The sequence below is a fragment of the Oryx dammah genome, unplaced genomic scaffold (genome assembly GCF_014754425.2).
Source record: "Oryx dammah isolate SB20612 unplaced genomic scaffold, SCBI_Odam_1.1 HiC_scaffold_2, whole genome shotgun sequence".
Taxonomy (NCBI): Eukaryota; Metazoa; Chordata; class Mammalia; order Artiodactyla; family Bovidae; genus Oryx; species Oryx dammah.
In genome coordinates, this window is record NW_024070186.1 from 57,569,370 (window position 1) to 57,641,458 (window position 72,089).

The window sequence follows — 72,089 nt, forward strand, 5'->3', positions numbered from 1 at the left end:
AGAGGCAGGTCAGGGGGTCTAGTATTCCCATCTCTCTCAGAATTTTCCACAGTTTATTGTGATCCACACAGTCAAAGGCTTTGGCATAGTCAATAAAGCAGAAATAGATGTTTTTCTGGAACTCTCTTGCTTTCTCCGTGATCTAGCGGATGTTGGCAATTTGATCTCTGGTTCCTCTGCTTTTTCTAAAACCAGCTTGAATGTCAGGGAGTTCAGGGTTCACGTATTGCTGAAGCCTGGCTTGGAGAATTTTGAGCATTACTTTACTAGCATGTGAGATGAGTGCAATTGTGTGGTAGTTCAAGCATTCTTTGGCATTGCCTTTCTTTGGGATTGGAATGAAAACTGACCTTTTCCAGTTCTGTGGCCACTGCTGAGTTTTCCAAATTTGCTGGCATATTGAGTGCAGCACTTTCACAGCATCATCTTTCAAGATTTGAAACAGCTCAATTGGAATTCCATCACCTCCTCTAGCTTTGTTTGTGTGGTATCTCGGACTGTGAAGTCAAGTGGGCCTTAGGAAGCATTACTACAAACAAAGCTAGTGGAGGTGATGGAATTCCAGGTGAACTATTGCAAAGTTTAGAAAATGCTGCTGCTAGAGAGGCAGGCCATTATTTATCTTACAGAAGTGGCAAGATGAAGGTTAAAGTCACAGAAGCAGATCCAGCAAAAATTCAAAATTAACCTTTCTAGCACGGTAAATGAGTGCAATTGTACAGTAGTTTGAGCATTTTTGGCATTGCCCTTCATTGAGATTGGAATAAAAACTGACCTTTCCAGTCCTGTGGCCACTACTGAGTTCTCCAGATTTGCTGACATATGATTGCAGCACTTTAACAGCATCATCTTTAGGGATTTTAAATAGCTCAACTAGAATTCCGTCATCTCCACTAGCTTTGTTCGTAGTAATGCTTCCTAACGCCCATTTGACTTCACACTCCAGGATGTCTGGCTCTAGATGAGTGACCACACCATCATGGTTACCTGGGCCATTAAGACCTTTTTAAAATAGTTCTCCTGTGTATTCTTGCCACTTCTCCTTAATTTCTCCTGCCTCTGTCAGGACCTTACCGTTCCTGTCCTTTATCATGTCCATCCTTGCATGAAATGTTCCTTTGATATCTTCAATTTTCTTGAAGAAATATCTAGTCTTTCCCAATTCTAATAATCTTCTCCTAAAAAAGCTGGAGGGCATGGCAACCCACTCCAGTGTTCTTGCCTGGAGAATTCCATGGACAGAGGAGGCTGGCAGGCTGTAGTCTAAGGGTTACAAAGAGTTGTAAGTAACTTAGCATGCACACGCCTAAAAGAGCAACTCTTTATGACTAGGAAACATTACTCATTTTACCGGACACTGGCAAAACCAAGTAGAATTCTTGGCATATATATTTTTGCAAATGAAAAATTTAAAAAATGAGTTTCATTGGGATTTGGCTGGTTGCCACTTCTACTGTAGAGAGCATAATTTTCATAACCTATTGGTTAGCATGTATTAAGTAAAAAAGATGATATATGTATAAGAAAAATTTTAATATTCTAAGAATCAGCAGTAATATGACATCAGATGTGAGGCAACTCCACATAGAATACTATTTAGTTTATTTTCTTACTTCTTTTATCAGAACCATCCTGTACTCAAAATTTAGGTCTCCAGAGTTGAGCTGTTAACTCATCCCATTATTTATCTGAAAGCAAGCAAGACCTTCTTCATATTTCACATAAACCCCTTGTGTACACATGATGTTATCATACCATAACATGAGTTATATTAGCATGACATGCCCTATGGCCCTCTGTAAGTTTCAGGATGATAAATCTGCTAAATAAATATCAATAAAATGTTCCTACTCCATTATGCACAGTCCAGCAGCCTGCTTCCTTCCTAGAATTGACTCCAGAGCAGTGACTGCCAGAGGCCCAAAGAAGGACCACAAGTTAGTATCAGCAAAGCCAAGGGTAATCAGGGAAAATAAATAAAACATAGTAGAGGTTTCTTTCTTTTTTTTTTTTTTTAACAGAGACAGTTTGTTAATGAAATATTTTTTAAGATAGTGTTTTTCTTACATGGATTATGCAATCTTTTAATTTTAGAAATGATGAATGTGTATAGTATTTTTGCTGATTTTGGTTATTTTATACAAAAAAACTTAATTCATTGCCAATTAACTAATTTTTTGTGTGTATTTATAAAAGACTCAAAATGGAAAGTACTACTTTACGACTTTGCAGCATAAGCTACTTTTCAGTGAATTAAACTTTAGATTAAAAATTTATATTATATATAAACATACACAGGCAAAGGAGTCTCCCAGTGGCTCAGAGGTAAAGAATCCACTGGCCGTTTTCGATCCCTGGTTGGGAAGATCCCCTGGAGGAGGAAATGGCAACCCATTCCAGTATTCTTGCCTGGGAAATCCCATGGACAGAGGAGCCTGGCAGGCTATAGTCTACAGGGTAACACAGAGTTGGACACGACTAAGCAAGTGAACACAGCACAGCACACGCAAATATACACATAGATATCTCATGTAGCAAGGATATTTAAAAAGATTTAAAATGACAGAAACCTGACCCATCTCATACATTCTATCAATCATTTTTGCCTAATAATAATTTCTTCCAGCTTAAGTTTAGAATTCTCTTAGTCTGCCTTTTAATGGGTGCTGCTGAAGTCCTTTGGAGAAGGGAATGGCACCCTACTCCAGAACTCTTGCCTGGAAAATCCCATGGATGGAGGAGCCTGGTAGGCTGCAGTCCATGGGGCCGCTGGGAGTCAGACACGACGGAGCGACTTCACTTTCACTTTTCACTTTCATGCATTGGAGAAGGAAATGGCAACCCACTCCAGTGTTCTTGCCTGGAGAATCCCAGGGATGGGGGAGCCTGGTGGGCTGCCGTCTCTGGGGTCGCACAGAGTCGGACACGACTGAAGTGACTTAGCAGCAGCAGCAGCAGCTGAAATCCTTGTTCTGCTTCTCTGAAGGTAAGATCTTTTTCTCTTCTAATTAATAAAGTCATTTCTCAAAGAACTCCCAATTCTCTGTACCTGTTAGGTACAAGACCTTAGCCAGGTCCTCAAAATTCTGCTACATGGAGCACAGAACTGTTCACATCACAGGAAAAAGAAAGGGCAAAACCTTGATTTGTCTCCAATTTAACCTTACAGGGAGAAAATGAATGTTTTTTCTCATGGTTATTTTCTCCCCAAAGAATGGAATGTGAGGCAGAATCCATACATCTGCGTTAGAAATGCCATGGAATTTTTCTCAGTTTTCCCCTTATTTGCCTATCAGTTATTCTTCACACTCTCATAGGAAAATATGCACTTCTTTTTATGAAGATTCTAGATCAATCTGTTAGGGACTAAAGTGAGTTTCTATTGAAAGAAGGCTCTTGAAATGTTTTCCTTAAGCAATGCCTTTGTAAACACACAAACTTTTCTCAATAGTAACACAGTGAAGTATTCTGCAGCTTAGTGACCGCTTCTCAGCTGTGGACTCCCTCCATCTTCTGATTCAGAAGGATGGCTCTAGACCCTGTACTGTAGCTCATTCATTTAACCAATACTAATTTTATGCTTATGATATTCTAGTCACTATGTTTGGCATGAGAGATATCAAGTAGTGAATGATATACACAGGGAAACTACTATGGATATTAGCTACTTAGTATAAGGCAAAAAGATCATTATGGAGAAAGAGCAGAGGATGGCTAGTTAGTTACTCATTTGTATATGTCTGGAAGATTTTAGTAGAAGTGTAGAAGGCTATCCCCAAGTAATCTTGTTTGATAATACTCATTATAGGGCACCATCTCCAAACCTACCCTCTTTATCTCACCCTTCACTTCCCAAGTGCCCCTCTGCTTTCCCCTGCCGCAGTTTTGCAAACTGGCCTGCCCTTCCTGGTATCATGTTCTGAGTTCATTTTTCTGCTATTCTCTGGTTTCCATTTCCAGGGGAATTGCCAATTATTAACCAGCTTTTTATCAATCTAAATCTTATGCAGAAATCCATTTATAAAATAGATACAAGCACAACTCTGCCTAAAGTGTTGAAGGGGATGAGAGGGCTTAGATGGATCACCTTGCCTGCCTAGCAAATCACCATTTCATGATAAAATATAATAAGTCAAAATGCATCAACAGTACTCCTAGGAAATATTTAGGTTTGTTTTAGAAGGGCTTTCTGAGTGTCAAAAACAAAACAAAACAGTATTTTTTCAATATCTGTAAGCAATGCATCCCTGTAAAGAAATAACCACTTAGTGGAACTCACATGCATAACAGAGATTAGAGCAGTAGGCTGTTCATTTAAGCTCATTTTGAAGTTCAAATATACATTACTGATAAAGATAATCAGTGAGGAAAACAGGGCTATTTCCATGAGCACAGAAATTTGAGCTTATGAGTGGCTGTTATAGTTTTATTATACCTCCATATCATTTTACTTCTCATTCTATTTCCTTTTTCCTTCTCTCACTTCTCCTCCTTTCATCCTTCTTCCTCTCTCTGGCTCTGTCTTTCTCTCATACACACACATACACATGCACACACATGCACACAAACACACATACTCTTTCCCTGTCTCTCTCTGTGTATCTGTGTGATTGACATAAACTGCACAGATATGAAACAAACAATTTGATAAGCTTTGACATATGTATATACCTGTGAAACCATCACAATCAATATAACATACATGTCCACTATCCAAAAATGTTTCTAAGTCCACCTTCATAATCCCATTCTTTTTTTTTTTTTTTTCTTAAAGATAGAACACAAGTCAAATTTGCTGGGTTTGTCCAGAAAAGTCAGCAATGGTGATATTGCTGGTTTTTCCATTTCAAGGCTCTCCATGGCTTCCACAGTATTCTTGCCCTCTTTAACCTTGCCAAAGATTACATGCTTGCCATCCAACCACTCAGTCTCAGCAGGGCAGATGAAACACTGGCAATCATTTTTGTTAGGACCAACATTTGCCACGGATAAGATGACAGGACCTGTATGCTTCAGGATGAAATTCTTATCATGAATTTCTCCCCAGAGATGGCATTACCACCAGTGCTATTATGGTGTGTGAAGTCACCACCTTGGCTCATAAATCCTGGAATTATTCTGTGAAAGCAGGGATCTGTATAACCAAATCCTTTCTCCCCAGTTCTCAGAGCATGAAAGTTTTCTGTTGTCATTGGAACTTTGTCTGCAAATAGATAAAAGGAGATGTGGCCCAAGGGCTTGTTGTTGACGGTCATATCGAAGAAAATGATGAGGTTGACCATGGCTGGGCAGTGCAGGGGGTTTGGGGGAGGACCGTCTGTAAGGCTGCAATCCTGTTCTTGCCCTGGTGAATGGTGGGCATATTCCCTGCCCAATTTCCAAACAAACAGATCTGCTTTCTGTCACTATAGATTACATTTCATTAGTTAATTTGTTTTTATTGCTGCATAATTCCCTGGTATGAATATATCATAATTTTAATCCATTCACTTCTTATGGCTATAAATTTGGTTTGTTTGCAGTTTTTTATTTTTAATTTTAACCATTCTAATAGATGTGTACTGGTATCTTGTGGTTTCAGTTTGCATTTCCTTAATGACTGATGAAGCTGAGCATCTTCTCACGTGCTAATTCATCATTCACATAAGTACTCTAGTCAAATTTCCTTTCAAATATTTTGCCCACTTTTCTAGTTCCTTTCCCTCTCTCCTTGCTATGGAATTTGAGAGTTCTTTACAAATTCTGGATATATGTATTTGCAAATATTTTTTTCTAAGTTGCTTGCCATTTCTTTTTCTTACAAGTGTCTTTTGAAGATCATAAGGTCTTAATTTTGATGAAGGCTAGTTTATCAATTTTTTTTCTCTTTTATGGATAATGCTTTTGCATTACATGGCCTCTTTACTTGGCACATGGCCTCTTTCCATCTGCAAAGCCAGGAATGACTAGCTGTTTTTCTCTGACACCGATTCTCTTTACTTCCTCTTATGTTTAAGGGCAATTGTGATTACATTGGGTCCACCTGGAAAATCCAGAGAATCTTCCCTGTCTTGAAGTAGGCTAATTAGCAACGTTAATTCCGTTATCTTACTTCCCTTTTTCTATGTAAGGTAACCCATTCCCAGGCTCTGAGTATTCAGAGATGGATATCTTTGGGGGAGATATTACCTGACACAGGATGAATTGTGAGTCCTTCCATCTAGTGACACTATTTCATTTTATTAGACCTTACATTTTCCCTTTTATCTTTGTCTCCACCTCCTAGTTGCCAAAGGGAAGTTCTCACTTATTTTTTCACATTTTTTTCCTCTCCCAGAAGTTACATATTTCAAAGATGCCCCCTTTACATCATGCCTGGGCTTTTTCATCTGGCATACTGTGAAGTCTCTTCCCTAATAATCCTTCCTCTGATCTGTGTGGATATTTTCATAACACATCCTGCTTAGGCTGGACTTAATCTTTTCTTGTGATAGTTCTAGATCTACTTTGGACTCCATCTTTTTCTGTCCTTTTCACAATTTTTCTTGCTCAGCTTTTGCTTTCCTTGAAGTACTGCTGTGGAGTAAGGCTAAGACTGACAAATGAGAGACATGTGAGATGAAAAAAAGATTCATCTTTTTTTTTTTTTAATTCACAGTTATTTTGCAGTTTTAGTACTCTCTTTTCTCAAGGTCTGCTGAGTTTTTGTATAGACATAGTCTTCCCTTCCTATTGTTTTGTATACTTCTCGGAGGACCTAGTGTGCGTGTGCTGCATGCTAAGAGGACCTCTTAGGGGTCTGGTAACTAGTCTGCTACCACTGTCTGAAGCTACCCACAAACTCTACCTTTTGTTTTTATTTCACAATATTGAGAAAACACTCCATTATACAGAGAAGCACTTGTAAATGGTAGCCTTTTTTTAAATAGCTCGCATTCCAAATTTGGGACATTTCTTATTTTAACTGGTCCTGAAACTTAAGAGAAAAGTAGTGTGCATGCTTAGTCGCTCAGTCGTGTACAGCTCTTTGCAGCTCTTTGGACTGTAGTCTGCCAGGTTCCTCTGTCCATAGGATTTTTCAGGCAAGAATGTTGGAGTGGGTTGTCACTTCCTACTTCAGGGGGTCTTCCTTACCTAAGGATCGAACACGAGTCTCTTGTGTTTCCTGCATTAGCAGGCAGATTCATTACCAAAAGCACCACCGGGGATGCCCATAAGAGAGAAAAGTAGAAGGATTTTTTTAAAGAATTAATTGTCTAACATCATGTATCAACCTGGGCTTCCAGGTAGTTGTCAAAGAACCTTAGTCAACTAGAATTTTGATTGTTTTGAGGACATTTCAAAAGTAGTTTTACTTTTGAGATATTACTTTTTTTTATATCAGTGCCTTGTAGTTCCTTGTAAGGATGCTGGTCCTTTCTTTGTGAGATAGATAACCGTTTGGGTGTTTGATATGAAGAATGACCAACAGAATCACTCTGCATGCTGTGTTTGAGGAGAGAATGTGGGGGGCATTGTTTGAAGCAGGAGACTCGTGAAGTGTCTGTTGTAATAATACTGTTAAGAAATATGGGGGGGTCTCACATCAGTGTTCACAGAAGCACTACTTACAATAGCCAAGACATGGAAGCAATCTAAGTGCCCATGAACAGATGACTAGTTTAAGAAGATGTGCTATATACGTACATTGGAGTATTAGTCAGCCATAAAAATAATGAAACATTGCTATTTGAGGCAATATGGATGGACCTAGAGATTATCATACTAAGTGAAGTAAGTCAAGCAGAGAAAGACAGATATGACATGATATCACTTATATATGGAAACTAAAAATATGATACAAATGAGTTTATTTACAAATGAGAACTAGACTCAAACTTAGGAAACAAGTTTATGGTTACCAAAGGAGAAAGTAAGGTAGGAATAAATAGTTTGTGATTAACAAATACACACCACTATATATAAAGTTGATAAACAACAAGCACCCATTGTAGAGCACAGGAGACTATATTCAATATCTTATAATAACCTATAATGGAAAAAAATCTGAATATATATTCTGAATATCTTTGCTGCACAGCCGAAACTAACAATATTGTTAGTGTTCATTACTATAGTTTCTATAGTTCAATAAATAAATGAGAAATATGGAGCGAGTCTTATGGTACCATAAGTAGCACAGGGAACTTTGCTCAATGTTATGTGGCAGCCTGGATGGGAGGGGAGTTTGAGGAAAAATGGATACATCTATCTGTATTTCTGAGTCCTTTTGCTATCCACCAGAAACTATCACAACACTGTGAATTGGCTCTATTGCAATATAAAATACAAAGTTAAAAAAAAGAAATATGGGGTCTATGGTAGCCATGGAGTAGATGGGAAGTGGCCAGATTCTAAATATATTTTGAGTTAGAGCTGAAAGGATTTCATCAGGGATTGGATGCAATATTTGAAAGAAAAGACTAGTTAAGGATGATTCCATGATTTTTGGTTTGTATAAATGAAGGATATAAAAGGAGTTGATCTAGATAGGAGATTTAGAAGTTTATTTTGGGAATATTAAAATGGAGGTGACTATGAAACATCCAGAGGAATGTCAAGTAGGCAGGTAAATATATAGGCCTGGAATTCAAGAGAGAGAAAGGGGGGTCTAGGATGGAGTTATAAATATTGGAGTCATTAGCATATAAATTGTTTTTAAAGCCATGAGACTGGATAGGATCATTAATGGAGTGAGTTAAGAGAGAAAGAAGTCTAAAGACAGATTTGGACACATCGGTATTAAGACATTAGTCGGATGAGTAGGGAACAGCAAAAGAGATTATAAAGTAGAAAGAAAACCAGTGGAGAGTGGGGTCCTAGAAGCCAAATGAAGAAAGTGCTTCAGGGAGAGAGTAACTGGATGTTTCAAATACAGTGGTTAAATCAAGGAAATGAGAACTAGGAACCAACCATTGAATTTAGTGACTTGAAGGTCATTAGTGGCCTTGCCAAATGTAGTTCCAGTGAAATAGTAGAGTGAAAACAACACCTGAATGAGTTCAAGAGGGATGGGAAGAGAACTGAATGCAGCAAGCATAGACAACCCTTGCAAAGCTTTCCCCACACTGTAATGGATGTAAAGCAATGGGATGAAGCTGGATCGAGAAACAGATCCAGAGCATTTTTGTTTGGTTTCTGCTTTAAATGGGGAAAATCACAGCATGTTTATATGTTTGTGGGAATGATGCAGTGAGGAGGAGAAATTAATGATGCAGAAGAATTTCTGGACCAATGATCTTGAGTAGAGATGAAAAGATAGGCTCTAGTCCACAAATGAAGATAGAAGTGCTAATGTCATACCTGTAAATGAGGAGAAAGCATGGAAAACAGGCAGGAAGATGAGAGTAAGTGGATGAATGGATGATGGGACCCTGAGGAAGTTTCTTTCTGTTTGCTTTGTGGAAGTAAGGATGGGAGCAGAGATCTTGGAAGTTAGAAGATAGAGAATGTGTGAGGATCAACTTGGAGACTAGGGAAGACATTGGATCTGGCAAAGTCAGAATGAAAACACCTGAGTATGAATAGCTTTCACCTGAGGTAGTGGAGCTATGGTGTGTTTTAGGGGGCTATAAAGCTAAAAAGATTAATTAAAACCAGTTTATAATTTAATTAATTCATCTGGGGATAATACTGGTTTACAATTTTTGGACTTGGGGAAATTCTGAGAATGCTTAGAAATGACAAGGGTAAAGAAATGTCTGCCATTTGGCGTCTCTACTCATCATGGGAAAAATAGAAAATTTGAGATGTAATTATTATAGATATTTGATAGCTTTTCTTAATTATACTAACTTGGACAGAAACAAATCAATTGTGGATCTTTACCAAATATATCAAATGATATTTTTTAGCATAGGAAATTTTTATGCTAAGTTTCAGCTTGGAACATTTTTGTGTGTAATATAAGTTCTAACAGAAATGTAATGTAGAGATGTGTTTACACTCCTTTGATATGAAGCACATCTCTAAGGTTACTGAAAATTTTTACCCTACGGATGGATTGCCACTGCATGGAAAAAGAAATGAAATGGAAACATAATGCTCTTTTCCAGGACACGCCAAATGTCTTGTTTTGAAATGAGGTTTTGAATAAAATGGTTTCCCAAATGTCTTGTTCTCTGAATCAGTAGAGACTATGAAAGTGTTTACTATGCTTCTGGCAAACAACAAATTCTCAGTCCTTAAAAGCATAGCTAATATTTTCTATTTGGAGGAAAGAAGGCATGCAAGTAGCAGGCTGAGAGAACTTTTGTTTTATCAGCTCCTGAAGTTAAAAATTCAGAGTGCTATCTATATACATAGCAGGCACTCTAAGCAGACTTCTTGAATCAGTAAATGAGAATACAATATGATATTATCTTCTTTTTCTGTGACAGGTCACAAACATTTGCTTTGAAACACTTTCTCTTTTCTTGTGCTGAACAAGGCAGAATTCCCTACCTTCAGTTCCAAGGTGTTTTATCTGAGCAAGTTTCAAACTGGAATTAGATAACTTCCCTTTTGCTCCTTCTGTTTGTTCTGAAACTACAGAAGAGGAGTATGAAACCAAATACTGAGGGATACATTGCATGAGTACCACTTCAACTAAACCCAAGCCAGATGCCGACAATTCAAGAAATAATAGAGCTGAAGACAGCACACTTTTCAGGGATGCCAGGGCCATTTGCTCCCTCTGCGATAATTTATGTTTCTGTAGTCAAGGTTCAGTTATACCACAGTTTAGAAAACTCCCTGGAAACAACATTCACCATTAGCTGCTCCAGGAGCACAGGAATTCCTTTGATGAGCACTAAGAGATTGGTAACAATACCTCCTCAAGGGCCAGGTTGCTAGGTAACAGCTTGTTTCCTTGGTCACGGTGAATCCATGGAAGACCCCTGATTCTTGCTGGACAGCTCTTCTGGGAATGGGATGAAAAATGTCTTCAGAAAAATAGGCTTAGGAAGGCCAGAGGAACTTTATGCACCAACAAGACATGTCCGAAAGGTAAGCAAATGAAATTTACAAGTAGTCTTATTCATTCCTAAAGAGAAAACAGACAACAAGAGGTTTGTGTGTTCCTGGATTAAATTTCATTTAAAAATGTAAAATAATAAAATCTGGGTTACTGATGACTGTTGCTTAGAGAAATGAGCCACCGCCTCTCCTATATGCAGGCAACTGGCTGCAAATGCAATTCAGGTAATCGTTGCTGTAACAGAGAGCTGGACTTGCTGTCTAGTACTGGTACATTCATAGCTACACATGGCACTTTAAGAGAGCGTGCGTGAACTTCAGGAGGAAGATCAGATAGGACAGCCAGAAGGAAATATCTATTAGTTAATACCCACTAATTATAGTTAATATTAGTTTTATCTATGAGTTACATTTAAATGAAATAACTACCAAAAACAGGACTTTTACTAGATCAATAAAAAGTCATAAATCAGATTAAATTAGAGGCCAAAACCCAATACTTATTTCCTCATTCCTAAATTTCATAGCTGTTTCATAAATGTTTCTCAAAGCATGCTGATAATTAGACAATATATGATTAGGTCTCTTAAGGACTTGAATGTTTTGTCCTTATATGAGTTTAAACTGGCTCGCATCCTTAAAAAAGTGAGATTTGCACCTTCAGTTTTCAGGATGAAATACATTGTGCTTTCATGACTGTGTGAAATTTATTTATAGCTCCCTAAATTTACTGCCTATAGTTAAGATAGGAATCATGCTTAAGTAGGGATTTAAAGGCTGAAGCAGTTATATTACAGAAGCTTTCTTTTAGTTAGCAAACTCTGAACATCTCATCTCAGCAGTATGTAGATGTTATGTTTATTTTAATGTCAAAAACTGTGAAATAATTGGAAATGGGCAGGTGAATCAATAGTTTTTAAATGTGTAGAAGTTTTGTGACCAGTTATAAATTTATTTTTCCTACTTGCTAATACCCTTAATACACTGTACCAAGAGGAAGTTTACTCATGAATTCTGTAAAAAAATGATATTTATGATCAATATGATTATTTTTAAGCTAGTACATTTTATAAAATTATTTCAGAGACAGGGTAAAAAGTGATGCCCAGGCTGCAATTTAAACTTTAATCTTCAAATTCTGAAGGAGTTGTGAAAGAGTGGGAGAGAGAGAAAGAAGGAGAAAAAAGGAAAAAAAAAAAAGTTTTCTTAGTGCCAGTATTTGTTCAATCACATTTCTGCACATCATGAAATAAGTCTTAGTCATAGTACCTTCCTAACATACTGTTAATTTCATTTGAAATTTTCTAGTTTTGTCTCTGTTAACAAAACTACCTAATCACACATTGTCCTTTAGTGTCTATATTCTTCTTCTCCCTTTCAGTGTTGTACGTGGTTGAATTTTCAAAACTGTAACAATATAGGTAGTAGTAAAACATTCCTCAAGTACTGGAAACCTTCTAAATAGCAGCTATGTATGTGGTTACAATAACATTCTAAAAGTTTCTAAATATAATTTTATAAAGAAAACATAGAGGTATCTCAGTTTATCTTCATTGTTCCTAGGATTTTAATATAACTTTGTGTTTCTAAAAATATCAATGAACCCATTAACAGGTACAGAAGTTTACAAGCTTTTCCTCTAAAGAATTTTGATACGTCTGTCCTTTTACTTTTGTTGTACCTTGATATGGGGGCCTATTTGTGTTTATAGGAATGCATATGGAGTTAGAGCAACAGGAACAGGAAAAATTCATTAGAATACAAGGTTACATAAAATTAAAATCTGACCATTAAGATAGAAATAAAGAAATTACAATTTTAGTTGTATATTTTTCAAAATTATAATTTGTTCCTCTGTTTTTAGAATCAACAATCTAAATAATTTCAGATGTATCTTAAAATTCTGGGCCTTAGGTACTAAAATTTTAGGGATATTTGTAAAACACATGAGTATTTTAGAACATTCATTGCTATATGATTACTTAATTTATGAATTTAGTTCTCGGAACTTAATTTAGAGCCATCAGAAATTTGAATGCAATAACATGGTTTACCAAATTTGCTATTTCATACACTAACATGTTATAATTGCAAAAGACTTCGTGATTTCATGAAACCTCCTCTCTCAGTGTTTTACATCACCATCCCTAACATGTAGATAGCACAATCATCACCTGTTTTACAAATGAATAAACTTATACATAGGCATAGAGAGGACAGGGTTTGGGATTTTAAAAGATAAGAAGAATGGTCAGAGTAATCAGAGATTGGATTGATATCTTCTTCCAGCAAATTTAATGCTCTAGAGTTCATGGTAAGATTCCTCTAGCTGATAACCTAAGTGCATGCGTTTAGCAAGATCCCACTAGATCTGAGAACCTCGTTCAATAATCTGGGGAGAGAAAGAAAGCATCTGAGGACTTGGGGAGCGTCCTTTGCTAACTGAAAAATGCAATTGAGCTTTTTCTTCTAAATACAAAGCTCTCATGATGCAGCACTAAATATAAATGGAACATTTAGAAATGGAGTTGTAAGCAATGCCATCTTGACCACGCTGACCGTCTGAAGGAGCCCCCTGGCCTTCTGGATGGTGTGTGTTCAATACGGCCTCCTTCACTTCACCTTAGAAACGAGGCCATCTGCCACTTCCTCTTTTCCTTTCCCTGCAAAGCTACATAATCACCAACTTGACATTTTAATTAAACAGATAGCATCCCTTTGCAGCCGACAATTTATGAGGCTTATAAATTCCTGATTGTAAACAACAATGCAATCTTCCAATGAAAGGGGCTCATGAATTGATAACTTATATTATTGTTGTTTTTCATCCTGCAGTCTCAGCTCACCAGATCCCCTCTTGTTGGCCATTCTACACTTTTTGAAACTGAGAACAGATGGCCAATTCAGATAATACCACCTATTTTAAAGACATCATAAATCACTCCTGAGAAATGCTGTACTGTTTTAGTCATGGCAACTTTATATTACAGCATTAATAAAATTAATTTCTCTTTCATAAGGTTTAGAGTTGCAATTTATGATAATTGTTTGTTCAATACAAGCAGAAAGATTAAAAATGAGTAAACCAAAATACTAACTAAACTACAAGCCTGGTTTTATTTTTCTTGGGGAGGGGAGACATGAGAAGGTTTTTAAAACAGCTTGATATCACCTGGAATGATGTTCTCATAGGTTCTACCACTAAAGGCTTACCATTTATTTTCAGTAAAGAGCCACTGCTCAGATTTACAAGGTTTATTAACTAGTGAATTATTTATCTGTAGTTAAGTGAAGCAGTCAGAATAAGAAAAATCAATATTAATGATTTTCCTTAATAACAACTGCATCTGAATAAATGATACAGATTTACAGTTAAAGAATCACAGTAACTTGTCTGAATCTTATTTGAATTGTAGTAATTAAAAACACTGGATCATTTACTTGTTTGACTTGGACAAGTTATGCCACCTCTTTGAGTCTCTGCGTCCTCATCTCTAAAATCAAAATAACAATGTTACGCATTTTGGTGATTTTAATGATTAAATACTTTGGCCACCTGCTATGAAGAGCCGACTCATTGGGAAAGACCTTAATGCTGGGAAAGATTAAAAGCAAAAGGAGAAGAGGGTGGCACAGGATGAGATGGTTGGATGGCATCACTGACTCAATGGACATTAATTTGAGCAAACTCCAGGAAATAGCAAAGGATAGGGAGGCCTGATGTGCTGCAGTCCATGAAGTTGCAAAGAGTTGGACACAATTTGGTGGCTGAACAACAACAATGATTAAATGAGTTAATCTCTGTAAAGTTCTTAGTGTAATGCCTAGCACATAGCATATGATTAATAAATGTCAATTATAAAATTATTATATTAGTAATAGTTGTCATCCTGTTAATATTATTGCCAAAGAAACACAAAACCAAACCAGAAAAGCTTTTCACTCAGGCAGAGTCCACGTTATCTTCTGAATATTAAAGGTAAGGATCCACCAGGGGTGCTAAGTGACCCAAGGTCACAGTAGTAAGAGTTTTAGATTCCCAGGACTCATGGTTTTGCACTCTGAACATCAGTGGCATGAGCATGAAGGCAGATGGGGTAGAAGTTTGGATTAGTTAGATAACCTGGAAGACGCTCTACCTTTTCTTTTTTAAACTAAAGGATCACAAATTATCTTTCTTTGCTAATATTTTTCCCCCGAAACCAGACCAAAGTAAACTTCTATATGGAACTTATGACAGAAGTAATGGAACAAAGAAGAGCTTCAGAATTCCCCAAAGGTTTTACTTCACGATGTCAGCACACTGCTCTTCACCACTGACCTCTGATGTGGTGTCCAGCAGGAATATATGCATATGAGAGAAAGAATTCAGCCTTTGGGACTCACAGAAAGTAATCACACTGAGAGAGAGTCAGACTAGTTATCTACTGGTTAGAATCTTCTCAGATAATCTGTCCTTAGCTGAAACTCTAGACCAAATTAATTTCATTCCATTCTGGCAGGAAAAAAGCCAGTGAAAGAGAAAGAAAGAGTGTGGATGTTATTTGCCTATTTATTTCTGTTACCAAAGTTTTAATTATTTTCTGTTATTCATAAATGTCTAGTAGAAGTCAAGATAATGGCACAAATAGTTCTTCTAGTTTAAATTCTCCAATAATCTAATGTAAACTAAGATGATGAGATAATTTTCAGTTACTTGTAAATGTGATTTTCGCTTGAAGCTGTTGTACTTGGTCTTGCAGCACTACACAACCAAAGTACAGTGAAAACCCAATCAGCTGGATCTTTCTTATCAGACATTTTGGCTCTGTGAGCTTATGGTTCCCTGTGCTCTCCTTTAAACAAAATAAGAGCGTTTCTCACACTTTAGGTTTAAAAACAAGAGAGAGAGAGACACTTCCAGATTTTCCTATTGGGTCTGCTTCTCATCACTGTGTTGTTGTTCGGTTGTGAAGTCGTGTCTGGCTTTTGGCGACCCCATGGACTGCAGCATGACCCCATGGGCTTCCCTGACCTTCACTATCTCCCTGAGTTTGCTCAAACTCATGTTCATTGAGTCAGTGATGCCATCCAACCATCTCATCCTCTGTTGTCCCCTTTTCCTTCTGCCCTCTATCTTTCCCAGCATCAAGGTCTTTTCCAGTGAGTCAACTCTTTGCATCAGGTGAGCAAAGTATTGGATCATCAGCTTCAGTATCAGTCCTTCCAATGAATATTCAGGGTTGATTTCCTTTAGGACAGACTGGTTGGATCTCCTTGCAGTCCAAGGGACTCTAAAGAGTCTTCTCCAACACCACAGTTTGGAAGCATCAGTTCTTCGGTGCTCAGCCTTTTTATGGTCTAACTCTCAAATCCATACATAACTACTGGAAAAAACAAAGCTTTGACTATACAGACCTTTGTCAGCAAAGTAATGTCTCTGCTTTTTAATACACTGTCTAGGTTTGCCATAGCTATTCTTCCAAGAGGCAAGCATCTTTTAATTGTGTGACTGCAGTCAGAGTAAGCATTGATTTTGAAGCCCAAGAAAATGAAATCTGACACAGTTTCCATGTTTTCCCCATCCATTTCCATGAAGTGATACAACTGGATGCCATGATCTTAGTTTTTTGAATGTTGAGTTTTAAGCCAGATTTTTCATACTGTTTATAGAGTTCTTAAGGCAATAATAGTGAAGTGATTTGCCATTCCCTTCTCCAGTGGACCATGTTTTGTCAGGCCCTCATCACTGTGTAACCATGACTAAAGTTCAGAATCACAGAAGAGTCAGTCATGTCATTACCCTTATTTTCCTGATTTCATTTTGGCAGAAAACAGCTAACATATTTTCATAAAGACAAGAAAACCAAAAGTTAGTTAAATGTTTACCCTCTGTTTATTCCCTGAAATACTATTCCATTTTGCCTTATTTTATTCCCCCTGATTGTTGGCAAAAAAAATCTCTGGTTAGAGATAGCAGGATTTACCTGCTTCAGGAATAATTTTGCACATGGTAATGTTTTTCTAATGTTTGTTAATTTGTTGCCATAGCAAGATATTCTTTGGTAATGTCAAGAAAACCATATCCGGGTTATTAAAGAATTGCTCAACTGGGGAATATTGGAGAGATATATATTTTATGACTTTTTCACATGACTAAGACCAAATCTTTTGCTATTTAGTGGTAGATGGAGGGATAATTTTTTCCTTGATAACAAGGCACAGTTGTTTTATTTTCTTAATGGCATAGTAGCACTATTTTTAGAATATGATGTAATGGCTATGCTCTTCTACTCTAATGCATCAGTTAATACATGAAAAATGAAAGACATTTCTACATTATACTTCATGAAGGCAACTTCAATATACAAGAGATGTGTCAGTTTCTTGTAAGCAAAATTGCTACAGAGCTTCATAATAACTGTGCCATAAAATATAGAATGCTGTCTCTTAAGATTCTCGGAGCCTGAAAAATAATCCATCAAGCGTAAAAAGAGGCCAGAGATAGATACAATTTCTAGTTTTATTTAACATGGAAAAGCATACTCAGATATCATTTTTAAATTGACCTAAAGTAATATACAGTACCAATTATAGAAAGAGAAATATAACCACTCCTGAGGAGAAAGGGAAAAGTGCAAGAATAACAGTAAATAATAAATACAGGAAAGCAAAAAGACATTTTATATCTCAGTGGCATAGCAATGGGAATACAGAGAGAATAAGACAGTTTTTAAGTGAAATATTTGAGCAGTATTTCAAAGTGAGTAACATTGATTAAAGAACCTGAATTTTTAATATGTTTATTCTTTATGGAATATCCTTTGTCCACCAGTTTGAGGAAATATAATAGGTTTTGGGGAAATTTCAGGGGAAATGGAAGACTCAGATCAATGGGAAAACCGGTAGGAAGTTTAAACCTTATTTGGCACAAGCCAAATCTGTAACAGTAGTTCTACTAGAAATGGTATTCCAAAATTAGGGCTGATTTCCTTGTTTATATCCTATGAGCATGTATTTGTGTGTACCCTTAGATTTACTTTTCTAAGATGTGCAGTCTCTGTAGACACTCTTACCTCGAGGAGAATTTTTCTTAAGTGACTGTCAGCCATAAAAAATGTGTTTAGGACTATGACAGAATTCCTAGGGTATCATTTATCTCTCCTATAAATGGAAAAGCTGGTGCTTATAATTTGTGGCTATTGTTGTTTTATACAAAGATATTTACATTTAAAAACTTCAAGCATTTTTTAAAATGTTGAACTGGAGGATAATTGCTTTACAATGTTGTATTGGTTTCTTCCATGCAAAAATGTGAATCAGGCGTAAGTATTCATATATCCCCTACCTCTTGAACCTCTTAAGCATTTTCTTTCACTCAGCTCCTCAGGTCAAACCACAAGTGATCAGGAGACTTATCCGTCTAATTCATCTTACAACTCCTATCTGAGTGAGACACACACCCTGTGGGCTCTCTCCAGGAACAGAACACTATATTCTCGTTCGAATTCTGGACTATCATCCCTGGTAAGAATTTTTTAATTAGTTCTTTACTTAGTCGTAAGTTTAACATGCGTTTTGCTTGACATTTTACACTTTTTAATAAGTGTATACATGTCTTCCAAGGTGGGCCTAGTAGTAAAGAACCTGCTAGCCAAGACAGGAGCATAAGAGATGCGGGTTCGATCCCTGGGGAGGGAAGATCCCCTGGAGGAGGGCATGGCAACCCACTTCAGTATTCTTGCTTGGGAAATCCTGTGGGCAGAGAAGTCTGGCAGGCTACAGTCCATAAGGCCACAAAGAGTTGGACATGACTAAAGCAACTTAGCACACACGCATACATGTCTTAAACCTATCCTTGTAACTGGGGAGAAAATGAAAGTTGCTACTCTCAGTCCCAACTCAGAAAGGAAAGAATCTGGGGTGAAGGAAGGAAAACAAAAGAGACAGAGATGAATAGGAAAGATAAGGACCAGAGATAATAACGGTGTCCCTTCCTTTCCCCACTGAGTTCAAATTCTGTCTCTAGTCTAAGAATTACCTCCTTTCTTTATGGAATATCCTTTGTCCACAAGATAAAAAATTTTCCTCCCAAACTCACCATTTCCAAGATTCTTCTTTAACCCATCTAAGTGGAATCACAAAGCTTTGTCCCTCCTTTCCTTCATTCAAAAATTTTCCACTTGTTCTTTGGATGAAAATGAGTGATTTCTATGTTTGCCTCTCAAATTACAGAAAATGAGTTTTTCAAGCACAAATACCATATTTTATTTAACTTTGTATCTTTAGTGTCTGAGATAGTGCCTGCCACATATCAGGGGCACCATATTTATTTTTCAATACATTAGTGAGTTGAAATGAAGCATTCTAGTTTCAAAAATATTTATTGAACCAATGGATTAATCACTTGGTTCATCAAAATCAAAAAAGGAAAAAGAACAGGGTAAGACACAGGAATATTCAGTTCAGTTCAGTTCAGTTCAGTCGCTCAGTCGTGTTCAACTCTTTGCGACTCCATAAATCGCAGCACGCCAGGCCTCTGTGTCCATCACCAGCTCCTGGAGTCCACTCAGACTCATGTCCATCGAGTCAGTGATGCCATCCAGCCATCTCATCCTCTGTTGTCCCCTTCTCCTCCTGCCCCCAATCCCTCCCAGCATCAGAATCTTTTCCAATGAGTCAACTCTTCGCATGAGGTGGCCAAAGTACTGGAGTTTCAGCTTCAGCATCATTCTTTCCAAAGAAATCCCAGGGCTGATCTCCTTCTAGTCCTTTAAGAAGAAAGCATGGTCACACAACTGCAATATGTTGACAGCCTTTCATAGATATAAACATAGAAATGCAATGGCTCATTTTCCTGTGATGTTGGAAACCTCCAAATCAACCACATAACTCCTTTAAAAAACTGACAGTTTTCTTTTACATAAAATTAGATATCAGTTGAAAAATGGAAACTTTATTTTCAATATAGCTTTAGCTTAGATTCATTTTTCCCCAGCTAGAGTCTCATGAAATAGCACAAAAAGGCCATTGGATGTGGCAACTATGGGAAATTTAACTTAAAAAAACTTTTTATTCTATGACAGTAACAAGCAAAAAAAATTCCAAAAGATCATAACAGATTGGGAAAGATGCTTCTACAAACATGTAAACCGAACAGCCAAAGATAGACTACTTTTTTCAATATCTAAAATGTGTTTGTGCTTCTTAGTTTTTTAAAATATATTTCTGAAGAATAAGTGAATTACTTGAAAGTATGTTAGCAAATCCTCAGATTGTCCCAAAGAATTGTTCAAGCATTAATTAACTTTTAAATGTTGCTGTTAATCAAGTTAAAGAATTTTGTTATTTTTAAATGAATATGTTTAAATGTTTATGGACCACCTAAGGTCATTCAGTAAGTAAGTAATGAAGGTAAAAGATTGAAGTTAAATGATTATTAAAAACCCACCTCTTCCCAATTTATTTTGAGACAGCTTGCCCCAAATCTTGCTTTATAGGATGGGCTAGTTCCATGTGCTACGCTAAGAATGCAAGGTTCTATGGTTTAAAACTCCAGGAAAATACTTTGTAGTATAGACTCAAAATATATCTTAAGATACTAAAGGTGCAGAGCAGTCCGGTAGTAAAAAGAAATGGTTGGCTTTGTTTAATCCAGTGCCTCATAAGCTTATTTAATGATGAAAATGTTTTTTATGTTAGTCACACAGCCTCAAGCAAAGAAAAACTATACAAAATACTGTTCTGTGAGATGAATGTAGTTGTTCCAAATACTGTAATGGCATTTCTTCAAATCAAATATCCTTGGTTTGTCTGTATAGGTATAACATGGCTAACAGAAGAATGAATCTATGGTGTATGTATCTAACATATTCTGTGCTGAGTAATATGCCTTTTTGTTTGTGCTAACCTTGAAACTATCATAAGCCATGTAAGATACTAGGAATTTTGATTGGCTACAGCTTCAGTAACAATAAACAGCATAAAATTGCCCCAGATGTGATCTTGACACATATTCTGGTCAGCAATACATTGTCCAGAACAAGAAAGATGACCAGAGAGCTGAAATATCTCATTCAATATTGGCCACACATTTTAGGAACAATGTCAGTAAAATGGAACTCTTCCCAAGGAGAACCACGCTTTTCCTGAATAGTCAATAATTTGTAAACCATGATCTATAAGTAATAACTAAACGACAAAGAGGATGACAACTATTATCAGACACTTAAAATAGTAGTCACACGTGAAGGAATTCTTCTGGGTTTTCTCAAAAGGCAGAGCTTTTGTAACTGGACTAACTTAGAGGGATTACTTCGGATCCATATAATAAAGAACCTTTAACAATTACAACTATTCTAAAATAGAATGAGATTCCTCATGAGCTATTCAGTAAATAGCAGAGGACAGATTGTTAGAGGTGGTGTAAAGTGGATTCATGAATGGATGCATATATTTATTTGTGCTATCATTTGTCATCAAACATAAATCAGTTGCAGGTATTGGAAGATGCAAAATCGAATAAAAATAAATAATTTAGATTGGACTAACATAACATCAATAAGCATGTCATTAGGTACCTAGAGTTCAATTTAGTTCAATGTTTGGATGGGTTCACATTACTTGTACACATAAAGTAAGTGAAATATTTATTGCCAGATGATATTTCTCTTCTCTCTTACTTTAAAGCTTCCATCAGATTCTTTTAAGTACCTCACTTGGCACAAAGTAGAACAAAATGACATCCAAGGAAGTCAACTGCATTGCCCACGAGTAAGAGAAGGTAAAGGAACAGAAGTGTGTGATCTTTATGTACATGCTCTTGGTAGATGTTTTTTGAAGATAATAAGACATTACTTGGGGATAAAAACCTAGAGGTAGAAAAATTTCCTTTTTCAAGACCATATAGTTGTTAATTTAGTGAAACCACCTTTCAAAGCATACTCTTTTTCTTTTAAGATGTATTCCTTTATTTATTTTACTTTGGGGCTGTGGTGGCTCTTTGCTCCTGTGTGTGGACTTTCTCTACTTGCCGTGAGGAGGGACAACTCATCATTGCAGTGCACGTGCTTCTCACTGGGCTTCTTCATGGGCTCTAGGGTGCAAGGGCTTCAGTAGCTTGCTGCTGAAGTGGGCTCAGTAGTTGCTGCTCTCAGGCTTTAGAATGCGGGCTCAGTTGTTGTGGCACATGGGCTCAACTGCTCAGTGGCATGTGGGATCTTCCTAGACCAGGGACCAATCAGTGTCCACTGCACTGCGAGGCAGACTCAACCACTGACCACCAGAGAAACCCTAAAAGCATAATCTTATAGCTGATCATATAAATAATAATGTTCTGTATGAAATATTAGAAAACAAAAACAGAAGAACCTGTAATTCAACTATCCAGAAATAGTCACTGTGACTTTTATTTCCATTTAGTCTTTTTTTGAAAAGCATATATATATTTCCTTACAAAATAATATGGACACCTATATTTCTTGAGTTTTTTCATCTGATATTGTGAGCCTTTCTTTGCTCCATGTTATAAACATTACTCTAAACAAATTGTTTAGAAGTTGCATATCTTTCCATCATAAGGATATTATTAAATTTATTTAACCAATGATCTTTGTTGGAATTTTATGATCGTGAATAACACTGTTACTTCAGTGGATGACTTTAAGCTGGTTAATCCTACATTGATTTAAAAAGCATTAAAAGAGAATCTAAATAAACCAGTAGTTTCATTATGCATTTTCACTAAACATTTTAAACTTGGTAAAATAACCAATGCTTTATTATTCCTCTTTCATACTGTCAGATTTTATGTGTGCTGGTGTGACAGTATGAAGGATTTTTAATCTGAAGTCCTTGATATACATAATGTTTGATTTCTAGAAGTAGCTGCAATAGATTATAAGTTCTGTAGGAACAGAGACTGTTATTTTTTGCATCCCTCATAAGTGGATGAAATAATATTAGACATAATTCCTGCTGCAGTGAGTATTTGGTCTTTATAAAATATCAAGTATCTTGACTAATTTACATCTGTATTTGTAGACTTGCAGATACATTGTCTATCATACAATTGTAATATTGATATAAGAAAAGTTGCTATAGGTATATTTATCTGCCCATTTCCATCTCTCAATTGGATTACTTTACCCACTAATGCTTTTCTTCTTTCACTCAAACTCAAATGACAAAGGTGATTAAAATAACATCTTTTTATAAAATTGTGAGTTAAATATGTTCTTATGGTTTAACTCTACCATATCTATTTGCAGCTAAGCATTCACTGGCTTATATAATAAAACATTATTTTATGTAATAATTTAGATTATATATTATATTAATATATTTTATAATAATAAAATGTTATTAGATAGTACTATTAGAGGTAAATTATACTTTCCTTTGGAGACCTTAGAATATTTTTCTAAGAGCAACAATTTATGGGAAATTAGTGACATGTATGCATGTCTATATTTAAAGCAAATAACCAATAAAGACCTACTATAAAGACATTTTAATGAAAAAAATAAATAAACAATAAAAATAAAGTATGGGGAATTAGGAAGGAAGGAGATCAGAGGCCATGAGGCCATGTATGTATGTCACAGGTATAGAGTTCGTCAACAAAAGAAAGAGAAAGGGTTACATCAAAGGCTAAAGAAGGCAAGGTTTAGTAGGCTCTTAAACTTCAGTGTGTGCACAAGTTACCTGGAAGTGTGCAGAAAACACAGATTCCCAGGCCCTATGCCTGAAGCATCTGATGTAGTTAGTATGCAGTGGGGCCCTGGAATCTGCATTTATTAAACTTATTATAGATGATTCTGTTGCAGGTGATCTGAGATCCCTACCATGGGAAAAATTGATTGAGGGGGCTTGGAGAGAGGCAGGAAATGAAGACATTTGAATAGGAAGTGAAACACTGGGAACGGAATGTAAGAGCATTGGCATTTATGCAGGTGAATGTGGGTGGAGGTTGTTGATAATTGTGGTAGCCACCATGAGGCAAAATAAATTGTATTTGGAGTGACAGGTGGAGAGTTGAGATTTAGAGAGAACTGCACTACTGAAGAAAGTGGAGAAGATGACAGAAGAATAAAAATCTAGGAGTAAACTGAAACGGAGCATGTGTAAAAAGAGTCCAGCTGTCTCCCTCCTTCTCCGATCTAAGCAGCCAAGTCATGTGCTGAGGTCATCAGTCAGCAAAATCGGCCCTCATGAAGATCCCAGTGGTCATTCATGCAGAGGATATCATCGCTCTCCAGAGATAAGGCACATTTTGCTTCCATTAGGCCATTAACAACACCCAGTCTCTCTCAAGTGACTGGTTGTAAAAGGAATAGAGCATGATCTAGGGGATAGGAAACAGTGAAAAATCCCATCAACTCAAGCCATGAAGAAAACAGATGTCCCTTGGTCATTGCCTTCAATTTTAAGTGTTTTTTGTGTGAGATGGAGAACAAGTGCATTTCAAAAGCATTCTAAGAATGCCCCTCTTTCTAGATTAGATCTTGAACCACTCATCAAAATTACTGCAGTTGATCTCAGTTGTCCTAGTTGTACATTCAGGAAGAGTTCCCAAGAAAAGAAAGGTTAGCTGGTGTGTGATAAACAGCAATTTCCCAGGGCTTTGATTGCCAGATAGAGACTGATTTAACTCCTCCCAATTAAACGAAGCCAAGGCAGAATTATTTTAAAGAATAGATTCTTCCTGGTCGAAAATCCCCCAGCAAGTTAATTCAGTCACTGCTGTTAGGAGTTAGAAATCCAATGAAGGGACAAAGAACAAGCTCAGAGATGGCAGGTGAAAGCCAACATCCCTGGGCTGTCAGATATTCCAGACTTCAGTTCTCAGCTGCTGAGCTGTATCTTCAATTACCAAGCAGGTCTGAGGTTTTTTTTTTTAATAAAAAGAATCCAATTTAATACATCTCCTCACAGTGGAAGTGACCTTTGGCTTCTAACTTCAAAGAAATCTTTGCAAGCTGCTTTAAAAAGAAATAATTGAAAGAGCAGAAGATCAATAGATATCAAACAAAAAATACAGGGCAGAGTTTAATAACTCTGGTATAGCTATTGCACAAAGAAAGCTACCAAATTTGGTGTGGGAAAGAGGGTGTAAATAAAGACAATAAAGCCTAAGGTCTCCCCAGTCAGTGAGTTGACTGGTCCAGTTTTTCCAGTTCTATAACTTTTAATTCCAATCATCCTAATCAATGAAGAAGGTGATTTCCTAGTACAAGGATATTTAATTTGTAAAGTCGTTGGGATACTACCACCTTCAGGCTATGTAATTTCCTGAGTGGCAACATTACAGCTTGTTATGAGAGAAATGCCTGAAAGCGCAGGTGAGATTCTTGGTTTCCACCTGTGTCTGATGAAAGAACTGATGCTTTTGTCAAAATAATGAAGTATTGGTCTCTTGCTCTTATTGCCTTCCATAAATCCTTCATAAATGGGCTCATTATCACCCATCAGAGTCCAGACAGACTTGCCACAAAAAGCAAAGTTTGTTCTTGATACCTTCAATATCGTTTCTGTGTTCTTTTCACCTTTGAAAGCATGCATTCCAGAAAAAATGGAGTGAGGAGAAGTGGATACAAATGGTGCCAGGTCTGACTCTTAGAAATACAAGATGTTCGAGTTGGAAGCGAATTAAAATCAAACCTGCTGGCTCAGCAGTAAAGAATCTGCCTGCCAGTGCAGGAGATGTGGGATTGATCCCTGGGCGGAGAAGACCGCCTGGAGAAGGAAATGACAGCCCACTCCAGTGTTCTTGCCTGGGAAATCCCACGGACAGAGGAGCCTAGTGGGCTACAGTCCATGGGGTCTCAAAAGAGTCAGGCACGACTCAGTGACTAAACAACAAAGTTTAGGGTGGCTTTCAGGGGCTTGATTGGCATCAGGAAAGAGTGAAGTTTGCCTGTGGCAGCATGATAAGAGTGTCAGGGTCTATGACAATAAGAAAACCTATGTTGGTCTAAAAGTATTAGAAATAATTTTATAAATTAGATATTTATAAAATCTTTATAAAGTATTGTGACCTTCAAACATAATTTCTCACCAAATTCAGCCCTTGATGGGCCCTTGATGCTAGACTTTCCCATATTTTTGCAGATGTGGAAAACTGAACAGCTTGGAGAAGTATAATTAATCATCTGGAGTCAGACAATTACCTGCCACTTAACTCCAGACTGGAAACAAAATACCCTTTCCCCAACCCTGGAAGTTATGTGCAAACCTGATTTAGAGGACAATAAAGCTGGAAAATAGTAGGAAATGAGTTTGGAAATGGGGACTGGGATAAGATTGTAGAAAACATTGCCTGATGAACTAGGCTTTTCCATCTTTATTTGGTAAGCAATAAGAAACTTCTGAAAGGTTTTGAAAATATCAGTCCCATGGTAAACATTGTTTTTAGGAGAGCTGGATAGCAATTTGTGCCATTTATTCTGAAGAAGAGAAGATTACAAAGCAGGAGATCTAAGAGAAAGTAGCTACAGTTCAGATGTGAGTGTCTGGACATTGAAAAGGAAGGGACAGATTCTCAAGGGGAAAACTGGTAAGATTAGGTGGTTTATTGCATTAAGAGACAAAAGAGAAAGAAAGTCAAGAGTGACTTCATGATCCCTAAAGAGAAAATTATATGAAGATTAAAGCTACTATATTGGTGATTTTTCTCACTTGCTTGAGCTAGAAGTAATTGATGTAAGATTAAAAGTTAACTCTACATGTTGACTTTTCCCTACAGTTAATAGAGGTCATTCCTCCCTTTTAATTACTCTAGAAAATCATCAAATTATCTCTGAACCTCACAATATTTGTCATAGTAATGTGCTAAATTGCATTTAAAAAGAAATCTATATGTGAGAATTTAGGTTAAAGCTGACTTTTGATCCTCTACAGAAACCTAGACCATAGGTAGCAGACTTGTGAACAATTTAAATTAAAATAATCTACAGCCCTATTTTTTTCTGATAACTGTATTCACTTTCCTGTAAACTGAAAAAAAAGTAAGACAGATGAAAAAGAAATAAAATTGCTGATTTGTTTGCTATTTCCTCTCTCTTGTATAACTCATCTGGTGATGGGAAGGCCTAGGAAGTAAGCTCATCAGAGATGGCCTCAAGGCTTCTGGCAGCAGGAAGAGAAACACAGGAACTGGGAGATTTAAATATTTAATAATCATTTCTTGATTAATCTATTATTGTCATACCTGGGCATCTGATTTAGTGTTTTCACATTGGAGGTTTCACTGTATTTTGTTTGGAAGACATGAGAGTTATTCAGCAAATTTCAGGGAAAACAATTTTAAACAATTAGAAAGTGTTCATAGTGGTCAAGTCCTGGCTCCTCTTCTGTCCCCATCTCTCCCCCAGCCTGATTAGGCAGGCAGAAGTGTATTTAGTCACATACATCACATTTTGTTAATGCTCACTCTATTGGGGCATGAGAGTTCAATCCTGTCTCCCTCAGTCCTAATATCAAGTGGAAGTTTAAAACAACCAGTCATGCATCCAGTGAGGGTGTTGATCCTGTCTTCGGGAACCTACTTCCAAGATCTCACCTTGTGATTTCTGCTCAGGACCCTCTGCCGAAGAGCTGCTCTTCAGAGAGGAGGAATGTACTTTGCCTTCACAGAAAAGAGTCCTTGAAAAAAACAAATGGGAAACGTGGCTGCAGGAAAACTGGGAGGACTGCATGGTGAGAGCTTAAAAAAAAAAAAAAAAAAAGCATATTTCCTTCGTTGACTAAATTATGGCATTTTTTAAAAAGTCAATTGCCAGAATAAACAACAAAACACATTTAAGCACATCTCTAGAAATTTCTCTGAAAATAGTTGTGACTGGTGCTCTATCTCTTTTCCCCACCCTTTATCTTCATCAAGACATGCTACTTATTTTCTAATATTCATTTTATATTGATATTGCTGAACTTTGGAAAAAGTTTAAAAGAACAGAGAATGAAATTGGATTTTTTATAATAAAAAGTCAAGTGTTGAATGATAATCCTTATCAATGAGTCTATGATGTAATCTGGACTCCTTTGAATGATGTGGTAAAAGCTAAAAGTTTTGATGATCTGGGCAGCCACTGGGGTCTGAACAGAGCTATCCTGGAACAAATCAAACTTTCAGCATTGAAGGATTTGAGGTGTGGTTTCTTGGTGCTGAAAATGACTCAGCTGGCTGTGCCACTAGCATTGAAACTGTTCCCATAGTTAGCTCTCAACCATTACCCAGCTGTGGGGTTGCCATCACTCAAGCGTTCAAGTCATGGTTAAGCAGAGGACTGAAGACTTAACTGTGAAAAATAAGCATTGGTAGCAATAAAAGAATAAATGAACTTCTTTATAACAGAGTAAGATGCCAATATTTGCGAGGTTTCAAAGTGATCAAATTGCATGTGAGGATTTTAGGAAATCTTTCAGAAATGAGACTTATTGGGATCTCCCAGTGCCTCTTCTGTTTCACAGATGAATCTCGTATGTCATAGAATTCTAGGATTAGGGGTTGGGAAGGAGCTTCAGGTTGGGTCTGGTCCAAACACTTTCCTTTCAAAAGGGAAAGGAAAGTTTAGAAAGAGAAACAATTTGCCCAAGGTCACACAACTTATTAAGGGAAGCTAGGAAAGTAGAATATTGTTTCCCAGTACAGTGTTTTCTTTTCTTTCTAAAATTAATTTTAATTAGTCACATATAATGGATACATTCCACTCTTTAAAATTTATATAGTGCACCTACTTATTTATTTGAAAAATTTAAACCACACACCTAAAACTTTAACCTCCACTCCCAGGATTCTTTTAAAAGTAATCATTCTAGTGTATACAAGCATTTGTTCTTTATAGCTGTCATTTAAACCATGGATATATTGCAAAGGCCAATGGTACCTTGCTAAAAATTTCTCATAGAAAGTTTAATTGGCCTTTAGATAATTATACTGCAAGAGAATGGCTAAATGAACCCTAATCTATTACAGAAAAACTTATTGGGAAAAGCAGCCTATTTGAGAAGGTGATGTTTAATGTGGAAATGATAGATATAATCTCAATATTTCTTTAGTTTTGTTTAGAATGAAGACCTTTTATACTTGGGGAAAATAGAACTTAAAGTATCAAATTTCATAATGTTTAATATCTGAATATATCAAGACCTTTTTTAGACAGAGATATCTGTATTTCTTTAAAAATGGTAAATTATCTTGCTTCAAATTTAAAAAAGGAAAGTCATCTTATGCAATAATTTCTAGTCACAGAAATTGATGGCAAAATTTTGGAAACAAAAAAAGTAAACTTGACTTTTAGAAATAGAGTTTACAAGACCAATGCTACCACTGAGAGTGGTTTTAATCTCTTTGATGTCAAAGTTGACTGATGTTAAAAGTAACAATAAAATATCCACTATCTCAGAAATATGTCACATATATGTATATGTATATGCCCCTGGTTATTTTAAAATAAAATCACATTTTCCATCTTTTGAATGATGGCATCTAACTCTGAAATTTTTATAAATGAAATTTCTGAGAATTTCCAAGGAGGCTAAAGACCTGGGTTCAATCCCTGGGTTGGGAAGATCCCCTGAAGAAAGGAATGGCTACCCACTCCAGTATTCTGGCCTGGAGATTCCATGGACTCTATAGTCCATGGGGTCACAGAGTCAGACACAACTGAGTGACTTTCACTTTCAAAGATAACTAATCATATAAACCCAAACAGTGCTTTACCCCCTCTACTTTTCATATCAGAAAAATTTCAAAATCGAAGGATCTTTCCATCTCTACCTGCCACCGCCCACCTGGTGTTTAATTCTAAATAATCCAGTCAATATCTTTACCCTCCTTTCCTATCTTGAAAATCTCTGCAATAATTGTGAGTGTTTGGATGTGTGAATATTTTAGAAGACCAAAAACAAAACAGTAAAAACTGCTGACTTAAATATATAACAGTTAAAATTAATAACTATTTCTAAAAGTTGACAAAGCACTTGCTTTTTCTTTTTATTTGTTTTTCCCTTCAGAATTTGAACCTTTCATTTCAGGATTTGGGGGACCCTTATCAAGTTGAAAATTTTAACAGGATTCTTAGAAGACTAATTCGAGTTGAAACCCTCTGGTTAGTGGACAATTCACTGGTGGATTTAAGTGCCTTAAGATTGCCAAGGTACCTTCTCCCTAGCATGTCCAGTTTCTAAGTTAAAGTCAAGTCTTTATTATATGGGTACATGTGATCAATGTCTTTACCTGTTGGGGGTCTCCTCATGTGGTCAGGCCTTGAAAGTGAGAGTGCTAAGTGATGTCTGAGCAAGGCAAAAAGGGAAATTTATAAATCAAACTGTCACACTTAGCAAGAAAAATCTATTCCTTTACAAACTAATATTGTTATTACCAGTTCTTAGGGGAATAATTAATAATCATAGGACATATTGGCAGAAAAGCTTGCTATGTTCCTTGTGTAGTGAACTGGAAATACAATCACATTATATACACATTATCCTTGTAAGATAGTGATTTTTAGTCATGTTTATTGACTGTTTACAGGGAAAGACTCTATAGGTAGTTGACAAGAGTCTTGACTTCAGGTTCACTTGCTTAAAAAAAATTTTTTTTTAACCGAGAACATTTTATTTATTTTCAGTTTACTCTCTGATTTGATTTAGGATAAAATTCTTTACATTCTAATAGAGGGGTAGGAGTTGTCAATCAGAACAGTGACAGAAATAAAAGAATTTTTAATTTATATGGACTCTTTGATGTCCCAAGGACACTAAAGATAATAGTAAAGATAGTCTGCCTCCTTGCTCAGGATTGCTTGAGAACTCTGTGCAGAGCTGCCCTTTGCTTCACCAAGCAGACGTGTAGCTAGAGCAAGCTGTGGTAGCCATCAGAGGGGCAGACAGAAGATCCCAGAAAAGAATTAGGAAATATCAAGCAGCCACAAGAAGGGAAGGTAAATCCTTGAGCGGGTTAAGCTACATCTCTGAGCCGGGGCTGAGGCAGGGCAACGAAAAGAGCTCATCACAGTTACCAGGGGAGCCATATGGCCCAGCAGACAGAGGAAGTGGCAGAATATGTAATGGTCCCTGAAGATCTACAGTCATTTTCAAAGTCCCTTCCCAACTTTAGACAGACTTGCATAACATTTGATTTTACTTATGTTCTTTTCAAATGACACATTTTAAAATACCAAAATAAAAAATTTCAGAGGAATCTTTTTTTTTTTGTAATTATATATATATATATTTAAATTTATTTATTTATTTATTTTTTATTTTACTTTACAGTTCTGTATTGGTTTTGCCAAACATTGACATGAATCCACCATGGGTGTACATGCCAAAATAAAAAATACCAAAATAAAAAATTTCAGAGGAATCTTAATATCACTGCCATTTTAATTTATTCAGTTGGTTGTTGTTGTTCAGTCACCAAGTCATATCTGACTCTGATCACACGAATTACAACATGCCAGGTTTTTCTGTCTTTCACTATCTCCCTGTCCATTGAGACAGTGACGCCATCCAACCATCTCATCCTCTGTCACGCCACTCTCTTCTTGCCCTCAATCTTTCCCAGCATCAGTTACGTGATATTAATTTGTTCAATTTTTCCCCCTAGCCTCTCTTCTAGGGATAAAATAAGGATGTATTGGTTATATTTTGTAATACTTATTTAAATAAATGTACAAGAATATTAATAGTCACATAACATAATTTAAAAACACTACACTAGAAGACCATTAATTTGCGGTATGTGAATTTGACTTGATCCAAATCAGTAAACCTCCAAATTTTTCCTATCTTATATAAAAAAGAGAGACAAAGGGAAACTCTTATCATTAAAGAAAAGACTTGACCCAGTTTTAGTATTCTTTAGATGTATTCTTTTGGCCTTTCTTTCTTCAGAAATACAATGTTAATATAAAATTATATAATTGCAATTCAGACTCTACATCTGTCAAATCAAAGTATCAAGAGAGTAGAAAATTAATGCATGTATATTCATAGCCTCCTTCTATTCTGCCCCAGGAGAAAAATCACACTTGGTTTGTCAGTCATGTCCCCTAACATTATCCGATTGAGGATCTGTGATATGGTGAATATGAGAGGCTGATTTGGCCTTGGAGTATAGAATGAAGCAGGGCAAAGGCTAGTAGAGTTTTGCCAAGAGAATGCACTGGCCATATCAAACATCCTCTTCCAACAACACAAGAGAACACTCTACACGTGGACATCACCAGATCGTCAACACTGAAATCAGATTGATTATAATCTTTGAAGCCAAAGATGGAGAAGCTCTATACTGTCAGCAAAAACAAGACTGGGAGCTGACTATGGCTCAGACCATAAACTCCTTATTGCCAAATTCAGACTTAAATTGAAGAAAGTAGGGAAAACCACTAGACCATTCAGGTAAGACCGAAATCAAATCCCTTATGATTATAGTGGAAGCGACAAATAGATTCAAGGGATTAGATCGGATAGACAGAGTGCCCGATGAACTATGGATGGAGGTTCATGACACTGTACAGGAGGCAGGGATCAAGACCAAGACCATCCCCAAGAAAAAGAAATGCAAAAAAGGCAAAATGGTTGTTTGAGAAGGCCTTACAAATAGTTGTGAAAAGAAGCTAAGGGAAAAGCAAAGGAGAAAAGGAAGATATACCTATTTGAATGCAGAATTCCAAAGAATAGCAAGGAGAGATAAGAAAGCCTTCCTCAATGATCAATGCAAAGAAATGGAGGAAAACAATAGAATGGGAAAAACTAGAGATCTCTTCAAGAAAATTAGAGATACCAAGGGAACATTTCATGCAAAGATGGGCACAATAAAGGACAGAAATGGTATGGACCTAACAGAAGAAGATATTAAGAAGAGGTGGCAAGAATACACAGAAGAACTAATACAAAAAAGATCTTCATGACCCAGATAATCACAATGATGTGATCACTCATCTAGAGCCAGACATCCTGGAATGGGAAGTCAAGTGGGCCTTAGGAGGCATTACTATGTACAAAGTGAGTGGAAGTGATGGAATTTCAGTTAAACTATTTCAAATCCTAAAAGATGATGCTGCGAAAGTGCTGCACTCAATATGCCAGCAAATCTGGAAAACTCAGCAGTGGCCACAGGACTGGAAAAGGTCAGTTTTCATTCCAATCCCAAAGAAAAGCAATGCTAAAGAATGTTCAAACTACCTTACAATTGCAGTCATCTCACACTCTAGTAAGGTAATGTTCAAAATTCTCCAAGTTAGGCTTCAACAGTATATGAACCATGAAATTCCAGATATTCAAACTGGATTTAGAAAAAGCAGTGGATATCTGTTGGATTATCAAAAAAGCAAGGGAGTTCCAGAAAAACATCTACTTCTCCTTTATTGATTATGCCAAAGCCTTTGACTGTGTCGATCACAACAAACTGAAAATTCTTCAAGAAATGGGAATACCAGACCACCTGACCTGCCTCTTGAGAAATCTGTATGCAGATCAGGAAGCAATGGTTAGAACTGGACATGGAACAACAGATTGGTTCCAAATTGGGAAAGGAGTATGTTAAGGCTGTATATTGTCACCCTGCTTATTTAACGTATATGCAGAGTACATCATGAGAAATGCTGGGCTGGGTGAAGCACAAGCTGAAATCAGGATTGCTGGGAGAAATATCAATAGCCTCAGATACACAGATGACACCACACTTATGGCAGAATGCGAAGAAGAACTAAAGAACCTCTTGATGAAAGTAAAAGAGGAGACTGAAAAAGCTGGCTTAAAGCTCAACATTCAGAGAACTAAGATCATGGCATCTGGTCCCATCAATTCATAGCAAATAGATAGGGAAACAAAGGAAACAGTGACAGACTTTATTTTGGGGGGCTTCAAAATCATTGCAGATGGTGACTGCAACCATGAAATTAAAAGACACTTGCTCCTTGGAAGAAAAGTTATGACCAACCTAGACAGCATATTAAAAAGCAAAGACATTACTTTGCCAACAGAAGTCTGTCTAGTCAAAGCTATGGTTTTTCCAGTAGTCATGTATGGATGTGAGAGTTGGACTATAAAGAAAGCTGAGCACCGAAGAATTGATGCTTTTGAACTGCGGTGTTGGAGAAGACTTTTGAGAGTCCCTTGGACAGCAAGCATATCCAACCAGTCCATCCTAAAGGAAATCAGTCCTGAGTATTCCTTGGAAGGACTGATGCTGAAGGAAACTCCAATACTTTGGCCACCTGACATGAAGAACTACTGACTCATGGGAAGAAAAGACCCTGATGCTGGGAAAGATTGAAGGCAGGAGGAGAAGGGGACGACAGAGTATGAGATGATTGGATGATTGGATGGCATCACCAACTCAATGGACATGAGTTTGAGTACACTCCGGGAGTTGGTGATGGACAGGGAGGCCTGGAATGCTGCAGTCCATGGGGTTGCAAAGAGTTGGACATGACTGAGCAACTGAACTGAACTGAACTGAGAAGCTGAGAGAGTGGCAGGGTATACACTGAAAATGAGAGAAAATGACTAGCAGGTAAGGAAAGAACAGATTTCAGATGAGGACAGAGAGAGAGGCACAGAGACAGAATCTGCTTGAGATAGGTTTTCCATTAGAAATTGCAATAGGATTAAATTGCATCTAATGATTATGTGTGGGGCTCTCCGATGGCTCAGCAGGTAAAGAATCCGTCTACAATAAAGGAGACAAAACAGGCACTGGGTTGATTACTGGGTTGGGAAGATCGCATAGAAAAGGAAATGGCAATCTACTCCAGTATTCTTGCCTAGAAAATTCCATGGACAAAGGAGCCTGACAGGCTACAGTCCATGGAATGGCAAAGAGTCAGATACAACTGTTTACATGGCACACACCTAGGAAAGAGTGGAAACCTGAGGTTATCAAAGATATGGTTAAGACTGCAAAATATCCCTATGGAGAATGGAAGGAAACAAGGGAAATGAAACTAATGGATGTGAAAAATTATAGTGAAATGTGCAGGGCTGTTCAAAGTGAATTTGTATTTGCCATGCTGCTGTGTGACTGTCATCTCTCTGTTTGGCACCATATTTACTATTAGCAATAATTACTTAGCAAGTGTCTTTGTGGGCTATGAGGTTTATAAATAAATACCCTGTGTTTCCCTCAGAGTATTAAATCCCAGCTTATGCATAAAGGAATTTTTCTGTAAGGCGAGGTGTCAGTGACAGATTTGGAATTATTTTCTTTAATGGCATGGTTTTATACAATCATGGTTTTGAGGCAAAAATATTAAGAAGCATTATATTCTTTCAGGAAAATGTATTCAACCTCAATGCCTAACACATATTTCTGTTCCCAAGGGTAGCTGTTAGCTCTCTTTTGCATTAAAAAAAATCTTTTAAAAAAATTTTAAATGCTATTTTCTCAATATCGAATTTAAGTACAGAAAAGTAGAAAGAAAGGAAAACAATTATAATCTCACTACTTAGGGGCAATACTCTTCAGAAGCTTTCATGTGTCTTTGAGTGAACTTTCATATTGCTGAGATTTCAAGCAGCCCTTTACTCTTTCATCCAGGACTTATTGAAAAGTCACCAGGCACCAAATACAGTGCCAGGCACCTAGTATATACATTGGAAAAGAAAACGTATCTTGCCTTAGACAAGCTTTCAGGCTTATCTGCCCTGTTCATTTTCTCTTAATATTTTAATATACATATTTCTTTTTTCTTCCCAACCATATTTGTAGAAAATGTCACTGTTATACCTTTGAGGGGTCATAGTTTAGGTGAGGCAGGCTAGTGCTTTGCAATATTTGGTAATTTACCATCCTCTTTAGGAGACAAATGACAAGATGTTGTGTTTATATTTTATATACAGTTGCAGAGTTTTAAATATGAACAAAAATCATCTCACATCTTTCAAGCAATTGCCAAAGTTACCTCAGATACAGCATTTATCCTTGGCTGACAACCATATTGAGACTCTGACTGGGCTGTGCAGTTTACGGTGCACGCCACTGGAATCCCTTATGCTCAAGAGGAACCCTTGTGAATTTCACCAAAACTACCGAAAACGGTGAGGTCCCAAGTGCTTTAAGTCATCTTTTCTACTTCATTGAATATTATATACTTTTAACCATTGTTCCCACCTTGCTTAAATTTGCTCAGCAGGTATTTAGCTTCTCTACTGTGTGTTGAACAATTCATGCTTCTAATCTCACCTAAAGAACTTTGAACTGATTTTGTGTGTGTGTTTAATTTTTGATATACTCTTCTATCAGTTAATTTATGATGCTGTGCAAATTTTAGGCTCCTCCTGTAATGGGACTATACATAAATTTAGATATTTAATTTTAGACTTGTAAATCCTATGCATTTTCTCTCAGGATATTCAAAAGATGTCTTTTATAAAATTTCTAAATGTAGGTTCCCATCAAGGCCCAAGTGACCATCTTATAAATTGTTTATTCTCTGGTTTTGCTTTCATATCTTTGGGCCACAAGTGCACCATTAAGTGAATGCAAAAAAGTAATTGATTCGATCTACTCTAGTGGTTGAAAGAGCTGGAAACCTGCCAAGAATAAACCATTTTTATTTCTTTGTCAGTATTAGGAACATTCTTAATGATGATAATAATGGAATCTAACAACCTTGAGTGTGCACCAAGTAATATGCCCACCTATTTATCTGCAGCTAATTCCCAGCACCACTTTTAGTATGTGTGTGTGCTCAGCTGCTTCAGTTGTGCCTGAGTCTTTGAGACCCTATGGACTGTAGCCTGTCAGACTCCTTTGTCCATGGGATTCTTGAGGCAAGAAAACTGAAGTGGGTTGCCATGTCCTCCTCCAGGGGATCTTCCTGACCCAGGGACTGAAACCATGTCTTCTGCATTTTCTGCAATGCAGGCAGATTCTTTACCACTAAGCCACCTTGGAAGCGCACACTATTTGTACACTTATGGAAATTAAAAAGGTAGAAACAAGCAACTGAGTTCTAGACCTATATTTGCCCCCAGATGACCACAAGTCATCTCATCTCTCACTCTGAATCTGTCTCACAAAGGGTTAGATCATTTCTAGGCTACATTCTGGTCTGTGATTATATCCTTCCTCCACATTCGATTTCTACAAAAGATAGTTCTCTCACTGCTTTCCTTTCTCAAACTGACATTTTCCCATGATAGCAACTATATTCTAGAGGCCTGTATAACATCAGACTCTTCAGTCCATGATGTGCAATGAAAATTGTCAAAATAAAAATTCTAATCTCTGTTGTTACTACATAAATCTCATTACTGCAATTGTTTTCCCTTTGACTATAGTCTGAAAGCAAAATTTCATATTCTGTGACAATAAATTCTCAAATTGATATTATATAAGCAAAATCTAGCAGCACAGTTGCTTTAGATTGAACTAATATCTAACCAAAATAATGTTTTGAAGCTTAAAATTAATTCTGTTTCCTACAGTCAGAGGAGTTTTAGTTAGACATTTCAATGTCATTCATAAAATAGCACATATCTGTCTTAAAGATAATTTATTAGCATTATGTTTCAGTTTGGTTAATTAATATGAGGGATTTTAGAAAACACTTTGGTCCCAACTCAGTCACTTGCCTCTCTTCAAAGAATGCCTTATAACAATAGTGTTTGATTAACTATCTGAAATCTGATATGCCCTGAGGTCTCACTATAAATCTGTCTTCAAAATTCATGAGGTGGTATAGAATTATGTGGAAAAGAAGGATATAATGAGGTTCTTCTATTTTTTTTTTTGTATTAATTCTATTGGATTGAGTCCAAGGTGCATAAATACTGACAATCAGGCTACAAAAAGCCAGGTTGTATTGACCAAGGTAGTGCAGGGTTGCTTTAGACAGAAAGATGTGGTCATTTTAAAGTATGAAAGGATTTAAGTATTCACTCCTACTGAAGCACTAAGCTGAAGTCTCAAGTTCATCCAAATATAGGTTTAATTATCTAGCCAAAAATCCACATGAGGATTATAGCAACATTCATTTTGTCACTGGGTACCTTTGTGTTGAGGATTTAGGCCAGACTTTCAGTGACCCTTTACATCACGATCAGAATATTTAAGTATAAGCTTTTCTTGATCACTGACACCTAGAATTGTGACTGTCTTCCCTTCCTCCTTTGTTTCAGATCCTCCAATAAGAAGACAGCACAGTTCAAAAGAGAAAGGACTTAATGATAGAGCTAAAGGTGTAAATCCCAGGAGGTAGAGGGCAGCCCACTTCTTGGGACACCCATAGGCAAATTCTTTTACCATTCTTCAGAAGTCAGGGTTATCTTAGTTCACCAATAGTCTGACTTTAAAAAAAGAAAGGGGGGGACTAGGAGTTCCTGCCAAGTCTGAAAACTGGAGCCAGAAGACAGATTTTAATCTTTACTCCATCACCTACAGTCTTTATGATCTTGGATAAGTTACTTAAAATAGGGGGTAAAAAACTAACTTGACAGGATTGTTGTGAGAATGAGATAATGTGCAGAAAGCATTTAGAGCTAAGAAAATCATGCAGCCAATGGGAGCGTTCCAGGAGGTTGGCACCGTCATTAGCTGACGTGGCATGTCTCCTGAGAGGTTCAGCATCTTTCATCCCGGGCCAATACCACTGCCATCCATCTCCTCTGGCCTGAGCAACCAGAACTCCCCAGTCAGGAAAGCTGTCCATCTGAAAGAAAACGCTGCTTTATAAAGCTGCTAGGCATATGGCTACTGTTTAACTAGGTTGACATGAAAGACCACCTCCTGAAGCTGGAAGTGACTGTCTAAATTTGAAATGTGAGCTTCTCTGTTAAGAGAAAATAACTCAGCAAAAATTATTTCCCACCCCCTCTTACAACTCTCATGCAGAATTCTTCCTTAACTATCACTAGACAACTTGGACTTGCTTTATTTTAAAAAACAGCTTCCAATTTTGTAATGTGTACATATCTCATGATCTCATTCTTTCTCTCATGGTTAGTTAGCTAAATCCACTCATTGATTTTTTTTCTTTATAGGACATTGTAAAAACCAGAATGATGTTCTCTTATGAAAACAGTGTATGCAGTTTCACTCCCTGCTCAATACTTAGAATCTGCTGAACGATCTAGTAGCTTCCAGAGAGGCAAGCTATGACAGGGTCATCAGTTCAATCAACACAAATTGTATTTTACCTTAATGTCATTGCAAAGATAAGGAAAACAGAATAAAGTTATAGCCACTCATCTTTCTTTTAACAATAGGCAAAGTCCACTCATTATAGAGTAAGTGAAATACAATTTTTGTACAGTTACTTTTTTTTCTTTAACTTTTGCTTTAGAGTGTTCTCCTGTTTGCCAAACTTAAAAATGCTGGATGGGATCCTGAAGCTACCAGAAGATACTTCACCACCAGAAACCAATCTTTTTTCAAAACTATGTGTTGTATCCTAATGAAATCTGTATAGAAAGAAAGCCATCACCATTGTTTTTAAAAATGAATAAACAAGAAATGTATGACTAAATATTATGACTTCTTATGTATGTATATACACATATATATCTATTGCTTTCCTTTTATTCAGTTTTCTCCAGTTTTTTAAATTCTGTGCCTTATCAGTAAATAAATAATTTTTAATAATTTTATTTTATTAATGTATTATTTAATATTTTTAGAAAGTATATACATAAAATACTAAAATGAATATATAACATCTATTTTAAAACATACAATTAAAGATTTTTAAATGATGGCGATAAAAATTTAACATAAATAAGGGCTCTAAGGTTTTCCCATGCTCCAGGGACTCATCTGGTCCACCTCTAAGACTATAAGCTCCTTACTTAGAATGTACTGCTTTAAATATCTGAACCTATCAAAAGGAAAAGGGACAATTAGAAGTACCTTGTACAATTTTAAACCACATGCACTGGATTCTTCATTTTAAATATTCTGTCATTTATTAGTGATTTTCACACAGCAGAAATTTAGAGAGGTCCTAGTTGACTCATTGGAAAAGACTCTGATGCTGGGAGAGATTGGGGACAGGAGGAGAAGGGGACGACAGAGGATGAGATGGCTGGATGGCATCACGGACTCGATGGATGTGAGTCTGAGTGAACTCCGGGAGATGGTGATGGACAGGGAGGCCTGGTGTGCTGCGATTCATGGGGTTGCAAAGAGTCGGACACGACTGAGCGACTGAACTGAACTGAAGCCATATGCTATTCATGAAGTACTTAGAAATTAAACAATAATGGTAAAGCTTCTTTTTGATAAGAGAATTTCACAAATATAATTTTAAGACTGCCTTCTTTCTTAATAAGAAAGAATACAATTCACTTTAATTGCTTTCAAAATTTAGAGAAAGTCAACACCCAGAACAACTTATGACTATATTTTTTATTTATGAAGATCAATGGAGTTGCAGAATTAAGGTTTTCCTAAGATGGTTTATTGATTATCTAGAGATTCTAGCATGAAATAAATAACATGCTTTCTGAATAATTTTTCCAAGTAAATTCTCCTTGTAAAATTATATAACAAAGATTTTAACAAGACCAAGATACAGGCCCTTCCCTCAAGGATCTTATGAATGATTGAAGATTGCACACAAAGAAGACCTTAAATTCAAAGAACTGTGTTATGAACAGCTATTATATGAGTAAGTGAAGGGAAGAGATTTCATTTTAAATTACAGGAAGCCATCTGAGATGGATATTGAAGAATAGTAGACCTTCCCAGGTAGTAGCAGGTTCTTCCAGTCAGTTAACACAGCATGAAAAAGCATCCCTACGACCAAAGCTAGTGTAAGGGATGGAATTCCACTTGAGCTGTTTCAAATCCTGAAAGATGATGCTGTGAAAGTGCTGCACTCAATATGCCAGCAAATTTAGAAAACTCAGCAGTGGCCACAGGACTGGAAAAGGTCAGTTTTCATTCCAATTCCAAAGAAAGACAATGCAAAAGAATGCTCAAACTACCGCACAATTGCACTCATCTCACATGCTAGTAAAGTAATGCTCAAAATTCTCCAAGCCAGGCTTCAACAATACGTGAACCGTGACCTTCCAGATGTTCAAGCTGGCTTTAGAAAAGGCAGAGGAACCAGAGATCAAATTGTCAACATCTGCTGGATCATGGAAAAAGCAAGAGAATTCCAGAAAAACATCTATTTCTGCTTTATTGACTATGCCAAAGTCTTTGACTGTGTGGATCACAATAAACTGTGGAACATTCTGAAAGAGACGGGAATACCAGACCACCTGACCTGCCTCTTGAGAAATCCGTATGCAGGTCAGGAAGCAACAGTTAGAACTGGACATGGAACAACAGACTGGTTCCAAATAGGAAAAGGAGTATTGTCACCCTGCTTATTTAACTTCTATGCAGAGTACATCATGAGAAACGCTGGACTGGAAGAAGCACAAGCTGGAATCAAGATTACCAGGAGAAATATCAATCACCTCAGATATGCAGATGACACCACCCTTATGGCAGAAAGTGAAGAGGAACTAAAAAGCCTCTTGATGAAAGTGAAAGAGGAGAGTGAAAAAGTTGGCTTAAAGCTCAACATTCAGAAAACGAAGATCATGGCATCCGGTCCCATCACTTCATGAGAACTAGATGGGGAAACAGTGGAAACAGTGTCAGACTTTATTTTGGGGGGCTCCAAAATCACTGCAGATGGTGAATGCAGCCATGAAATTAAAAGATGCTTACTCCTTGGAAGGAAAGTTATGACCAACCTAGACAGTATAGTCAAAAGCAGAGACATTACTTTGCCGACTAAGGTCCATCTAATCAAGGCTATGGTTTTTCCAGTGGTCATGTATGGATGTGAGAGTTGGACTGTGAAGACGGCTGAGCACCGAAGAATTGATGCTTTTGAACTGTGGTGTTGGAGAAGACTCTTGAGAGTCCCTTGGACTGCAAGGAGATCCAACCAGTCCATTCTGAAGGAGATCAGCCCTGGGATTTCTTTGGAAGGAATGATGCTAAAGCTGAAACTCCAGTACTTTGGCCACCTCATGCGAAGAATTGACTCATTGGAAAAGACTCTGATGCAGGGAGGGATTGGGGGCAGGAGGAGAAGGGGACGACCAAGGATGAGATGGCTGGATGGCATCACGGACTCGATGGACGTGATTCTAAGTGAACTCTGGGAGATGGTGATGAACAGGGAGGCCTGGCGTGCTGTGATTCATGGGGTTGCAAAGAGTCGGACACGACTGAGCGACTGAACTGAACTGAACTGAAAAGGGATACAAAACCTAGAACTTGTATCTAAGTTAGGAATGGGCCTGGTTAGAAAAGTCAGAGAAGTATATTGACAGTGGTGTAAAGAAGAGTAAAATATTAATAAAATAGCTGTAATTTTTGAATGTCTATTATGCTTCAGACATAGGACAGATACTGTACATTCATCTTTAAGTCCTCAAAAAACGGTGAGTTTGTGATTATTATTATTTATAGGCAGGAGTATCTGAAGCTCAGAGGGGTTAAGTAATTTGCTTAAGATGGGTGATAAAAGTAGGTCACTTACCACATAGCAAACCCAAGATTCAAACCCTAAACACCTTTCAACACTTTTGCTGACTCTTCTAATAATTTGGTTCTAATTTTAAAATTCAAGATGGCACTTTTGTATTTCTAGGAACAGCTTCATCTTCCCAAATTCTAGCATCACAAATCCTAATATTTAATCATAATCAAGAATTCACTATTCCTTGAACGTATCCTAAACTTTTCTTGTTCAAGTTTTTCAGTTTCTGCAATACTTTTCCCTTGAAAGCACCCCTGAGAATACCTTTCTCCTTTCAACGCTCATTTTGAATAGTTATTCCTCCAAAAATCTTCCCTCATCATTTCAATCAGATCTGTTTTCTCCGTAAAAAGTACTTAAAAAAATATTGGTCTTATGGTATATTTTCTCATTACTGCTTCAATTTGATTTAAAAAGAATTAGATTTTGCCTGCTTTCAAAAAAACAGGGGCTTTAGTCATGAAGTAAATAAGAAAGTGGGACACATTTCATTTTAGGTGTTTACACATGTAACCTTCTGGCTCTCTAACTCAGTGTGGGAAAATATTTTCAGTAAAGGCCCAGAGAGTAAATATTGTAGGTTTTATTGGCCACATGGTCTCTGTACTAACCACTCAACTCTGCCAGTTTTAGTGCAAAAGCAGCCATAGACCACATGTAAATTAATGGGTGTGACCGTGTCCCAATAAAACTTTTGTTTAAGAAAGTATATGATAGGTTATCATTTACTGACCTCTGCTCTAAATTTTAAGGTCATATGGTTGGGTTTTTTAAGATTTTTTTTTTTTTTGATAATGTGTTTCTGTTTTATGTTTTGATTTTGGCTCCTAGGCTTGTGGGATCCCTGAACAGGGATTAAACTTGCACTCCCTGCATTGAAAGGTGAAGTCTTAACCAGTGGACCACCAGGGAAGTCCCTCATGTGGTTGGTTGTTTTACTCTTTATCAGTATTCACTGCCTCCCCAGAAGAGGTGTATCCTTCCCCCTTTGAAGACAAATGTATCAAGCAAATTGATTTGGCCAGTGAAATGTAAATGAGTCTGACGCAAGTCACTTATAGGCAGAAACTTTGAAAATGAGTTTGTGCTTTGTCATGCTTTCTTTTCTTGCACTTACATTAGCAGGCAAATTTCCAGATAATGGCTACTCTATCAGTCTAGGTCCTTAGGTGAATATGATGAGGCAGAGCTACAGTCAACCTCCAAAGATGTGCAGCAAGAGAGGGTGGACACATGTCATCAACCTATAAGATTCCATTTGATGATACACCATAACCTAGCCTTTCCCAACTAACAAACCTCCTCAAATTTCAGTTCAGTTCAGTCCCTCAGTTGTGTCTGACTATTTGCGACCCCATTGACTTCAGCACTCCAGGCTTCCTTGTCCATCACCAACTCCCAGAGCTTGCTCCAACTCATGTCCATTGACTCAATGATGTCATCCAATCATCTCATCCTCTGTCGTCCCCTTCTCCTCCTGTCTTCAATCTTTCCAAGCATCAGGATCTTTTCCAATGAGTCTGTTCTTCCCATCAGGTGGCCCAAATATTGGAGTTTCAGCTTCAGCATCAGTCCTTCCAATGAACACCCAGGACTGGTCTACTTTAGGATGGACTGGTTGGATCTTCTTTGCAGTCCAAGGGACTCTCAAGAGTTTTCTCCAACACCACAGTTCAAAAGCATCAATTCTTCAGTGCTCAGCTTTCTTTATAGTCCAACTCTCACATCCATACATGACTACTGGAAAAACCAAAGCTTTCACTAGAAGGACTTCTGTTGGTAAAGTAATGTCTCTGCTTTTGAATATGCTATCTAGGTTGGTCATAACTTTTCTTCCAAGGAGCAAGCATCTTTTAATTTCATGGTTGCAGTCACCATCTGCAGTATTTTTGGAAACCAAAAAAATAAAGTCTGTCACTGTTTCCATTGTTTCCCCATCTATTTGCTATGAACTGACGGGACTGGATACCATGATCTTAGTTTTCTGAATGTTGAGTTTTAAGCCAACTTTTCACTCTCCTCTTTCACTTTCATCAAACGGTTCTTTAGTTCACCTTCACTTTCTGCCATAAGGGAGGTGTCATTTGCATATCTGAGGTTATTGATATTTTTCCTGGCAATCTTGATTCCAGCTTGGGCTTCATCAAGCCCATCATTTTGCATGATGTACTCTACATATAAGTTAAATAAGGAGGGTGACAATATACAGCCTTGAAGTACTCCTTTCCCAATTTAGAACCAATCCGTTGTTCCATGTCCAGTTCTAACTGTTGCTTCTTGACCTGCATACAGATTTCTCAGGGGGCAGGTCAGGTGGTCAAGTATTCCCATCTCCTTCAGAATTTTTCACAATTTGTTGTGATTGACACAGTCAAAGGATTTCGCATAATCAATAAAGAAGAAGTAGATGTTTTTCTGGAACTCTTTTGCTTTTTTGGTGATCCAGTGGATGTTGGCAATTTGATCTCTGGTCCCTCTGCCTTTTGTAAAACCAGCTTGAACATCTGGAAGTTCACGGTTCACACACTGTTGAAGCCTGGTTTGGAGAATTTTGAGAATTACTTTGCTAGCATGTGAGATGAGTCCAACTGTGCGATAATTTGAACATTCTTTGTCATTGCCTTTCTTTGGGATTGGAATTAAAAATGACCTTTTCCAGTCCTGTGGCCATTGCTGAGTTTTCCAAATTTGCTGGCATATTGAGTGCAGCCCCTTAACAGTATCCTCTTTGAGGATTTGAAATAGCTCAACTGGAATTCCATCACCTTCTCAGATTTATGGACAGAAACTTTACTTATTCAATGCAATAAAGTGTTTGATATTTGGTATTGCCAACCAAAATAAAAGAATTGGCATGTAAAATGTTGAATAAGGAGATAAATGCCTACAATCAGAAACCATAAATGGGGTGGTATAACTACCAGGTAGGATACAATTGTAATACTTTTGGTGAAATGTATTAAAAAAGATTTAATCAGGGCAATAGTGCTAGAAATAGACATAAGTTATTGAAAGGTTGTTGCTGAATCATGCAAAGACGCTGGGATCCTTAGCCTCCAGAGGAGAATTCAATCTGGGGCAGAGACAAGGGCTGATCGCTCAGAGCTTTTATGTAATAAAGTTTTATTTAAGTATAAAGGTGATAAAGCTTCTGACATAGACATCATAAGGGGGTAGAAAGAGTACCCGCTTAAAGAGTACCCGCTTGCTAGTGTTAGCAATGGAGTTATATACTCTCCAATGAATCCAAAGATGTCTGGAGATTGTAAGACCTCACCAGACCCACTCCCATAATTTATATTTTAAGATAACAGAAATAGCCAGAAGGTTTAATCCAGAGACTGTCCTCAGGCAGGATACAGTATTGTTATATATTCTTAGGGAATATAGAGGGAAAAAAAGGTTTGTCCTTTCTTCCTCCTTGAGAATTACAGACCCCTTTCTCCTTGGGGACCCCTAGACTTCTTATCAACCTGCCTAGGAAATGACTCTCTAATTATGAAGACATGAAAAGCTGGGGAGTTATGACAGCCAGCAAATTGTCTTATTATTTAAATTACTTTGAATTAAGTTATTATCTGCAAGCGAAAACAGTCTAATTGCAAGGAAAATCATGGGTTTCATAAAAGATGCTGGGTGGTAGATAGCTATGAAGAATAATGGCTAAATGCAATGCAATTAGGGTCTTAAAATATGTGTTACACTATTTCTAAGAGAAAGCTTGTATTGAATAGCAATCTGATTTTCTGATCTTAAGAGGTATAGGTCCTATGGTCAGTGTGGCCAGAGCACATTGACTCAAGTTGGTGATGCTTGCCTACACCAGAGGGAACCAACTGGACCAAAGGCAATGGACTAAATAAAAGCTAAATCCCAAATTGAGGCTAACTATTCATTGTGGTGCCAGCAGTTCTAATAGCTATCAGCAATGATATTATATGTCCAATGGTGGTATTGCTATTATTTCAAATAAATCTATTCACTTGACCTGTGTAAAATACTTCCTTGTATATTCTATAATCCCCAGAGATCTGAACCACTTACTCTCATAGCCTAAACATACTAGCAGGCATACTTTGTTAGGAAATATGCAGGGATTAAAAAAAAAAAATCAACAACAGAGCTATTTTTGTAGGAGTTTTGTACATAGGCACCAAAGATTTTCTGGCTATATTCTATTTAACTCAACAGAACCATATAAAGTTCCTATTATAAAAGTTTTAGGTACATTCATCCTTCTAACAGTTCTAATATTCAGTTCTTCTCCAATACACAGGGTGATTGGCATAAAAGGATCTCCTAAAATCATTCACTATCTCACGTCTGGGTTTGTGTCCCAGTTTCGTTCGTCCCCTGAATGAAACGTGTGTAGGTTCATGATTATCTTAATGGCTTCAGTTCAAAATAGTGGCAGGAATTAATTGTGCAGATACTATTCACAACTACAACTTTCTGGGAGACAGCACAATGCAAATAACTCCTTCATTAGAAAATAATTTCAGGGAGAGAAGCTCATTCATGTACAAAGAAGTTTTACATATCAACTAGTCCAGCTTCTCAACATTATCCAGTGAGTGCTTGGATCAACTCTATATTATCCAGTAAAAGGCTTTCCAGCTCACATTTGAACAAACAGAAGGATTGGAAACATTGAAGAAAACTATATGGGATCCATCTAAATCTCTGGGAAGTTCATCCTGTATTGAACTGATACCTGCCTTTTGCAATTTCCAACTAACTGTTCAAATCTTTCAAATAAGTGTAATTAATTTAATCTTGTAGGGAATTTTCTTCAGCTTCCAGGTTCTTAAAAGTACCCTGATATTTTCTCTTATATTACAAGGAAAATGTAAATGATTAAACTAATTAATGGGGTGAGGATGATGAAGGAAGGATAGAAAAGCTAACTAGAAATCTCCAAAGTTAGAAAAGAATTTTACCTTCTTCAAGTGCTATACATCTAAAGAAGAAAATTCCTCAAATGAATTCCCTGTGTCAACTTTTAAAAAATTAAGTTAGCAAGCTCACTCTTCAATTCCTTTAGAAGTCATCTGCTTCCAATTATTATTTCTTTCCAGAATAGAACAATTATAACTAATTGCTTGTCATTATACTACCAAACTATGTTTATAGATGCTCATCTTTTTAAAGGCAAGTTGCAGTCATGAAACAAAATTTCTAATTGGTTTTAGAGCTTTGGAGCAGATGCGTCAATATTTGAATTGTGCAGGTGTATATTTGCTTAGCTGCTTTTTTCTCTTTAAAAGATGTATTCTATCAGTTCTGTTCAGAATTTCTAAAAGGTTGTGCTGTGCTGTGCTGTGCTGTGCTTCATCGCTCTGTTGGGTCCAATCCTTTGCGACCCTATGGACTGTAGCCAGGCAGGCTCCTCTGTCCATGGGGATTCTCCAGGCAGGAATACTGGAGTGGGATCTTCCCAACCCGTGGAATCAAATCCAGGTCTCCCACATTGCAGGAGGCTTCTTTATCATCTGAGCCACCTTCAAAACATATTACATTATAATTATCATAGTGCAATATATTATTGCTATTTTTTTTAAAAAAAAAGTTTCTCTAAATTCTGTGTCCTTGAGCTATAAATATTTTTAAGTACTTTTCATTTTATATTGTATAGTCTAGCTATTTTGATAATGTCTAAAATGTAAGTTGCTTCAAGAGCTGGATTCATCTTAATTCTTTTTTGAAACTAAAACTGAAGTCTCTCATTTGTGTCCGACTCTTTACTATCGCATGGACTGTAGCCTACCAGGCTCCTCAGTCCATGGAATTTTCCAGGCAAGAGTACTAGAGTGGGTTGAGATTTCCTTCTCCAGGGGATCTTCCCAACCCAGGGATTGAACCCGGGTCTCCTGCACTGCAGGCAGATGCTTTACTGTCTGAGCCACCAGGGAGGCCCAAAGAAGCTATAAATTCTTCTTTATACCCCTCCAAAACAAAATTTTGTTCTTAATGAGTATTAAGTGGATGAAGGTGAAATCTGAGTATATTCTCCTTGAGGTTAAATCTCTAGGGTTGATAAAAAGTTATATCTAAAGAAATACATTATAGGGCTGACAAAATATTTTATGAACACCAAAAATCTCACTGAAACAAGGACTCTTGTGGGACAAAGGAGAGCCTTGGCATTGCTCCAGCTTCTTTTCTGCCCATTTTCTCACTCCTTCCCCTAACCAAATCAGACCTCAAGGCAGCAGTTCTGCCCTCCCTTTTCCTCCAGCCCAAGGAAAGAGGGCTGAACTGTCTTGACACTGATTACTGACTCCATTGCATTTTTTACGGGTGGAGGTTTTGAGGTAGCCAGTATGCCAGTCTGGTGGTCCAGGTGTGGTCATTGCTGGGCAAATAGAGCCAATGTTCTTTTGTTTGCTTTTGTTCTATAAGAATGGTCATTTCCTAATGTTAAATCTGGGCTCAGCAGGATGGCACCCCCTCACATATCTAGCTGGATTTAGTAAATTCTACTAAATCACAGTGTGTGTAATTTACTAGACTTTGCCAATGGTCTTTGGGGCAGAGACTTAATTTATAATAAGATGTCCTTTTGTTTAACTAGTTATTGCTTTTTTCACTTATCACCTTCATGAAAATTGTCTAGCATTCCTGAGTCCCATGGCCAAAATGCCATTTTAATAAATCTTACTCTACTCTGAATATTAGAGTATGTGTTTGCATTTGTGTGTGTGTGCATGTGTGTGCTGTCACTCAGGTGTGTTAGACTTTTTGAGATCCCATAGACTATAGCCTGCGAGACTCCTCTGTCCCTGGAATTCTCCAGGTGAGAATATTAGAGTGGGTTGCCATTTCCTCCTCCAGGGGATCTCCCCAATTCAGGGATCGAACTCACATCTCCTGTGGCTCTTGCATTGTAGGCGGGTGCTTTGCCACTGAGCCACCTGGGAGGCCCCATGTGTTTACATATATACATACAAATATGCTGATAGATTTTGTATTAAACACTGAATAAATTTTACCTAAGTAAAACCTATAAACAAAGAAAACAATACCTTGATTAAGTTTTATAGATCCAGCTCTTACAGATTCTCAACCTATTGCCAGTCTGGTCAGAGAGAGTTAATGTTATTCTCTCTGCCTATTGTATAACACAGAAAGCTAATAACATAGCAAAGCTTTGTTGTGTAAATTAAGGATTAAAATAAGGAACCAAAATGAATGTACATTTATCTCACACACAGCTATAAAATTCAAGCAAATAGCTGAATATTGGTCTGTATTATTCAAAAGAATTATGGCTTCTCTCTTTGGATTTCTAAACTAAAAATAAAGACAAAGCAATTGATCACTAAGTAAAAAGATCTAGGATGCCTTTCAAATAAATTTATATTAAGTATCTGCAGGGTATATTGCCATCATTTTTTAGAAGTAAAACTCATTTTGGTGAAAAATTGTGTTTTAAAAGGTTCATTTATTTCCCTTTTGCAAGCACACACCTGTTCAATGACTGAATATATTTCCCCTGCTTTTAAGACCATTATCTGTCTAAAACACATTTTTTAAAAGCTGTGTGTCTTTTCTCTCAGTAAATTATCATGGATATACATAGAAAATGGCTCATTGGTGAGAGGAAATAAATTTATGAAAAGCAAATGAATTTTATCATGCATTGTTGTTCTAATACTCTAAATTTTAGTTGAGCGTTTATGCACATCTTTGACCTAGCTCCTCCCACACTTAACTCTCCACAGTTCTGTAACCTACACAAAAGAGCACACGTTATCTAGCTTTGATTTAAAAGTTGTAAGAGTGTGTGTTTCACTAGATAAAAATCTGATATTTTATAATATTTTTAGGGCAATTAACATTTACTTAGCAGCCACAACATGCAAGACTCTATGCTCAGATTTTTCAAGTCACCTGTGTAACTTCGACACCATCCTGTTTTACTCATTTATTTAGTTTTGGCTGCACCGGGTCTTCACTGCTGCAGGGGCCACTCTCCAGTTGCGGTGTGTGGGCTACGCATCGTGGTGGCTTCTCTTGTCACAGGGTACAGCCTCTAGGCACTTGGGCTTCACTAGCTGCAATGCAGGCTCAGTTGTGGCATACGGGTGCAGCTGCCCCACAGCATGTGGGATCCTCCCAGACCAGGGATCGAACCTATGGCCCCTGCATTGGCAGGTAGATTCTTCACCACTGAGCCACCAGGAAAGCTCTACCCTATCCTATTTTTTAAATGTAATTCTAGCAGTAGTTAGGTTTAGGGATTTGAGGATCCTCATATTGGCTGTTCAGTCTACAAACTCTCAGGATTTTTTTTTTTTTTTTTTTTTTTTTGCATTTGGGCCTCAAATCCACCTGGGAGCAGATAGTCTTTCCCCCTGAGTCTTGACTGGGCAGAGTGGAAAGGAGAGAGAAGGAGGTAGATGTGGTCTAATTGGGCATGTATCAGGTGTGATGGTTAATGTTATGTGTCAACTTGATGAGATCATGGTACCCAGTGTCAACTTAACTGGGTCATGGTGCCTAGATATTTTATTTGGCCAAACATATTTTAGATGTTTCTGTGAAGCGTTTTTTTTTTTTTAATTTTTTGGATGAAATTAATATTTAAATCAATGTATTTTGAGTTAAGCAGATTGCTGGCTATTCTGTGGGTGGCCTCATCCAATCAGCTGAAGGCTTGAATGTAACAAAAGACCACTTCCTATACTCCCTTCTCTCACCCCTACTGTACCCACCCACCCCCTCACCTCCCAAAATTCTGCCAGTGGGTGGGCGTCTGACTGGAGCTACAACACTGGCTGTTCCCTGGGTCTCTAGCCTGCCAGTTTACCCTGCAGATTTTGGACTTGCCAGCCTCTATAACTGTGTGATCCAATTCCTTAATAATAAGTACATAAATATGTTATAAATAAATAAACACACACACACACCCCCTATTGGTTCTGTTTCTCTGAAGAATCCTAATAGAGTAGATAACCAGCCTATGATGTGTATCTCTTGTGTGCTTCCTATTCTCTCTGAGCCTTCTACCCGCCAACCCAGATAAGTGACCATCATTTCTGTTTTTATTCTAATTTCTGTGTGGTTGGAAATGAGTTCAACATATCCCTAACTCTTTCCTGTGGTTTCCTTATATGCCATGCCTGAGTCCACCAGCATCTAACTTTTGATACTTAAGGTTATTTTGAAATTCAAGAAACTCTTTTCTTGCTCAAGTGTCTAGTTCTTATCATTAAAACACAAGTTTTCAAAACTATTCTTTTTGCTATATACTTTCGGAAGTTCATCTTGAAAATCAAGGTGGAACAAGTTTTTTTATCCTTGGTTTTCATCTTCCCACCATAAAGCAACAGCTGCTTCATCAGTTATGCTAACAGAGGCAAAGCAAAATAATTTATGAAAAAATTTTTGATCCATGAGCTAATATCTGTAAATATTCTCACTCTGCAAGAGTTGCATAAATGTGACTCTCAGCCTTGGGTTTACACTGGAATCATCTGGACCTTCAAAACTATTAATTCCTTAGCTTCATTCCCCAGAGATTTTGATCAGGTCTATGAAGTTCAGCTGTTAGGGTTTTTACTAAACCTCTTAGGTGATTCTAATATACAACCAGAGGTGGGAACTGATGTTAAGCAAAGGCTCAAGGACTGGGTTCCAATGCTTGTTTTGTCAAGAACCAGCTCTGAGACCTGCAGGGATGCACTTCATCTATCTGGGCCCAGTTTGAAAGTGAAAGTGAAGTTGCTCAGTTGTGTCCGACTCTTTGCTCTCGTGGACTGTAGCCCACCAAGCTCCTCTGTCCATGGGATTCTCCAGGCAAGAATACTGGAGTGGGTTGCCATTTCCTTCTCCAGGGGATCTTCCCAACCCAGGGATCAAACCCAGGTCTCCCACATTGCAGGCAGACACTTTAACCTCTGCACTACCAGGGAAGCCCCAGTTTACTCATATGCAAAATGTCGAACTGAGTTTCAAGGTCTTCAGTGAACTGTCCAACACTAACGTTCTATAAATCCATCACTGTGATACCTAAAAGGGTGACCTCCTTCAGTGACTAGTTGGAGTATCACAAAAAGAGTGTAGTCACACAAACAAGGTTCCTACTTTGCTCTGAAGTAACATACAACAGGGCTTCCCTGGTGGCTCAGATGATAAAGAATCTGCCTGCAATGAGGGAGACTCAGGTTTGATCCCTGGCTCAGGAAGATCCCCTGGAGAAGGGAATGGCAACCCACTCCAGTATTCTTGCCTGGAGAACTCCATGGACAGAGGAGCCTGGCAGGCTACAGCCCATGGGGTCCCAAAGAGTTGGACATGACTGAGCAAGTGACTAGCACACACAGAACATATAACAGCTAAAAGAACTCAATGCTCTTTACAGTACAATGGTCTTTCCCTGTTGTAGACTGTGGGATTATTGCTGCTGCTGCTAAGTCTCTTCAGTCTTGTCCGACTCTCTGCAACCCCATAGACGGCAGCCCCCCAGGCTCCCCCGTCCCTGGGATTCTCCATACAAGAATAATTGAGTGGGTTGCCATTTCCTTCTCCAATGCATGAAAGTGAAAAGTCAAAGTGAAGTCGCTCAGTCGTGTCCAGCTCCTACAACATCAATTTAGAAACACTGCTCTATGCAGTGCCACATCCTCTGTTCCTCAGCTAAGTTCAATGAGATAAGACTGTATTAATATTACAGGAATATTTTGTTTGAGGAGTTATATATTCTGATACTGTCTAGCTAGTTGTATGTAATGTTCAGACTTCCCTGGTGGCTCAGCGGTAAAGAATCCGCCTGCAATACAGGACATGCAGTTTCTGTCTCCAGGTCAAGAAGACCCCCTGGAGAAGGGAATGGCAACCTACTCCAGTATTCTTGCCTGGGAAATCCCATGGACAGAGGAGCCTGGTAGGCTACCATCCATAGGGTTGCAAAGAGTTGGACACGACTGAGTGAGCATGAATGAGGACATTCTTTTTACTTGCCAAACAAGTCCATTCTTCTCACTCAAATTATTTTTAGTGAATGGGGGTTTGAGGTGAGGTTCTGGTACTTTGGCCTAAGGAGATTATTGGTATACCCACCAGTATGTAACCACATCATCTGATTTGCATGTAGCCCAGAAGACCTAAAGAAGACAGCTGAGCTTAGTTTCTATTGAGGAACAGGAGAGTCTAGACTAGGGAGAACCCCAGTGGAATTCCTGAAAGAATAATCCCTGTAAATAAGGAAAGACCCTGGCCTGATAGACCAGATTCAACTGTGTAGTCTGTCCCGGGGAAAACTGCAATAGACTGGAAGTGAGGGTGAAGTAGCCACGAGGTGGGTCTGTGTGGAAAGTCCGTAGCCATGCTCTCAGTAGAGACCTAAAAACTTCCCCACTGAGCAACTTTATTTGTCTTCTCCAAGAGAAGAAAATGAAGAGTATAATCTAATCAACTGGAAAGAAAGGTAAATTAGAGTCTGATACTGAGTGGGAAAATGGATGAGAGACTAGATTATCCAGATACCAGAGGTCAAGTACAGGTCAGGACCCAGATGAGAAGCCTGAGGAAAGCCTGAGCCAGGCAGCCTGGAGCTGTGTGCATAAGCAACTAGCTCACAGCAAGAGCAGATGCTTGAGCAGAGGAAAGGCAGATTCATCTGAAGACATTCTAACTAAGTTTGAAAAGTCTCTTGGGGGAACCCAAAAGAGAGATTCAAAAGGACTAGAAATGCCAAGAAAATTCTAGAAAATTATACAAAGTTCAAGGAAGTCCATGTTTCATCCATAGCTACTGATTGGTGTAGCAGCCTTAGGCATAAAGTGCAAAATGAACTCATGAGAGAAATTGAGAGGACCTATTACTATGAAGCAATATATCTGTGTACACTGTGTAAAACGTTTCTTCATATATGATCATATGTAATCTTCACAATTTATCCACGAGGTAATATTATTTCCATTACATGGCTCAGGAAACTGAGACTGAGAGGTTAGAGTGACTTCCTTGATATAACCCAGCTAGTAAGTGCGATTGCTGGCTCAATCCTAAGTCTTACAACTCCCAAGCCAATGGTTTTGCTGCATCACCTCCAGTCTTCACAGCTTTCAGTATAGATCTACCAGGACCCAATTTTATAGACATTCTTCAGGAGCCCAACATTCATTTTCATCACTCACAATGAATTTCACAACAGACCTAGTAAAAAATTGATCACATGCTGCCTGGAAGGCAAGATTACTTTCACCTGGGGCCTAGACCTAAAACTCATCCTCCTCATCCCAGTACCAGAGAAGGCAATGGCACCCCACTCCAGTACGCTTGCCTGGAAAATCCCATGGACCAAGGAGCCTGGTAGGCTCCAGTCCATGGTATTGCTGAGTCAAATGCGACTGAGCGATTTCACTTTCACTTTTCACTTTCATGCATTGGAGAAGGAATTGGCAACCAACTCCAGTGTTCTTGCCTGGAGAGTCCCAGAGACGGGGGAGCCTGGTGGGCTGCCGTCTATGGGGTTGCACAGAGTCAGACATGACTGAAGTGACTTAGCAGCAGCAGCATCCCAATACATGTAGAGCCTGGACATTGCCATTCCCTACTGACATATAGAAAATTAGAGATACCAAGGGAACATTTTATGCAAAGATGGGCTCGATGAAGGACAGAAATGGTATGGACCTAACAGAAGCAGAAGATATTAAGAAGAGGTGGCAAGAATACACGGAAGAACTGTACAAAAAAGATCTTCACGACCCAGATAATCATGATGATGTGATCACTAATCTAGAGCCAGACATCTTGGAATGTGAAGTCAAGTGGGCCTTAGAAAGCATCACTATGAACAAAGCTAGTGGAGGTGATAGAATTCCAGTTGAGCTGTTTCAAATCCTGAAAGATGATGCTGTGAAAGTGCTGCACTCAATATGCCAGCAAATTTGGAAAACTCAGCAGTGGCCACAGGACTGGAAAAGGTCAGTTTTCATTCCAATTCCAGAGAAAGGCAATGCAAAAGAATGCTCAAACTACTGCACAATTGCACTCATCTCACATGCTAGTAAAGTAATGCTCAAAATTCTCCAAGCCAGGCTTCAGCAATACGTGAACCGTGAACTCCTTGATGTTCAAGCTGGTTTTAGAAAAGGCAGAGGAACCAGAGATCAAATTGCCAACATCTGCTGGATCATGGAAAAAGCAAGAGAGTTCCAGAAAAACATCTATTTCTGCTTTATTGACTATGCCAAAGCCTTTGACTGTGTGGATCACAATAAACTGTGGAAAATTCTGAAAGAGATGGGAATACCAGACCACCTAAGCTGCCTCTTGAGAAATCTGTATGCAGGTCAGGAAGCAACAGTTAGAAGTGGACATGGAACAACAGACTGGTTCCAAATAGGAAAAGGAGTATGTCAAGGGTGTATATTGTCACCCTGCTTATTTAACTTCTATGCAGAGTACATCATGAGAAACGCTGGACTGGAAGAAACACAAGCTGGAATCAAGATTGCCAGGAGAAATATCAATAACCTCAGATATGCAGATGACACCACCCTTATGGCAGAAAGTGAAGAGGAACTAAAAAGCCTCTTGATGAAAGTGAAAGAGGAGAGCGAAAAAGTTGGCTTAAAGCTCAACATTCAGAAAATGAAGATCATGGCATCTAGTCCCATCACTTCATGGGAAATAGATGGGGAAACAGTGGAAACAGTGTCAGACTTTATTTTTTTGTGCTCCAAAATCACTGCAGATGGTGGCTACAGCCATGAAATTAAAAGACGCTTACTCCTTGGAAGAAAAGTTATGACCAACCTAGACAGTATATTCAAAAGCAGAGACATTACTTTGCCGACTAAGGTCCGTCTAGTCAAGGCTATGGTTTTTCCTGTGGTCATGTATGGATGTGAGAGTTGGACTGTGAAGAAGGCTGAGCACCGAAGAATTGATGCTTTTGAACTGTGGTGTTGGAGAAGACTCCTGAGAGTCCCTTGGACTGCAAGGAGAGCCAACCAGGCCATTCTGAAGGAGATCAACCCTGGGATTTCTTTGGAAGGACTGATGCTAAAGCTGAAGCTCCAGTACTTTGGTTACCTCATGAGAAGAGTTGACTCACTGGAAAAGACTTTGATGCTGGGAGGGATTGGGGGCAGGAGGAAAAGGGGACGACTGAGGATGAGATGGCTGGATGGCATCACTGACTCGATGGACGTGATTCTGAGTGAACTCCGGGAGATGGTGATGGACAGGGAGGCCTGGCGTGCTGCGATTCATGGGGTGGCAAAGAGTCGGACACAACTGAGCGACTTAACTGAACTGAACTGACTGACATATAATCTCAATAGCAGAAGCCTTTCAAACTTATAAAAGTGCAAATCTGGGGAGATGTATTGCACATTAGGGTGACTGTCAGGGAAGCAGAGAGAGAGGTGCATGTGTGTGGTTGGTGTTGTATATGTGTGTGTGTTCAATTGCTCAGTTATGTCTGACTCTTTTGTGATCCCATGAACTGTAGCCCACCAGGCTCCTCTGTCCATGAGATTTCCCAGGCAAACACTGGCATGAGTTGCTACTTCCTTCTCCAGGATATCTTCCCGACCCAGGGACTCAAGACTAAATGTGGGGGAATAGATCTTATTCTCTAATCTCTTGGACTGAACAAAAAATAGAACTAAGATTTGCTTCAAAATCTTTAAACACCAGTATTCGTGCTGTAATATTTATCATTAAGGTGGGATCTGGCACCTTATACCTGCACTATTCTCCACTAAAATGCCATTTTTAAAGCTGCTGTTGCATTATACCAAGATATCTCAAAAGACTAAATGCGTCACTTTTGGTGACAGAGTCAAGTGGTGCACTCAAAAGTAAAATTTGCTATTCCAGGAAGAGAACAAAAGAGACACATATTTTAGATTTTTAAATTATAGTCATCCACAGCAGTACCATCAATACCCCAATCACCACCACCATCATCATCATTAGGGACCATTGAGGCACATATGACAGAGAGGAAAAATAATTTAATATACCCCAAAAAAGTTTAGGTTTCTTTTATTTTTTAGCAAAGAAATGTAATAAATATTAAATGACACATTCTTTATGCTATTTTAATATTTCTAGAAATTAAACAGAGGAGAACCAACCAAGAAGAACAAAGGGCAAGATGAATAGAACAAGAGTAATTTCTTATGAGACTTTTTTGGTGGCTTGGTGGTAAAGAATCTGCCTGCCAGTGCTGGAGATGCAGGTTTGATCCCTGGAGAAGGAAGTGGCAACCCACTCCAATATTGTTGCCTGGGAAAGATCATTGACAGAGAAGCATGGCGGGCTAAAGTCCATGGGTTGCAAAAGAATTGGACATGACTTAGTGACTAAACAACAACAATTTCTTATGTGGCAGATATATATCCATATCCTAAAACAAACACACTCTGTTCCTCATTTTTCATCTCTATAATCTATGGAAATTTCACTTAGATGATGTGCTTCATCACATACTTCATAGAAAATTGTTCAATTACAAGACATGCCATAACAATCTATGGAAACTTTGCTGTTCTCAGCTTCTAGTTTCCATTTTGGGTTTGGGTCTCATCTTCCACTGGAAAACATGTTGCATTTTTTCCTTGCATGGAAAATCTAATATCATGTAAAATATCTCAGATATTAGACAAAGAAATAATATCTTGTTGGTATCTTGTTGATGATCTGTAAAAAGCTGAGACAAAATCTGGTTTCCTACATTGTAAAGCATTGAGTTTATTCCATAACTCAAGCTTTCTTGGCAGAACTTTGCCCCTGGGTAACCATGAAGCATATATAGTTGGTAACAGTGAGCTTCCTTACTATCATAAAATACAAGGAGTCTTCTAGAATTTAAGATATTTGCCCCTGTGTTATTCACAGTTTTTACTAATTAGCTTGCTGTTTAGTTTAGCTGACATTTTTCTCCTTGAGGTAAGACTTTAATGATGTGTGAAACAGAATTGATTTACATTCTACCACAAACTCCTTAATCTGGAGAACTACTCCAGATTATTCCTGTGTCATTGCAACTACATTATCAGAATTTATTCTCAAACTAAAATTAAATTCTGACTCATATTTGCTGACAGAATAATCACCATGATGTTCACATCATATGTATATATATATATATATTTATATGCATACATATATAATAATATATTTCTATGTAATAAATGTATTCATATATTTATTATATAATATACATTTACATATAAATTATATATATATATAAAATAATTGCCATATTGGTGATATCTGTTCATTTGCTAACTTGTATAGGAAAAGGAGTACATCAAGGCTGTATATTGTCACCCTGCTTATTTAACTTCTATGCAGAGTACATCATGAGAAATGCTGGACTGGAAGAAACACAGGCTGGAATCAAAATTGCTGGGAGAAATATCAATAACCTCAGATATGCAGATGACACCACCCTTATGGCAGAAAGTGAAGAGGAACTAAAAAGCCTCTTGATGAAAGTGAAAGAGGAGAATGAAAAAGTTGGCTTAAAGCTCAACATTCAGAAAATGAAGATCATGGAATCTGGTCCCATCACTTCATGGAAAATAGATGGGGAAACAGTGGAAACAGTGTCAGACTTTATTTTTTTGGGCTCCAAAATCATCGCAGATGGTGATTGCAGCCATGAAATTAAAAGACGCTTACTCCTTAGAAGGAAAGTTATGACCAACCTAGATAGCATATTCAAAAGCAGAGACACTACTTTGCCAACAAAGGTCCCTAGTCAAGGCTATGGTTTTTCCAGTAGTCATGTGTGGATGTGAGAGTTGGACTGTGAAGAAGGCTGAGTGCTGAAGAATTGATGCTTTTGAACTGTGGTGTTGGAGAAGACTCTTGAGAGTCCCTTGGACTCAAGGAGATCCAACCAGTCTATGCTAAAGGAGATCAGTCCTGGGTGTGCTTTGGAAGGAATGATGCTAAAGCTGAAGCTCCAATACTTTGGCTACCTCATGCGAAGAGTTGACTCATTGGAAAAGACTCTGATGCTGGGAGGGATTGGGGGCAGGAGGAGAAGGGGACGACCGAGGATGAGATGGCTGGATGGCATCACCGACTCAATAGATGTGAGTCTGAGTGAAGTCTGGGAGTTGGTGATGGACAGGGAGGCCTGGCGTGCTGCAATTCATAGGGTTGCAAAGAGTTGGACACGACTGAGCAACTGAAATGAACTGAACTGAACTGAGTGAAAAGAACTTTGCTAGCTTTGTCTGTTATAACTTCTTCCTTTATCTTTTATTCATTCCTGAATAGGCTGTAGTGTCACTGGAAAGTGTTCCAGCTACCCTCTTTGTGGCAGAGTCATACTAAACTTCCAAGCAAAATCTTTACTACAGTCTTCTGCCTAAGCATCAGCAAATATACGTAATCTACTTTGTAGAACCTATACAGCACTAATATTCATATGTGAAATATAACATTTATGTGTGAAAGACTGAACATATAGAAAATTTATCAATACTTCTCTCAGCTTTTCATTTCATTATTTTTTCTTACAAAGAATTCCTTTAGATTTAAATATATTTCTTTATACCATGAATGCAAATCTTGCTTAAATGTTTATGATTTCATTATTTCTTTAGCCAGTACCTTTTCACTGAAGTTTTAGTAATTCTCCATCAATAATGGCCACAAAATTAAACACCATATATAAGTTATCATTTTTCCAATTAAAGCAAGTGTTAGTTTTTTTGGTCTTCCTTTCTTAGTGAGTAAAGTGAAGTTCCTCAGTCGTGTCTGACTCTTTGCGACCCCATGGACTGTAGCCTACCAGGTTCTGAAGAGCCTCTCAGTCCATGGAATTTTCCAGGCAAGAGTACTGGAGTGGGTTGCCATTTCCTTTTTCAGGGGATCTTCCTAACCCAGGGATCTAACCCGGGTCTTCCACACTGCAGGCAGACGCAGTAATCACTTATTTTACTGCAACAATAAAAAAAAAAATCTTTTCTCTTGACAAAAAAAAGAGAGAGAAAATTCAATGAACTAGTCTCAGAAAAAGGCCATCTGTAAATTAGGATTAAGTATAAACAATATAAATCTGACATCAGATTTTGCTAACAATGTTAAACTATAAACATAAAATATTGAATCAAAATGTAAAATAACTAAAAACAATGTCTGAAGTATCTAATACTTACTTGTTCTCAGATTTCTATACACTTTCGGATTATGACTGACAAACTATCTTTAAGATATTACCCATGACTGTATGCAGCTGAACCCAAAGCAAATTACATCTGTACTGATCTATATGCTTCAGCAGCATCTGTACTGATCTATATGCTATTAAACAAGATGCGTTTGCTACCATGAACTTTGTTACCATTGTATGCCAACTGCTATCATGGTTTCTATACTCTTCCTCCTATTTTATATTTTCTTTGTATTATGTTGTTACAAACCAATAATCACTGGTACTGAATGCACAACCCACTTTGTCACTTAACATAGTTATCTATCTACCTACCTACCTATCTGTCTATAAGGAAAGAGAGATTGAAAGACTTATTTTAAATCTGTTGTTTGTATTATTACCTTTCATTATATGTTTTATTATAAATCTCTATATGAATCAAATTTATTTAGCCATTGAAACCCTAGCATCCTCTTCTATTTCCAGAAGTGTGTCCTGGTGTGATTTTCAGTGAACCCTTAGCAATGCCCCTAACCTCACCTCAGAACTTTTCTTTAGTAAAGCTAAGGCTAGCATTTATTGTAAAGGGGTTTTTTAAATAGAAAATCTACTGTTTCAGTATCTCCAGATTCTCTATTTAAAAAACCCTTTTGTAATAAATGATATCCTTTGTTTTAATAAAGAAAAGTCTGAGGTGAGGTTAGGTCCCCAGTGGCTTAATGGTAAAGAATCCGCCTGCCAATGTAGGAAGGTGTGGGAGATGTAGGTTCAGTCCCTGGGTCTGGAAGATCCCCTGGAGGAGAAAATGGCAATCCACTCTGGTATTCTTGCCTGGAGAATTCCATGGAGGAGCCTGTCAGGGTACATTCATGGGGTCACAAAGAGCTGGACATGACTAAGCAACTTCCCAGAACACACATCAGTATCTCCTTTTCTCATCTTGATGAGAAAAACAACATTACCTTCTTAAAGGGTTTTAAAGAAAGATCACACAAGACTCCTTCAGAGAGGAGAGGGAAAGGTGCCAGCAGCCATGGATTTCAAAGAGGAAGGTATTTAAGGGTTTTGTGCGAATTAGCACATGCCTCACTTCCTCACAGCTACCATGGAAGGTAGCGAAATTACAGGATGCATGATTTAACAATGAACCCAGGGAGACAAGATCCAAGACATCAAGGCTCCAAACTTGGCAAAGTCTGTGCTGTCAGAGCTTGGCAGAGAGGCAGCCCAGCAGATTGCCTCCAAGGCAGCATGTAAGTCTATCAGGAGAAGAAACCAGAGACTGCTTGCCAAATTTTCCGGACCTCATTAGATTCCCAGGACCTTTACACATCCTGGCAAAGGAGAGAGGAGATCAGTGATGAATAATATATCCTACAATTTGGGCCAGATAGGGGCTCAGAGCAGAAATGTGACTTAGAGAAATGAAGAGCTATAGAATCTGCAAATTAATATCTACCATAATATCTATATAATAACAGCTAGCAGACAAATTTCCCATTCAAGAGATTTAGAAAACCTTTTTAATGCTATTGGCTATGTGACAAGTGATCTCAACACATTCAACTCCGAGACAGATCTTCATGATATTCATTCAATTATTTGCTCATTCACCAAAATACATCAAATATCTTCTATGTTTAGGAACTGTTTTAGGTGCCATGGATACAGCAAAAGAGACAATAGCTGCTGTGCCCCATGGAACTTTTAGCCATTTAGACAATAAAAAAGGTAGGCACAACCTGTAGTATCTTGCGTGCCAAGTTGCTTCAGGCATGTCTGATTCTTTGCAACCCCATGGACTGTAGCCTGCCAGGCTCCTCTGTCCCTGGGATTCTCCAAGCAAGAATACTGGAGTGGGTTGCTGTGCCCTTCTCAGGGGATCTTCCCATCCCAGGGACTGAATGTGTGTTTCTTATGTCTCTTGTACTGGCAGGTAGGTTCTTTATCACTAGTGCCACCTGGGAAGCCCTGTGGTGTCTCAGAGTCATAAGTCCTAAGGAGAAAAATAAAGCTCTAAAGGGAAACTTGAACTGTTGGGTATAGGCTTCAATCTTAGAGCGGTAATCAGGAAAGGAGTCACTTAAAAGGAGAAATCTGAACAAAGCCCTGAAGGAGGTACACAGCACGGATATGTGGAGGGAAAGTATTCCAGGCACAAGGAATAGCACCTAGAAATCCTGTATTTGGGGAGATGCTTGCCATGTTGGAGGAAATGGGAAAAGGCCACTGTGCCTGAAGCAGAATGAATAAGGCAAGAGAAACCAAAGATGAAACCCAAGAGGCAGTGAAGGTCAAATCATGCAGGGCCTTATAAGCCAGTGTAGTGTCTGGCTTTCATTCCGAGGGAGATGGGAATGATTAGAGGCATGGGCGTGGAGGAGTGACATGCTTTGACATCTATTTTAAAAGGACATTCTGGTGACTACAAAGAGAGTTTTTGTTTTCCCAGCAAAATCCAGCTGCATGGATTCAAAGTGAAGTAATCACATGATGAAAGGAAGGTTCACTATTTAATTCCTGTTCTTTCTTGGTGTTGTATTAAATTCATTCTTCTTCCAGTCTGGCCAACCAATACTGTCATTATTAGCAGACACAAAAACCACAATCTGTATTGTTGACAGGAGTGAATGATGGAAGGCTTCCTAAAAAGCAACTATATTTACACACTTTAATTGGTTTTTAAAGGACTTGGCTCTGACAGAACTGCTACTTTGGGACAATGACAGCTCCAGCCAACCCCCTGGAAGGAAATGTGCCTCGAGATCTGCTGATGTGTGAGAGTACATCTCACTAATTTCTCCTCTCTTATTGAACAGTAAAGTTACTAACACAAAGGAACAAATTATTCAAATAAATCTAATATTCTTATTCCCCTTTTTTCTTTCTTTTGGTAAGTAGCCACAAATGTAGGTATTTAATTTCATTAACTGTATTTCTTAATAATATTTCTCAAATTTTTTGTGGGAAGCAGCTAAAGGAGTGCTAACGGGAAATTTGTTGCAATAAGTTCATTTACTAAAAAGGAAGAAAGATCTAAATCAATAACTTAAGCACCTCAAGAAGCTAGTAAAATGAGGGTAAATTAAACATAAGGCAGATAGAACAAGAGAAATAATCAAGATCAGAGCAGAAATCAATGATATGCAAAATAGAAAACAATAAAGAGAAACAAACCAAAAAGTTGGTTCTTTGAAATGTTTAACAAAACTGATAAAGCTTTAGCTAGATTTTCCAAGAATAAAAGTGAGAAGATATAAATTACCAAAGTCAGGAATGAATGAAAGGACATCACTGGAGACCTACAAAAATTAAAAATAATGTAAGGACAAATCAAACAATGTGATGCACTGTATTAACAAATTGAAAGATAAAAACCATATGATAATTTCAATAGATGCAGAAAAAGCCTTTGACAAAATTCAGCACTCATTTATGATTAAAACTCTTCAAAAAATGGGCACGGAAGGAACCTACTTCAACACAGTAAAGGCCATATATGATAAGCCTACAGCAAACATTATTCTCAATGGTGAAAAACTGAAAGCATTTCCCCTAAGATCAGGAACCAGGCAAGGGTGTCCACTTTCACCACTATTATTCAACATAGTCCTGGAAGTCCTTGCTACAGCAATCAGAGAAGAAAAAGAAATAAAAGGAATCCAGATCAGAAAAGAAGATGTAAAGCTCTCACTGTTTGCAGATGACATGACACTGTACATATAAAAACCCTAAAGATACTATCAGAAAATTACTAGAGCTAATCAGTGAATTTAGCAAAGTTGCAGGATACAAAATGAATACACAGAAATCACTTCTGTTTCTATTTACTAACAATGAAAAATCGGAAAGAGAAATTAAGGAATCAATCCCATTCATCATTGCAACAAAAAGAATATAATATATAGGAATAAACTTACCTAAGGAGACAAAATAACTGTATCCAGAAAATTATAAGACACTAATGAAAGAAATCAAAGGCAACATAGACAGATGAAGAGATATTCCATGTTCCTGGGTAGAAATAATCAATATTGTGAAAATGACTATAATACCATACTCAATCTACAGATTCAATGTGATCCTTATCAAATTACCAATTGCATTTTTCACAGAACTAGAACAAAAAATTTCACAGTTCATATGGAAGCACAAAAGACCCCAAATAGCCAAAGAAGTCTTGAGAAAAAAGAATGGAGTTGGAGGAATCAGCCTTCCTGACTTCAGATTATACTACAAAGCTACAGTCATCAAGACAGTATGGTACTGACACAAAAACAGAAATATAGAACAATGGAACAAGACAGAAAGCACAGGAATAAACCCATGCACCTATGGGCACCTTATTTTTGACGAAAGAGGCAAGAATATACAGTGGGGCAGACAGCCTCTTCAATAAATGGTACTGGGAAAACTGGACAGCTGCATGTAAATGAATTAAATTAGAACACTTCCTAACACCATACACAGAGATAAACTCAAAGTGGATTAAAGATCTGAATGTAAGACCAGAAACTATAAAACTCTTAGAGGAAAACACAGGCAGAACATTTGATGACATAAATCAAAGCAAGATCCTCTATGACCCACCTCCTAGAGTAATGGAAATAAAAACAAAAGTAAACAAGTGGGACCTAACTAAATTTAAAAGCTTTTGCACAGCAAAGGAAATTATAAGCAAGGTGAAAAGACAACCCTCAGAATAGGAGAGAATAATAGCAAATGAAACAACTGACAAAGGATTAATTTCCAAAATATACTACCAGCTCATACAACTCAATACCAGAAAAACAACCCAATTAAAAATTGGGAAAAAGACCTAAACAGACATTTCTCCAAAGAAGACATACAGATGGCTAACAAACACATGAAAAGATGCTCAACATCACTCATTATTAGAGAAATGCAAATCAAAACTACAATGAGATATCACCTCACACCAGTCCGAATGGCCATCATCAAAAAGTCCACAAACAATAAATGCTAGAGAGGGTGTGGAGAAAAGAGAATGCTCTTGCACTGTTGGTGGGGTTGTAAATTGATAGAGCCACTATGGAAGATGGCATGGAGATTCCTTAACAAACTAGGAATAAAAGCACCATCTGACCCACAATCCCACTCCTAGGCATATACCCTGAGGAAACCAAAATTGAAAAAGACACAGTTATCCCATTATTCATTGCAGCACTGTTTACAATAGCTAGAACATGGAAGCAACCTAGATGCCCATCAACAGATAAATGGATAAAGAAGTTGTGGTGCATATACACAATGGAATATTACTCATCCATAAAAAGGAACACATTTGAGTCAGTTCTAATGAGGTGGATGAACTTAGAAGCTCTTATACACAGTGAGGTAAGTTAGAAAGAGAAAGATAAATATCATATTCTAACACATGTATATGGAATCTAGAAAAATGGCACTGAAGAATTTATTTATAGGGCAGCAATGGAGAAACAGACATAGAGAATAGACTTATAGACATGGGGAGAGGGGAGGAGAGGGTGAGATGTATGGAAGGAGTAACATGGAAACTTACATTGCCATTTGTAAAATAAATATCCAACAGGAATTTGCTGTATGTCTCAGGAAACTCAAACATGGGCTATGTATCAACCTAGAGGGGTGGGATGGGCAGTGAGATGGGAGGGGGTTCAAAAGGGAGGAGATATATGTATCAGTTCAGTTTAGTCACTCAGTCATGTCCAGTTCTTTGCGACCCCATGAACTGCAGCATGCCAGGCCTCCCTGTCCATCACCAAATCCCAGAGTCTGCCTAAACCCATGTCCATTGAGTCAGTGATGCCATCCAACCATCTCATTCTCTGTCATCCCCTTTTCCTCCTGCCCTCAATCTTTCCCAGCATCAGGGTCTTTTCCAATGAGTCAGCTCTTCTCATCAGGTGGCCAAAGTATTGAAGTTTCAGCTTCAACATCAGTCCTTCCAATGAACACTCAGGACTGATCTCCTTTAGGATGGACTGGTTGGATCTCCTTGCAGTCCAAGAGACTCTCAAGAGTCTTCTCCAACACCACAGTTAAAAAGCATCAATTCTTTGGTGCTCAGTTCAGTTTAGTTCAGTCTCTGAGTTGTGTCCGACTCTTTGTGACCCCATGAATTGCAGCATGCCAGGCTTCCCTGTCCATCACCAACTCCCAGAGGCTCACTCAAACTCATGTCCATCGAGTTGGTGATGCCATCCAGCCATCTCATCCTCCGTCATCCCCTTCTCCTCCTGCCCCCAATCCCTCCCAGCATCAGAGTCTTTTCCAATGAGTCAACTCTTCACATGAGGTGGCCAAAGTACTGGAGTTTCAGCTTTAGCATCATTCCTTCCAAAGAACACCCAGGACTGATCTCCTTTAGAATGGACTGGTTGGATCTCCTTGCAGTCCAAGGGACTCTCAAGAGTCTTCTCCAACACCACAGTTCAAAAGCATCATTTCTTCTGTGCTCAGCTTTGTTCACAGTACAACTCTCACATCCATACATGACCACTGGAAAAACTATAGCCTTGACTAGACGGACCTTTGTTGGCAAAGTAATGTCTCTGCTTTTGAATATGCTATCTAGGTTGGTCATAACTTTCCTTCCAAGGAGTTAGCATCTTTTAATTTCATGGCTCAGCTTTCTTTATATTCCAACTCTCACATCCATACATGACTACTGGAAAACCATAGCCTTGATTAGACGGAACTTTGTTGACAAAGTAATGTCTCTGCTTTTTAATATGCTGTCTAGGTTTGTCATAACTTTCCTTCCAAGGAGTAAGCATCTTTTAATTTCATGGCTGCAATCACCATCTGCAGTGATTTTGGAGCCCCCCAAAAATAAAGTGAGCCACTGTTCCCATTGTTTCTCCATCTATTTGCCATGAAGTGATGGGACCAGATGCCATGATCTTAGTTTTCTGAATGTTGAGTTTAAGCCAACTTTTTCACTCTCCTCTTTCACTTTCATCAAGAGGCTCTTTAGTTCTTCTTCACTTTCTTCCATAGGGTGGTATCATCTGCATATCTGAGGTTATTGATATTTCTCCCGGCAATCTTGATTCCAGCTTGTCGTTCCTCCAGCCCAGTGTTTCTCATGATGTACTCTGCATAGAAGTTAAATAAGCAGGGTGACAATATACAGCCTTGACGTACTCTTTTCCTATTTGGAATCTATGACTGATTCCTGTTGAGGTTTGACAGAAAACAACAAAATTCTGTAATGCAGTTATCCTTCAATTAAAAAAAATAAAAAAATAATGTGAGGAAATGAGCAACTGTATTTACTAAACTAGAAAATTTAGATGAAATGGTAAATTTGTTAGAGACACAAAAATTATCAAAATATAGTCAAGAAGAAATAGTGTATCAGAGCAGGCCTTAACAAGAAATTAAAATAGTAACTTACAATTCTTCTCACAAAGAAAATCCCAGATGTAGATGGCTTTACAGGTGAACTCTATTAAATATTTAAGGAAGGATTATGCCAATCCTTCACCAATTCTTTCTGAAAATAGAAGAAAAAAAACCACTTTATTCAATGCAGGGACTGCTCAGTCAGTGCTGTGCTTAGTCACCTGGTCGTGTCCAACTCTTTGTGATCCCCGTGGACTGTAGCCCACCAGGCTCCTCTGTCCACGGAGATTCTCCAGGCAAGAATAGTAGAGTGGGTTTCCATGCCTTCCCCCATAGGATCTTCCCAACCCAGGAATCGAACTGGGGTCTCCTGAATTGCAGGTAGATTCTTTACCAGCTTAGCTATGAGGGAAGCCCAGTAAGGATACATCTCAATGTTGACCAAGAGTGTACATCACCACTTAATATATAAATGCCTCTCCAAAGAGCATCAATGTCATCAGTGTCATAAAGAAAATACACTTCCACAGAGGGAAGTGGCTCTCAGATATCAGTGATAATAATATATCATCTGGGTGGGTATAATTTCTGTTCACTCAATAGTTACTTCTTGGAACATAATGGTGCTCAACATAATTTGTATATTAGAACAGCTACAGTATCTCAAAACATAGTTCATAGTCAACAAAATCTGAGAATATCTTCTAAAACTGTTTATTTCCATGAAATTGCACTATAATTTTTTGAATTGTTTCCTTCGACTTCAAGGAATTCTACAATAGGAAAGGAGACATATCCAGTATTTTTGCAGTACAGATTTTTGCCAGAGGCAGTTTTGCTATGGAACTAATTGGCTGAAATGCAATTTTCTCATTAAAGATAAAATAACAGTTGACAGTTTGGTTTCAAATGGCTGACATTTTGATTTAATTTTTCCATTGACAGGGAGGGCACTCTTATTTTTATGTTATATAAATCGTAGGCCTCATAATAGTCTATACAGTGACAAGGAAATATGGCAATCTTAAAATAGTAGATGATAAGAACAATGTATATGGACTTGGAAAAAACATGGAGATAAATAAACTTACTGGAGGTGTGAAATAACAGAGCATAAAGCCAGATTGCATATTATACTAAAACATGATAACACATTAGTTTGCAGATGTTTCAGTGACCACAGTAATCCTTCCCATCCTCAAAAACCAAAGTTTACCAAGCTATGGCAAATATAAAAGATGTCAGTGGTAATTCACAACAGTATCCAAGAGCATTAATTATCCATTATCTCAGCTACAACAATTCAACAGCAGCTTGTCTTCTAATGCCGTCTTTACCAAATTCATCATGCAATATTATAAACTGGAGGCAAGCGAAGACTCAAGCTCTATCATGATTCTGATGCAGACAGAATTTTAGTATTTGGCATGGATTCAGGCTTGGAGAGTTTGGTGAAATATAAGGAGTAGGCTTGTGATGGAACATTTAAATGTAGTCCAAATGTGTACTTCCAGTTACAGACATTACATATATTGATAAGAAATAACAGCATCTTTCTCTTCCCTTGTGGCTCAGCTGGTAAAGAATCTGCCTGCAATGCGGGAGACCTGGGTTTGATCCCTGGGTTGGGAAGATCCCTTGGAGAAGGGAAAGGCTACCCACTCCAGTATTTTGGCCTGGATAATTCCATGGATTGTATAGCCCATGGCATCACAAAGAATCAGACACGACTAAGCAACTTTCATTTTCACTTTTCTCTATTCGTTTTACTTCAGATTTATGGGTAAATCTAAAGAATCTTACAGTAGATTTTTTTAAATATTATAAAAATAAGATTTTTAATATTTTTGTTATTATTAAAAATTTATCCTGACTTTAGAGACTAAATCCTTAACGACTGACTTTGACAAAGTATCACTGTTTTCTCTATAATATTCCTTAATACAACTGTAACCATGAATCTACAGACATTTTACATATATTGAAATATTGTTTGCATTTTCATTTTTCACAAGACATTGAAAACTTTTATACTTTTATGTTTCATTATGTTCTTTTTAATGTCCCTCTTTTATTTGATTTTTGTTAATGTACATTTTATGTCAAAGTTGCCTTCTGATCAACTGGTTGTGCAGAGAAACTGTAGGAAACTACTTGAGCAAAGATTCTTATTGTGAAAATACCTAGATTCTTATTGTGAAAATGCCTAGAACCAAAACAGGGTTTCTTTACAGCAGCTATTTGCATAATCTATATATAACCCATGCCTGTGAGTGTGGTTTTTCCCGAGAAACTGAACTGAACCAATTTTTATAAATGCAGTGAAAGTGCAGTGAAAGAGTTGCTCAGTCGCATCCAACTCTTTGTGACCCCATGGACTGTAGCCCACCAGGCTCCTCTGTCCATGGGATTCTCCAGGCAAGAATACTGGAGTAGATAGCCATTCCCTTTTCCAGGGGCTTTTCCCAACCTAGGGATCGAACCCAGGTCTCCTGCATTCGAGGTGTATTCTTTACCGTTTGAGCCACCAAGGCAAACCCATATACATATGGAAATCCCATATAAATATGTATATATTCACATACAGGATTTATTGTAAGAAATTGGCTCATGTAATTTTGGAGGCAAGAACTCCATAATCTGCAGTTGGCAAGCTGAAGTGCCAGGAGAACCAATGATATAGCTCCAGTTGGAGTCCAAGTCCAAAAGCAAGGTGAAGGCCAATGTCCCAGCTTGCAGCAGAGAGTAAATTCTCTCCCGCTCAGCCCTTTTTATTATATTCAGGCCTCGAACAAACTGGACAAGGCCCATCACATTGAGGGTGGCAATCTGCTTTACTCAGTCTGTTGATTCAAATGTTAATCTCATCAAGATACAGGGACACACTTAGAAAAATGTTTAGTCAGGTATCTGGGGCACTCTAGTGGCTCAGTGAAGTTAATACATAAAATTAACGATTACACCCTATCTTATCAAGCAATCTGCCTGAGATAATAAATGAGATCACAGTCATTCAACAAATTTGACAAATATTTATGAGTTCCTATCATGAGTCTGTTCCCCGTGTAGGCCCTAGGGATACAGCACTAATTAAAACAGACAACTCCTTGAGTTCGGGAGACATTAAGAAGTATATTCCCTAGTTCGGAGGTGTTGGTTTTCCACTGTCTATGAAAGAACCACCAGGGTCTAGCAAAGTTGTCCCACCCTATAGAGTCCAGTTATTCCAGGGGAAGAGGGTGATTTCTCTCCTTAGAGGCACTTCATTCCTAATAAAAATAGATTCCGGGTGAAGTCGTGTTGCTTGTCCTCCAGACATGCCTGGTCATGTTTTAGCTCCAGCAGTGTACATAGCTGCAGATCAAACTGGCAGCCCAACTCCACACATAATGTTTGAATCTGAACTACCACTCCTTGAACGAATCAATAGCAGACTCGTTTGGCCTCCCTGAGGTTTGAAGACAAATGTGGTTGAGGTCTTGCCATCTCAGTAAAAAAATTCAATTGTGTGAGTCATGATGTATCTGACAAGTTGATTCCATTCGAGGCCATTAATTCCACAAAGTTCTCAATTTGAAAAGACTTTTCTGCAAAGTTTCTGCTATGCATTCTATTTGACTAAAATCTAAAAATTACATTTCTAGAATTTGCTTTATTTTGTTCCCATGAGCCATTCAAAAATATATAGTAATATTTAAACATCAAAGTAAAAATTTCAAACTTGATGTCTCCTTTCTGTTACACAATAAAAATCTGACTCTCAAAGTTGCCAGCAAAGAATCTCTTACTGAATGATGGAAAAGACGTGTGAGACAGGTCAGCCTCCTTTCTGGCTTGCACAAGCTGCTAAAATCTTGCTTTTTGCCTCTTCATTACAGATGCTCCTTCTATGATAAGTTAACTCAACTATTCCAGGTATATAACACATTTCTCAAATTCTTCACTGGCAAATGTGTTAAACCCCTTCTAGTTTTTGTGTGCCTGTCTATTGAATTTTATTTTGCTTCATTTCTGTATTGAATAGATAACCAACACCTACCATTTATTGAAAGCTAGTCATGGTTATGGGATTGGCTGATGACTCAGATGGTAAAGAATCTGCCTGCAATGCAGGAGACCCAGGTTCAATCCCTGGGTGGGAAGTT

The 72,089-nt window shown here is 37.9% G+C and overlaps 1 protein-coding gene and 1 pseudogene across 1 annotated transcript; one reads left to right on the forward strand and one right to left on the reverse strand.

Moving 5' to 3' along the window:
• Nucleotides 1-4,786: 4,786 nt before the first annotated feature.
• Nucleotides 4,787-5,282, reverse strand: LOC120881665 (annotated as a pseudogene).
• Nucleotides 5,283-10,981: 5,699 nt separating this feature from the next.
• LOC120869210 lies at nucleotides 10,982-38,134 on the forward strand. The gene is made up of 7 exons (XM_040248335.1): nucleotides 10,982-11,007; nucleotides 18,339-18,483; nucleotides 21,646-21,739; nucleotides 27,536-27,654; nucleotides 29,971-30,113; nucleotides 35,806-36,003; nucleotides 38,089-38,134. Exons 1-7 carry the CDS (start codon nucleotides 10,982-10,984, stop codon nucleotides 38,132-38,134), a joined length of 771 nt encoding a protein of 256 aa, XP_040104269.1.
• The last annotated feature ends 33,955 nt before the right edge of the window (nucleotides 38,135-72,089 follow it).

Bases quoted from the DNA above. Each gene is read 5' to 3' on its own strand.
- LOC120869210 (XM_040248335.1), top strand. From the start codon at position 10,982: ATGCACCAACAAGACATGTCCGAAAG. The intron at 30,114-35,805 runs GTACCTTCTCCC...TTTTATATACAG, and splicing joins AGTGCCTTAAGATTGCCAAG to TTGCAGAGTTTTAAATATGA. The intron at 36,004-38,088 runs GTGAGGTCCCAA...CCTTTGTTTCAG, and splicing joins CACCAAAACTACCGAAAACG to ATCCTCCAATAAGAAGACAG.